This window comes from Lonchura striata, chromosome 27 (assembly GCF_046129695.1).
Source record: "Lonchura striata isolate bLonStr1 chromosome 27, bLonStr1.mat, whole genome shotgun sequence".
Taxonomy (NCBI): Eukaryota; Metazoa; Chordata; class Aves; order Passeriformes; family Estrildidae; genus Lonchura; species Lonchura striata.
Window position 1 is genome coordinate 4,889,692 of NC_134629.1, and position 59,016 is coordinate 4,948,707.

General features: G+C 56.7%; 3 protein-coding genes across 6 annotated transcripts in view; 1 reads left to right on the forward strand and 2 right to left on the reverse strand.

The window, feature by feature from the left end:
* The first annotated feature begins 1,389 nt into the window (after positions 1-1,389).
* On the forward strand, positions 1,390-15,980 carry KRT80 (keratin 80). Its single transcript, XM_077788611.1, has 10 exons — positions 1,390-1,526; positions 1,623-1,791; positions 4,836-5,050; positions 10,269-10,329; positions 11,295-11,390; positions 13,777-13,941; positions 14,317-14,442; positions 15,050-15,270; positions 15,688-15,743; positions 15,817-15,980. The coding sequence occupies exons 1-10, from the start codon at positions 1,390-1,392 to the stop codon at positions 15,978-15,980; spliced, it is 1,410 nt and encodes a 469-aa protein (XP_077644737.1).
* Positions 15,981-35,095: 19,115 nt separating this feature from the next.
* Positions 35,096-40,613, reverse strand: BCDIN3D (BCDIN3 domain containing RNA methyltransferase). 3 transcript variants are annotated; one of them, XR_013341208.1, is made up of 2 exons: positions 38,059-39,115; positions 35,096-35,193 (listed from the first exon to the last, which is right to left on the reverse strand). XR_013341208.1 is itself a non-coding variant. In XM_021543941.2 (2 exons), the coding sequence occupies exons 1-2, from the start codon at positions 40,591-40,593 to the stop codon at positions 38,149-38,151; spliced, it is 780 nt and encodes a 259-aa protein (XP_021399616.2). In that variant the 5' UTR covers positions 40,594-40,613; the 3' UTR covers positions 37,247-38,148. The 3 variants fall into 3 exon arrangements, 1 of the variants encoding a protein (XP_021399616.2); XR_002466660.2 differs by lacking the exon at positions 35,096-35,193 and adding an exon at positions 37,163-37,199; XM_021543941.2 differs by lacking the exon at positions 35,096-35,193 and adding an exon at positions 40,408-40,613 and having other exon boundaries at positions 37,247-38,742.
* Positions 40,614-49,204: 8,591 nt separating this feature from the next.
* Positions 49,205-59,016, reverse strand: part of FAIM2 (Fas apoptotic inhibitory molecule 2) — an 18,643-nt gene continuing 8,831 nt past the window's right edge. For both annotated transcript variants that reach the window (XM_077788613.1, XM_077788612.1), the window contains exons 7-12: positions 58,375-58,414; positions 57,621-57,658; positions 56,492-56,579; positions 55,740-55,835; positions 51,706-51,759; positions 49,205-50,052 (exon numbers count right to left, since the gene is read on the reverse strand). In XM_077788613.1, coding sequence (XP_077644739.1) covers positions 49,903-50,052; positions 51,706-51,759; positions 55,740-55,835; positions 56,492-56,579; positions 57,621-57,658; positions 58,375-58,414 — 466 coding nt within the window. In that variant the 3' untranslated portion in view covers positions 49,205-49,902. The remainder of the gene's footprint in view (positions 50,053-51,705; positions 51,760-55,739; positions 55,836-56,491; positions 56,580-57,620; positions 57,659-58,374; positions 58,415-59,016) is intronic.

The following is a 59,016-nucleotide window of genomic DNA, read 5'->3' on the forward strand; positions in this document are numbered from 1 at the left end:
ATATATTGCAATTCCACCTGAAGGAAAGGTCAAACCCACTGGAACAGGTCCCCTTCCCTGGGAAGGCCTTCCCAAACTACAGCTGCTCCTCAGCAGACATTTCTTGCCAGAGCACAGATCCAACCTCACCTTCCCTCACCTCCCTTGGAAGGGAAACTCAGTGTGGAGCAGAACCAGAGCAGCAAAGCAGCAGCTTTCCCACAAAATGGAAATTGGGATGGCCAGAGAAGACCATCCCCCTTCCCAAGGATGCCACAAAGCAAGGCACAGATGGGAGTTCTTCTTTCCCAAGCTTCGCAGGAGAAACGGAGCCAAAGCAGAAACCACATCCAGGGTGAGTTTGTACCAAACAGGGATTTAAGGGTGGGACACCAGAATTCATTGAATTTCAGAGGGGTTTTGTATCTCCAGCTTTCATAGGGCTTTTGGGGAATGGGAATGGGGCTGTCAAAGATGGACTTGGGCACCTGAGATCCACCTCGGGTGCAAAGGTTTTGAGGGTCTCTGGTGCTGCCAGAGCAGATGAATGAATAACCTCAGCACTCTTGGATCCCACTCCCAGGGGAGTCAAAACCAGGTTTATGCTCCCTAAACCAGATCTATCTTCCCAAAAGTCAGACCCACCATTTCTAAAAACAGATTTATCCTGCCTGAACCCAGACCCATTATCCATAAACTAGACCTAACATTGCTAAAACCAGACCTATCCTCTAAAGCACCCGAGCACCAGACCCATCCATGCTGTGTCCATGTGGTGACACAGTAGGAGCAGCTCCAGCCATACCAAGCTTGGGATGCATTTCCCAACTCCTTCTTTAGTCAATTCAGACTCTTTATGGTTTTAAACCCTCCTGTATTAAAAAAAAAAAAAAAAATTACTGTTCCTTCCTGAAAATTTGGGCTGGAAAGCAGCCAGTGGCTGATGCTGGCTCCGTGTGCCAAGTCCTTGTGCAGAGCTGTGCCTGGAGCAGTCCTTCCCAAGCCTAGCACCTCCAATTCCTTTCCTCACCTTTTAAGGATGAGGGAGGCAGCTGCTGGGGGCCGGAATTACCTGGGAGGGTTTGTTTTTGCTGCAAGAGCCTGAGTCCTCCTCACACAAACAAGCTCCTGAAGAAAGGAGGGAACAGACAGAGGAGGGAATAAGAATTAAAAAAAAAAAAAAAAAAAAGCGCCAACAGGTTGATCTGGATTTCCATCAAGGGTTCCACCCTCCTCCGTTTAATGAACATCGCAGAACAGGTGCTTGGAATTCATTACCAGCCCACAAGCCCAGGAGACGGAATCGCACCGGCCCGGCTGCGCTGCTGCTCCTCTCTCGGAGGCGGCGGAGCCACAAACCTTCACCTTTCTCTCCCGGTACCTCTCCCTCCCCCGGAGCCCAGCCCGGGCATGACCAACCCCAGCTCTGCCTTCTGCAGCGGCTCCCTGTGCTCCGGGGAGGCGTCGGGGAGGATGAGCCGCGGCGGGGCCGCCGGGAGCCCGTGCCCGGAGCGCCGCAGCCCCGACGGCGGGGCCAGCGACGGGCGCGGCTCGGTGGCCAGCGACGGGCACGGCTCGGTGGCCAGCGACGGGCACGGCTCGGTGGCCAGCGACGGGCACGGCTCGGTGGCCAGCGACGGGCACGGCTCCCCGGGCAGCCTGCGCCGCTCGCCCTACTCGCCGTTCGCCGTGCCGGGGCGGCTGCCGCCCGCCGTGCGCCTGGACATCGACACCGAGTTCCAGGCCGTGCGGCAGCAGGAGAAGGAGGACATCAAAGTGCTCAACAACCAGTTCGTGACCCTGATCGAGAAGGTAGGGACAGCACCTGGCTGGGGAGGGGCTCTGGGGAACCGCCGGGTCTGCAGCCACCCCCGGTGAGGCTGGCACAGCCGGCTAATTAGTAGTTAACCCAATTAGTTATTCCCTCTGAGCTCCCTGACTGACGAGGGTTAGGTAGCATCCCTGGGGGAGGCACGGCCAGGGGCTGTGCCTGTCACCTCGGGCAGCTCCCGGGGGACCCCAGAGCAGCCCCGGCAAAGTTCTGGGGGCACCATGGACTGGGGGCACCATGGGCAGGGGGCACCATGGACTGGGGGTCTTGGCTCCCAGAGTGGCCAAACAGCCACGGGCAGTGACGCCATTTTTGGCGGCAGCTCCAATTCTGGCTGCTAAAGAGAGCTGGAAACTCATCCCTGGAAACTCATCCCTGGAAACTCATCCCCACCTCCATCTGGGCAGTGTGGGGGGCCGGGGGACCCCCCAGCCACTGCCTCCAAGCTTCTGAGGAGAGGGGCCAAGAAAGCGTTGCTTTCATCTCTGCGGAGCCGGGAGAAGCAGAAGTTTCTCCAAGGAAAACAACTCCCAGAGCAGGCAGGTTCCTGCAGAGCCCTGCTCCGTAAACAGATGTAATCTCTGGGATTGCTTCATGCAGCTCTCCCTGCCAGCCTCCAGCAGCCCGGGATTGATTCATTTCAACTCTCCAAGGACCAGGATTCACACTGGGAAGGAGAAGGCCGTGGGAACATCTCCAGTGGATCTCTCCAAGGGGAATGGTTGTGACCAGTCACACCTGGCAGCGTCAACAGGGCCCAGACCTGGCTCTCATGGATGGGCACAGCCTCCTCCTGTGAGCCTTTCCAAGATTGTGGCATTGGGAATTTGGACAATACTTGGTGTGGGAAACACCCACATAGCAGCGGCTGGAATTTGGACTGTCTAGGCAGAGAGGTTGGGGTTTTCTGGGCCCTCAGAGCAGGGATGGGAGTAGGGGAAAGGGACAAAACCCCATGTGCCCGAGCCAGGCCTGTTCCCTGACACCGTGGAGGGAAGAATTGAGAGTTCCAGGTTTCCCAGCAACCTCCTGATCCGTGTGGATCCTGGGCCAGGGGTTCAGGGGCACAAACACCCCCTGGCCAACGTCTCTGACTGAAGCTCCTGAGCTCCTTTGAAGGCTTCAAGAGCTGCATCAAGTGGCAACTTCAGGCACCTGCCCCAGGCCCTCATTCCAGAGGGAGGGAATGAGACTTCCTTGTCAAAGAGAACCTGGCTTTATAATCAGGGATTCAGGTGTTCTCAGTCCCCAGCAGGTGATTCCAGGGATAATTGACCACAAAGCTGCAGGAGTTTGGTGCTGGTGGTTTTCCAGCTGTTACAGATCTGCTGGTTTTTATTTTCCAGACAGATATAAAAGAAGACAGGGAAAAGCCAAGCCCTGGAGACCCTTTTTGAAGCCCTGGCATTATCCCAAGCATCCCAGATGGGAGGGTCTGCAAGGACCAAACTTTGGCCACTTGTGTGTTCAGGCATGAAACTCCAGGGAATGAGGCCAAATCTGGGTGATCCCTCTGCAAAGCTCCTGCTGAAAGGCTCTGCAAGGGGGGATTTCCACTGAAGGGGACATCGCAGGAGTCACAGAATCATGGAATGGTTTGGGTCAGGAGGGACCTTTAAGATTATCCAGTTCCAAACAGATGTTGGAAGCCAAGATGGAACCAGCTGAGTCCGTGGATGGTTTGCGAACAGGAATTGAGGGATAAAAGGAGCAGCTGAGGATTAGGAAGGAGGTTAGGAATTAATTAAAGATGGACATGGAACAATAGCCAACACATTCCCTTCTCATCCCAGGAGGGAAGGATGAGGTCTCTAAGAGTGAGACCTGGAACATCCCAACCGGCCCATCCCTTCTGCTGGGAACTCCCAAGCACTGGAATGGTTCTGCTTTGCTTGGCTGCTCTTTCTGTCCCAAAAAGAAGGATTTGGAGAAAGATGGTGCCACATCTGGGTCAGCAGCTGGAATTCTGCCTCTTCTTTGGACGCCAGGCCAAGCCTGGAGGTCTGATGGCTCCTGCCCCCAGTGCTCCGGGCATGGCATCAGCCCTGAGTCATCCCGGAATGCAACACGGGAAACTTGGAGGCAACTCCGGCATCTCCAGCCAAAACGTGACTGGGGTTGCTCCCAGAGGTAGCAATTAGCCAATTAATTGGAGTTGGCCAAGAGCTTTGAAGATGAGAACTGTTAAACTTGGAGTGTTACTGGTGAGATTGGGAATATTGGGAAAGAGGAGCAGGTTCCTCAAAGGCGGGAGATGGAAGGGCAGCGTTGTCCTCTCAGAGCCAGCACGGGGAGCTCACCTGGAGTCTGTAATTACCTGGGATGTTCTCCAGAGCTTTGTCTGAGCTGCTCTGCAATAAACCTGATTCATTCCCTGAACCTCTCCATGCTGTAATTCCTGGCAGCCCAGCAGGTTCCCTCTCTTTGTGCTCTCCGGGGTAGGAAATCTGCCCTTCCCTGACCCTGGACATCCCTGTGTGACCTGGGGTGGATCCGCAGCCTTGGGTTCATCAACACCTGGATCTGGTGATGCTGGAGGTGTTTCCAGTAGTCCATGGGCACACACAAAAGGGACAGAACTGACCATTCCTGTTGTCAGTGACTCCTCTGTCCCAATGTTGCTGTGTTTAGCCCAATGTGAACATGGTTATTTTGATGTCATTGGTTATTTTGATGTCACTATGTTTATTCCAATGTCACTGTGCCTGTTTTGATGTCACCATGTTCTATTGAGGAATTAATTGGTGGGTAATGTATAAAACCCCTAAAAGTCCCCTAGAAGAGGGAGGTGTCCCTGCCTATGCCAGGGGATGGAGCTGGGTGATCTTTAAGGTCCCTTCCAACCCAAACCATTCATGATTCCATAACCCTCCATCCTCAGGCCTAATTTTGAAGGGATTTCTCATTCTTCCTTGGAAATCTGCTGATTCTGGCAGGTCTTCTGAAGGTCTCCAAAATCTCCTGCCCTGCCATGCTTTGATTGTGGCCCTCAGTGTCACTGAGACCTCTGAAACCTCTCCCATAGGTCCAGAGCTTGGAGCAGCAGAACAAGATCCTGACAACCAGGTGGAACTTCCTGAAGGACCAGGAGAATTCCCACTCTGACTCGGACATCAAGGCCATCTATGAGCAGTATGTGAGCAAAATGAACCAGGAGATGAAGGCGCTCAACTACGAGCAGGAAAACCTGGAGTCGGAGCTGACGAAGGTGCTGAGCACCATGGACACCTTCCGGAGCAAGTAGGTGCCCTTGTCCATGTCTATCCATATCCAGGGAGATCCAGCTGGGGCACAGGGAACAGCATGGGATTGATTTAGCTCAGCTAGCCTGAGATGCCCAGGAAAATATTCCTAGTTTGGTGTGCCCAGAAGTATGGAATTTAGGATCACAACATCTTCCTTAATGAGAGGTGAAAGGAAAGCTGGAACAATGCAGTTCCAAGGAGAGCAGGGTCTGAGAGGAGCCTCTGCCAGAGAACAACTCCGGGAATGGCATTGCTGGAGTGACAGCCATGAAAACAGGGAATGCTTATTCTCCACAAAATTAGCACAAGCCGGAACTTTGTCCCCAAAATGATTTCTGGACCAGGCTGCTCAGTACAAAAAACAACGCTCCTGGCTGCATGGGCAAGGCCAGGAGTTTGATTTGATGATCCCTGTGGGTGTCTTCCAGCTCAGGATATTCATCATCACACAATGGGTTAGGAGTGACCTTTAGAATCATCCAGTGCCACCCTTGCCATGGGCAGGAACACCTTCCACTCAAAGCCCTTCCAACCTTGGACACTTCCAGGGATCCAGGGAAATCCATTCCAGGCCCTCCCCACCCTCACAGGGAGGAATTCCTTCGTAAAGAAGGAATATTCTATTCCATGACTGTGGGATCTCTTCCTTTCCCGCTTCACCCAAAGCATTTCTGCCAAACTCTGCTTTGACCAAAAGGTCAAAATTGTGCCCCAAATGGTCCTGACCAAGAACAGGGAGGCAGCCAAAGGTCGGGGGAGGTGCAGCTGCCTCTTATCTCCAGGGAGTTCCTCTTATCTCTGGAGATGTGCAGATAAGGGAGAGCAGCTGGGCCATGCCCGGTCACAGGGGAGCAGACAATGCCTCTCTCATTATGGTGCTCATTTGCATCCCACAGGAGAATCCCAAATGAGCTCCTTTCCCTCCCACTGACACCCAGCACCTTCCTGGAGCTCTGCAGGCTCCCCTGGGGATTTGGGCTGTGCAGAGACTGTCCAACCCAAAATGGTGCCAAGGGACTCGGGAGGAGCAGAAATCCCTGCTGGGATCCAAACCCACTCCTGAGGTGAGGCACAAATCATCCGTGCCCCCTCCAGGGAGTTCTGTCCAAGGATTCTCCAGCTCCTTAAGCCCTGCTCAAGGTGGCTGCAAATTAGGGAAGGGCTGACAGCTCCTTCTAACGGAGACCTAGCAGTGAAATGCCTTAATCAGAAAACAGCAGGTTGGGATCAGGGAATCATTCAGCTTGGAAAAGCCCTTGGAGAGCATCAGATCCATCCATCAACCCCCTACCACTGTGGTCACTGCTGACCCCAAGTCCCCAGGTGCCACATCCACACAGTTTTTGGACACTTCCAGGGGTGGGGAGTCCCTGGGCAGCCTGTGCCAGGGCTGGACAACCGTTTCCATGGAAATTTTTCCAAATATCCGACTTAAACCTCCTCTGATAGAACTTGAGGCTTTTTTTCCCTTGTTCCCTGAGAGTGGATCCTGAATCCCACCTGGCTGTCCCCTCCTGTCGGGAGTTGTGCAGAGCCACAAGGTCCCCCTGAGCCTCCTCTTCTCCAGACTGAGCCCCCCAGGTCCCTCAGGAGTTCTCCAGACCCTCCCCTGGTGCTCCAGCCCTTCCCCAGCTCTATTCCCACCTCTGGACTCGCTCCAGCCCCTCAGGGTCTTGTGAGGAGCCCCAAGCCCAGCATTCCAGGGGCTTCAGCAGTGCCAAGGACAAGGAATGTGAGGAATTTGACAGGAATACGAACCAGGAGTTTGATTCTTCACCTTACACTGAAATCATCTTCCTGGGAGTCCTTCAAATGACACCCAGGTGCCCAAAAGTCCTGAATTCCTCATGGGAGGTGCCTGCCTGCTGTTTATTTGGATAATGCAAAGGTCAGGCCCTGCCATCCCTCTCTGGAGCACCTGGCCTTCCCTGCACTCCCCGAGGAAGCAGAATCCCAGACTGGTTTGGGTGGGAAAGGACCCTGCCACTCTCCCAGGGTGTCCCCAGCCCTTGGACACTTCCAGGGATGGGGCAGCCATGGTCTGTGCTCAGATCTGCACTCGGGAACTGCTGCAGGAATCCCCAGCTCCCGACACTCCGGGGCTTTCCAGCTGATCTCAGGGGTGAAGGTGCTGCCCAATGGTTCTCCCCACTGGATTTCTTGTGACTTTTCCAGTGACTTGGACAATGGGATAGGACACAATTGGGATGCTTTATCCCTCAAAACTGATTCACAGGGAGAGAATTCCCAGGTCCCATCCAGCCCCAGCGCAGCCCAGGGACATTTCTGGGGCAAATCTCTGTACAAACCAGGCAAATCCGGGAGGTTTCTTTTCCCCAGGGAATTCTGGGGGAGGAAAAAGAAGAACCAGTTGGATTTCCCACTGGAGTGGTGCCCTCAGCCAGGCTGTGGCATTCTGGATGGAAGCCCCCATGGGCATGGGAACACCCCAAGTCCTCCAGGATGGGAAGTGTGCCTGGGGGAGTCCTGCCTTCCTCCCGAGTCAGGGGCTGCTTCCCAAACCCACCTGGATGGGACTCAGTGGGACACTGCCCCCTTCTCCTCAAATGATTCTGCCGTGGACCAGCTATTCCAAAGGGAGGGAAGGAGAGGGACAGGCACATGCAGGAGGGAGCTCAGCCTGCCTCAGACCTGGTTCCCAGATGTTGCTCCATGGAAGGAGCCCGGGGCGAGCAGACGCTGTCTAAAGTGTGCTAAGTGCAGGAAGGGCTGGATTGGCCCTCCTGCAGTGCCCCGGGATTATCTCCCGGGAGATAAATGCTGGGATGTGCCTGTGGAATGCTCCAGCTCCAGCCCGGGCTGAGTCACAGTCCTGGGAGCGTGGCAGGAGCGCGTTGGGCCAGCTGGGCCAGCTCTGCCCCGCCGGAGCGGAGCTCTGCCCTGCCAGCGCCCAGGGCGGGGAGACTGGGGGCAGACTGGGATAGACTGGGGGCAGACTGGGACAGACTGGGGACAGACTGGGACAGACTGGGGACAGACTGGGATAGACTGGGGACAGACTGGGGACAGACTGGGATAGACTGGGGACAGACTGGGGCACACTGGGATAGACTGGGGACAGACTGGGATAGACTGGGGACAGACTGGGGACAGACTGGAGACAGGCTGGGGCACACTGGGACACACTGGGACAGTCTGGGGACAGACTGGGACACACTGGGACACACTGGGCCGAGCCGAGTGCGAGGAGGAGGAAGAGGGGCTGCAGACAGGCACTAAGCTTGGTCCCTCCCGTGCAGCAGGGCTGACAGCATTCCAGCTGGGCTGACATTCCAGGTGTGGAGCACAGACCAGACAGGTAAATCCCATCAGCCGCTGCTGCCCGGCCTTGGAAAAGCAGGGAAGGAGAGGGCGAGCTCAGCACTGAGGGGGACTCAGGAGGAACCCCAGGAGTGCCCAAAGCTGTGACTGCCACACACCCCCTGCCCTCATGGTGCCCTCGGGGAGGGAGCTGCAGCTCCAGGGAGCTGCTCTGGATATTTCCAAGTCAGCTCCTGAGCACGGCTTCCCTCATTTCCCAACATCTGCTCCCCTTCACCAGGCACAACTCCCCATTTCCACACTTTGTACACGGCAGGGAAGGCTCCCCAAAACCTTCTGGGCTCCCGAGAACACTGTGACGATGCACTGGACCCCAACAGCAGCACACGGCCACATTCCTGATGTTCCTGTCCTCAGTCTCTGGGAGATCCCATTTCACCTCGTTCCCAAAGGTCTCAGCTTCCCTTAGGTCCCTTTGGTGACGTGTCCAAGCAGCACTGAAGGCCTGAGTTCACAGTCTGGAAATGGGGTCACTTTGGGGCCCCTTCCACCAAGAAAGACCCTGAGGGGCTGGGGAGTGACCAGGGATGGGAATGGAGCTGGAAAAGGGCTGGAGCACCAGGAGAGGGTCTGGAGAACTCCTGAGGGAGCTGGGAAGGGGCTCAGCCTGGAGAAAAGCAGGCTCAGGGGGACCTTGTGGCTCTGCACAACTCCTGACAGGAGGGGACAGCCAGGGGGTGTCGGGCTCTGCTCCAGGGAACAACAGGACAAGGGAAATGAGCTCAAGGTCTGCCAGGGGAGGTTTAGCTGAATATTGGGGAAAATTCCTCACTGGAATTGTGTCCAGGCATTGGCACAGCTGCTCAGGGCAGGGGTGGAGCCACCAAAGCCGTGTGGCTGTGGCACCTGGGGACATGCTCAGGGGTGGCCCTGGCCGTGCTGGGGGAACGGTTGGGCTCGATGCTCTCCAAGGGCTTTTCCAACCTTAATGATTCCCTGATTCTATGGAATGTCATGTGCCCCTTAGGCTAAGAGGAGCCTGAGGTTTCAGGGAAGAGCAGGGGAGCCAGGACCGCCCGGAGAGCTCAGCCTGCTCTGATCCATCACTCCCAACGCTCCCACACGTGTCCAGCTGCTGGGGGCCCTTTCCCATCCCATCGTTCTGCTCTGACCAAGCACTGCCAGGCCCAAAAGGGACCCTGTGGCTTTCCTGGTCAGGTCCCTGGGATTTGGGATCACCACACCCCTGTCCCAGGAGCCAACAAGGGTTGGAGTATTCCCCAATTCCTGCTCATATCCATTTGCCCCTGGACTGAGGCTTTGCTCCCTGGCCCTGTCCTATCCCACCCTGGATTTAAACACCTGCAGGGCTCGTTCTTCACAGGGACACTCAGGACTCCACGCCATTCTGGTTTGGTTTCCTTCCACTCCATGAGCAGTTTTCCATTAATTCCTTTGCCTGTGTGCCTTCACAAATCACCTGGGCTGAGTTATGACACCAGTCCAGAATTCTCAGAATTTCCACAAGGCCGAGTTTTCTCCCTTGGGAAGACTCCAACCCTGGAAGTGAAATTTCGAGGAAACGTGAGCAGAACGGAAAAGGTTTGGGGTGAAATTGAGGAGTTTGGGCAGAGCACGATCCCCACCCCCATCCCCTGTCCCTCTGTGAAGAACCTGAGGCTCCCCAGCCCCCAGATGAAATCCCAATTAAAGCTCCCTTCTCTGCTCTGGCATTCTTCATCCCAAAAGTGCTCCTGGTGTTCCAGGGCAGCTGGAATGTGGCAGCTTCTTCTCACTCCTGCCCATGATGCCTCAAGGAGCGGGGACAAGCAGGAAAAGCAGAAAGTTTGGATATTTTGTGGGTCTCAAGACAACTCTTGAGTGTCCCTGAGTTGCCCTGGGGTTGATCCCATACTTTGGGTGCTCTGCAGGTACGAAGATGAAATTCGCCTCTGCAGCGGGATGGAATTCACCTTCATGGAGCTCAAAAAGGTCAGCAGGAAGGGAAGGGAAGTTTCCCACTGGATGGGCTGGCTAGAGCACAGTCAGGGAAGGGCCTGGAGGTGATCCAGGCTCAGCTGGTTTGGGATAACAAGGTCTCGAGGAGGACAGGGAGGGGATGAGTCCCAGTCCCACAGGAGAGTGAGTCTGGAGTGGCTCCTGAAAATCCCCTGGCAGCACCTGGGGATTGGAGCATCCCCATCCCTGCACCCTGGGAATTCCCTGGCCTAAGAGGTCCAAACCCTTCCCCAGCTGCCTCCTCCTCCCTGTGTTCCCTCCGGATGCCATTAGGGTTGAGAAAGGCTGGAACTGATAAAGGATTTGCTTTGTTCCCTGCGGAGGGGCCACGCCCTGGGCAAACCCCAGCAAAGCTCCCACTCCGGCAGGAGCCAGTGGGAATCAGCTGGAATTGGGATTTTATATCAAAACTCCCAATCTGGGAGTAGGATAAGGGTGTTGGAGAGAGGGAACGTTCCCCACAAGTACCCATCCTGGCTAATTCCATGTTTTCCCTGGCACACTCCCCAGGAAAGGCATTCCTGGACACTTCCATGGATGGCTCCCAAGTTTTTGATGAATGGAGCCTTTTGTGGGGAACAAAAGCTGGGAGGGGATGGCCCAGCCCTGCCTGGCCCAACAGATCCTTCCACCAACAAGTCCCACAAAACAAAGGGAAAAGGTTCTCAAAGGAGCCTCTCCTTTGAGAACCTTTGCTGGAGAGCAGTTCCAAACATCCCTGTTAATAAATCCCAGGATGGATTGGATGAAGCTCATCCCATTCCACCCCTCCATGGGCAGACACCTTCCCTGTCCAGGGTGCTCCAAGCCCTGTCCAACGTGTCCTGGGACACTGCCAGGGATGGAGCCCACAGGGCACTCCCTGGGGATGGGGAGCAGCGGGAATGACTCGCTGTAAATCCAGTTATGGACTGATGGATCCCTTTCCATCCGTGCAGGATCTGGATGTGAGCACCTTGCACCGCACGGAGCTGGAGGTGAAGCTCAAAGGGCTCCAGGAGCTGCTGGAGCTGAAGAAAACCATCTACGAACAGGTGGGAACACAGCTGGAGAGGGCTGGGACGCTGTGGGAAACTCGGCATTTTGGGGACAGATCCTGGATTTCCACCCACGTGGGAGCTTGGCCAGGGTGTCACAGCCATTCCATTGCTCAGGACCTGAGGTGCTGATCCCAAAGGGCAGTTTGGGATGGGGCCAGAACATTCCTTCTGCCCCAGAGCCTCTGTGGGGGCCTGGGGTCCCCCCAGAACAGCTCAGAATTCCAACCTCATCCCAAACTGGCTGGTGGGGCTCAGCTCCTGCCCCCACAGATGGGGTTTGCCCCAGACCTCTGCCCAAGGCAGCCAAGTGTTCCGACTCCAGGAAGAACCCAAAATCCAGGATGCTCTGAAACCCAGTCCAGCCTCCTCCTTCCCCAGGAAAACGAGGGGTCCCCAGTCAGGAATGATTGCAGCCAGGGGGGAAGGGGCTCCAGCAGAACACTGAGTCAGGCCTGGAAAATGTCACCCAGCAGGATCAGCGGTGTGGGAACACTCAGGATTTATCTAAACTCCAGCAATCCAAACAATTACAATGCCTGATGGAGGAATATGAACATTCCATGTGGGAAACTGAGGCACGGAGAGGCTGGAGCTGCCTCCCAGCACAACTGCCCAGGGAGCCTGATCTGTTCTAAAATGAGATTATTCCTCATGCAAGGCAATTTGAGCCCAGTTTTTGTGAAAATCAGGCCCTGCTCCAGGATCTCCACCGGATTTCTCACGGGTTCCACAAAAAGCTGTGGTTTTTAACCCCCAATTAATACAAAAATCTCATCCCCAGCCTCTCCTGTCTCACCTTCTCTGTGGATTTGATGGCATCAGGTACAGACATTTTCCCAGGGGGAGGGAAAACAAGGTAAACTGTGCTTGTTGGGATGGATCGGGAGAAAACAATTTATTAATTCTCATTAATAAAGAACGAGTTCTGGGGTTTCATTCACCAAATGATCTGATGTCTCAAATAAACTCAAATTTTCTCACCTGCTCCAAATTTAACAAAGAAAGGATTAAACAGCGGTGGGATAAAAATCTCTCAATCATCCTGCGTTTTTGGGTCATGTCTGTGTTATCCCTCAGCCACAGAGCCCTTTGTGAGCCCAGCCAGGGAAGGGAATCAAGGAACACAATTCCTGCTCCAAAGAGACCTGACCAGGAACAAAGGAAAGGGAGGAGGAGAAGGAATTCCTGGTGCAGAGCAGGAGCTGCACCTGAGATAAGGGAGCAGCAGCTCTGGAGCAAGCCTGGATCCAAACCTGGATCCAGGGCCCTTGCAGGCTCAGGGAGGGGAATTCTGCAGCTGTGCCTTACCCAGAGCAGATATCCTGCGGTGGTCCCAGGGCTGCTCCTGCCTCCCTCCACACTGACATTCCCAGGACACAGGAGTGGAGCAGCTCTGCCAGCCCTGGGTGTGTCCAGGGAAGCTCCTGGTTCCCCGAGGAGCCCTGAATCAGGCTCTGGTATCACAAAGAGCAGCCCCAGCCTCGCTGGATCCCACAGCAGAGCTTGGAAAGGGCATTTTCCACCCCCCAGGCTGTGGAGTGATCCACGCAGCCTTTGTTTCCCCAAAACTCTCACATTCAGCATGGATACCAATGGATATTGGTCCATGATCATTGGTTCCAGCTCTGCTCCTGGAGAACGACCGACTGGACAAGAGGAAATGCCAGGGAACGTTTATGTTGGATATTAGGGAAAATTCCTTCCTGGAAAGGGTTGTCCAGCCCTGGCATAGCTGCTCAGGGCAGGGATGAAGTCCCCATTCCTGGAAGTGCCCAAGGAATGTGTGGATGTGGCACTTGGGGATACAGTCAGGGGTAGCCTTGGCACTGCTGAGGAACAGCTGGGATCTGGTGATCCTACAGGTCTTTTCCAGCTTGAAGGACCCCAGGATTCTCCCTGCTCCTGGACTAGTCCAAAGGCACTGTTTTATCAGAATTTTACCAGGTTGTATCCAAAGATCTCAAACCCCAACTTAACCTGAGTCTGGATTTTATGGAGCAAATAATACCAGATCCCCAACTCCAGAGAGTGAAAGCTCGGGAATTGTCCCTCTCTCCACGTGGAAGCTGCTCTGCCAAGCACAGCCCACCTGGAGCTCTCTCTGGCTGCTGGGAATCTGGGATACGACCAGATCCTGGGAAGTTCTTCGCTGTGAGGGTGGAGAGGCCCTGGAATAGATTTCCCGGAGCAGCTGTGGCTGCCCCAGCCCTGGCAGTGTCCAAGCCAGGCTGGACAGGGTTGGAGCAGCCTGGGACAGCGGGAGGTGTCCCTGCCCACGGCAGGGGTGGGACAGAATGGGCTTTGAGGCTCCTTCCCTCCCCAGTCATGCCATGAATGTCCAGCTCTGTGCTCTCCTTCCTGCTGTCCCGTGGCTCTGCAGGAACTGGAGGAGCTACTGACGGAAATCAAGGACATTTCCGTGGTGCTGGGAATCGACAGCTGCTCCCGGCCGGACCTGGGCAGGATTGTGGAGGACGTCAGGGCCCAGTATGAGGCTCTGGCCCTGCGGAGCTGGGAAGAGGCCGAGGCCCTCACCCGGAGGAAGGTACAGATCCCTGCTCTGTGCTGGGAGAGGCAGGGAAAGGACAGGAGGGATGGGCCTGGAAACAGCTGGATCAGCAAGGATGGGAGGGATGGGCTGGCCCTGGGAATGGAGGGAGGGACAAGGCACTATCCATGATCAGCTCTGGACAGTAAATCCAGAGTTAGTTACTCCGGGCTTTCCACACTGGAGGAACCCAGGACATCTCCCAGTGGAGATGGAAAATGTCCTTCCAGCTCTCCAAAGAGCAGGAATGTGACTGGTCCCAGGAGCCAGGTAAGCCTGGCACAGCCACAGCCAGAGAGGATGGGAACGAGCCCCAGATCTTTCCCCAGGTAATCCAGGTGATGCCAGGGCACCCCGTCCCTCTCTCCACAGCTCACCGACAGCAGCTCCCAGTCCGGCTCCTTTGGGGGACACCTCCTCGACAGCCGGCGGGAAATCGCGGATCTGAACATCCGCATCCAGAAACTCCGCTCCTGCATCGTGTCCCAGAAGAGCCAGGTGTGTGCAGGGTGGGATAACAGGACAGGTGTGTGCAGGGAGGGATAACAGAACAGGTGTGTGCAGGGTGGGATAACAGGACAGGTATGTGCAGGGAGGGATAACAGAACAGGTGTGTGCAGGGTGGGATAACGGGACAGGTGTGTGCAGGGAGGGATAACGGGACAGGTGTGTGCTGGGTGGGATAACGGGACAGGTGTGTGCAGGGAGGGATAACGGGACAGGTGTGTGCTGGGTGGGATAACAGGGCAGGCGTGTGCTGGGAGGGATATCTGTGCTGGGAGGGATAACGGGACAGGCGTGTGCTGGGTGGGTTAACGGGGCAGGTGTGTGCTGGGAGGGATAACGGGACAGGTGTGTCCTGGGAGGGATAACGGGACAGGTGTGTCCTGGGGTGGGATATCTGTGCTGGGTGGGATAACAGGACAGGTGTGTCCTGGGAGGGATAACGGGACAGGTGTGTGCTGGGGTGGGATATCTGTGCTGGGTGGGATAATGGGAGTGTGTCCTGTGTGGGATAACGGGACAGGTGTGTGCTGGGTGGGATAACAGGACAGATGTGGAATTCCCTCTCCCGAGCCCCCTCAGCTCCTTTTCCACACTTCAGTGCCTGTACCTGGAGGAGCACATCCGCGAGGCTGGCGAGCAGGGGGAGGGGACCCTCAGGGACGCCAAGGCCAAGGTGGCTGGGCTGGAGGAGGCCCTGCAGCGCAGCCGGGAGCACATGGCTCACCTGGTCCGGGAGTACCAGGAGCTCATGAACATCAAACTGGCCCTGGATGTGGAGATCCTCACCTACAGGAAGCTCGTGGAAGGGGAGGAGAACAGGTGAGCCAGGATTCCTCCGCCTCAGGTGGGGAAGAGATGCACCAGCACACCCGGGGGGACAGAATCATGGAATCTTTGGAACCCAGTCCCACCCCCTGCCTTGGGCAAGGACAGCTCCCAAAGCCCAGCCTGCCCAAATCCCAAGTTCTGAGTCTGGTACTGAAGGTTTGGTCAAAGAAGGAGCAAACCCTGGTGATTCCCAGCAGTTCAATCCCATTTCTTGCTCCAAGTCTTCCTCAGACTCCCCAGGCTGAGGTTCCAGACCTTCTCCAGGTGCTTTGCCCAGGGGCTGTTGAAGCCCATCCTGGTCCTACCACTATCCCAACTCCCCCAGGCCAAATTCCAGCCCTTTCCACCCCTCTGGGAGAACTTCAGCCACGTCCTCACCGTCCTCACACTGTGTCCTTCCCTCCCCAGCATGGAGCAGCCCATTCCCACCGTCATCAGCGCTGTCCACTCCCGGCCGAAGCCTCGTAAGTGCTTTGATCCCTCCGATCCAGGAAGTGGGGAAGGACGGAAGGGTTTTAACCTTTCCCCTTCTCCCAGTTTCTGCTAGCACCCTGCGGAACTCACGGCTGTTTGCCCGGGGCTCAGGGCACGCGGAGCCGAGCGGAGGCGGGAGCCCTGGGAGAGCCCAGGACGTGCCGGGGACTGCAGACACCAGGACCCAGCCCAAGTTCAGCTCCAGGGTTCCGGGGGAATGCTCGTAGGAGAATGGGATGAGCACGGACCCAAAGCATCTGGGAAGCTCTTCCTCCTGAACTCCAGCCCACATCCAAGGGATGAAGGATGAGGGTCCTGTCCAGGCTGTCCTTTGTCTTTCCACCATCCCAGTTCACAGCTCCATTCCCAGTTGCAGCAGGAACCACCCCAGGAATTTAGGGACTCTTCCATTCCCTGCACCTTCCTCTCTATGACTCCCTTCCCAGGGGATTTGCAGTCAGCCCTTGGCGTTTTAGCAGCTGCCATCAATCCCTTTACTGGTGTTGCCAAACCCTTTCCCTGCTCTGAGGGTGATTCCTGACAGGGCTTCCACGGAAAGCACCATCCAGGTTTCCACACTGGGGGAGAGGGAGGAAAACCATGCCAGGGATGGATTTGTCACCAGGATTGACAGACCTGGTGACAACCTGGGGGCCCTTGGCCACCTCAGGGCATTTCCCTGCCTTTGAGGGGCCCCTTGTTCCTTCACCAAAGCTAAAATGCCTCAAAACTCTTGATTCCCATAATCCCTCCCTCTCTCCAAGCTCCACACAGCAGTTCCAGTTTCTAAAATCTGGGAATTGGTTCCTATTTAACTGCACTGGGAAGAGCCCAGTTTGGGTTGGGAGGGACCTCAAAGCCCATCCCATTCCCACCCCTGCCATGGGCAGAGACACTTTCCACTGTACCAGCTTGCTCCAAGCTCCATCCAGCCTGGCCTTGGGCACTTCCAGGGATCCAGGAGCAGTCACAGCTGCTCTGGGAAATCCATCCCAGGGCCTCACTACCCTCATAAAGAAGAATTTCCTTCCTAAAATCGAATCCAAATCTTCCCTTTTTCAGCCTAAAGCTGGAAAACTCCCTTGCCTTTGTATTTATTGACCCCAGCTGATCTGGCTGCCCCCATTGGCCAATCCCAATCCCGATGCTCCAGAGCTCCCGGAGCCAGCCCTGGAAGTGCCACATGGCCACAGGTGGGGGATGCTGTGGCCTCTTCCCAACCTCACCCAGAATCCTGCAGTATTTTCCTTCCTGGCTCCAGCCACTGCCACTCAGCCCCCCGAATTCCCAGGTTCTGGGTCCCCATTCCCACATTCCTGTAGGATAGGAAGCTCTGGCTCGCGGGGTTTGGCTGTTACAATAAAGTTCTGTCACTCTGAACCCATCCTGTCCTTGGTTTTCTCTCAGCTTCCCACCACAGGCACCTGGAGCAGCAGCTCCTTCCCAGCAGGACTCACCTGGGCACTCTGGCTGAGTTCTGGCAGCCAGGTGAGGCTGGATTTGCTTCCCAGGGACTGGCCTGGGCACCTTCCCGGGGTGGGATCCAAGGGCTTGGGGACCAGTTTTGGGAATGAAGGGAACACACTCAGCACTGCTCAGCTTCCCCTTCCCAAACTCCTCCTGCCCCTCTCCAAAGAGGAATTCCTGCACACCTGGGCACCCCTTTCCCTGCCCCTCATTCCAGAGGTGTCCTTTTGGTGCTCCTTTATCCCCGCAGGGACTTCCTTGGGAGATCCAAACCACAGCAGGTTCCCTGGGGTGCTGGAGGACCCAAATTTGGGAGCAGCTTTGCTGTTTGCTGTTCACCTGGGAGACACTCTGCCCTTCCAGGGTCAGCTTGCCCTTCCCAAACTCCTCCTGGCCCTCTCCAAAGGGGAACTCTGCACACCTGGGCCAGGTCCATCCTGGGCACCCACATTTTCCTGTGGCCCTTCATTCCAGAGGTGCCCTTTTGGACCACAGATGCTTCCTGTTCCCCTGGGGGACTTCTCTGGGAGATCCAAAGCAGCCCAGGGCCCCCAAGGTGCCAGAGGACCCAAATTTGGGAGCAGCTCTCCAGGTCCTGGGCAGGAGATGGGAGACAGAGGATGGGAAGCACATTCCAGACCAGAGGAAAGAGTTAAATCCAGTTTCCCAGCCTGGCAGGATGGAGAAGGGGCGGCTCTGAGCAGTTTGCAGTTGCTCCCAGTCAGGCAGGTTTAGTGCAGGGCTGCCTCTGGGGCCAGGAACCTGCAGAGCCCTTGGAAAAAGCCCTTCCCAGGCAGAGGAAAAAGCAGGGTTTGTGCTCAGAGCAGCCCCATTCCCGGGGCAGGAGCAGGGCTGGTGGTGTCCAGGATGAGGCCGGAACGGGAGCCTGGGACACCCAGACTGGGGGAGCTGGAGGCTGGGGCTCAGCTGGGACCTTCCCGCTGCTGACACTGGATTTTGGGGATCTTTTTGCTGTTTCTGAGCCTTCACCACGTATGGGACGGGGAGGGATCCCTGAGGCCACAGCAGGGGATTAAAGGGTTGGTTTGAGATCTGGGATTTTGGCTGCATTCCAGGTCCCTGTTCTGGGACAGACCCAACCCAGCATTTCCCTGTCCCACTGCTCCCAGCCTCAGCTCCCGAGGACACCAGGCAATGGCTCCATCCAGCAGAATTCCTGCTCTCCATTAACTGCAGCTGAGCTCTGCCTGGGATGATGCACGGCTCTGGGAGCCCATCCTGCCCCCTCCACCATCCCTCCCTCATTAGGACCCAGCCTCTTCCTCCAGGCAAATTCCCGCTGCTGTTCTCATCCCAGAGTCACAACCAGCCCCAATTCCAGCTGCAAATTCCCCAGGGAATTGCTGCACGTTCCAGGCAGCATCATCAGCTCAGGAGCCCCCAGAAAATCCCCATCCCAGCCCTTCAAAAAAAGGTCCTGGCTGCCCTCCCCGTGTTGTTCAGATCAGCGCTGTCAATCCAGAATAACGTACACTGGATTTTATTAGGGATAGAATGTGAAAAAAGGGGGAAACAGAGAAGGATGCAGTGGTGAAGGGCAGCCCCAGAAAGCGCCAGGATTGTCACATCCCTGGTTTTGCCTCAAAATGTGACAAAATCCCACCTGGCTGCTTCCTAAAAATTCCTAAGTACTGAAAGGATCCTGAATTTGGGTGGGGGGGAGGGGAGGGAGATGGAAAAGCTCAGGTTTCATGGAAAAAGGGATGGTTGTGATGTTTTAGAGGGTGCTTGGGGGGGTGGATGTATTCCTCACCTTCTCTGATCCATGTAAAAAATGGATCAGGGCTTGAGGATCGCTGGGAAAAACAGGGTTAAGGATTGTAATTAACTGTAATTAATTGTAATACATGGGATAATTAACAGCATCCCCCCATTTATGGCCCAATAATGGTGTTTTATGGCCAGTTCCAGTGATCCCCTTCAATCAGTCACCCCTGGCATGCCGGAGCACGTTCCCCACGGGGATTTGGGAGCTACTGAGGAGATCTGTGGGATCAAGGGATATTTATCCCTCTTATCTGCCAGGCCACTCAGGAATCCACGGCACAGCCTCCTCCAGGCAACGCCGTATCAGCTCCAGCCGCTCCCAAGGATGATCCCATCCCTGCCTGGAGCCTCTCCAGGCCTGGACACGTCAGATGTCCTGGAGGTCTTGGACGTGAGACATCCCAGGGGCAACTCCTGGGGTGCTGGAAGCGGGGGCTGCGGGCATTTCGGGAAGAGCAGCGGGAATCGGTCCCGGCTGCAGGGGGGAAGCGGCTCCCGGAGCGCATCCCGGGATCCGCGCACCTGGAGCGGCCAGGAACGAGCTCCGGGCTCCCTCTGCCGGGCAGGTGAGGCCGCTGCAGCGTCCCCGAAATCCCCAACAATTCCCGGCCTGCAGAGGAAGGGGAACGGCTCCCAGGGAGCGAGGCACGGAGGGGAGCCCACGGGGGATCTGCTGCCCCATCCACGTTGGATGGGCTTGGAGCAGCCTGGGATGGTGGCACCTGTCCCTGCCCACTGGATGGGCTTTAAGGTCTCTTCCCACCTGAAGCATTCCATGATTCTGTGATCCAAAAGGGTCTTTCTCATCCACCAAGAGCTCCCATCCAGGTGGGAATGACTCCTGGGATCCAGCCTGGCTGCTCCATTGCTCCCAGACTCACTGCTCCCCTCCTCCGGAGCCCCCACACACCTGGAATCACTCTGGGAAGATGAAACAGCTCCCAAGGTGAGGAACTCATCCCTCTCCATCTGATCCCACCTGGACCAGTGATGGATCTGTCACCTTCCCTCCCTGGGCTCAGGTACCACCAGTCTCTGGCTGACTGTGCTGCAAGTCCCTCTGAAATATCCCCAGATCCTATCTGACTCCACTTTCTTATCCTCTATGGGCCAAATCCTCCAGGAACACACCCCAAACATCTTCACCAGGGGAAAAACCCTTTTCCCATCTGGAATCAGCTCACAGCCCCTCTGCTCCCCAGGAAACAGCTGCAGGTGGGAGCATTCCTGGTTCTTCTTCCACCTCTCCTTCCTTCCCCGCTGGATTTCGGGATGCACCCTCAGTCTGGAAGCAGCCAGGCCTTTTCCCAGCCCTTCCCAGGGCACAGAGCCTGGAGAAATCGGGCACCAGCTGAGTTCCTGCTCAGCACCAGAGGGGAGCCAAAATCCCCCCCACATGTGCCACAGGGTGAAATGTGTGGGAAGGGAGATGGAAATATCCTGGCATGGGGAGCTGATGGCCTGGGGCTCCCTCTCCAGTTCCAAAGCCAGTTTAATCCACCCATCCCAGCTCTCCCACAGCTGCTCCCCCAGTTCCAGCTAACACCTGGAGTGACTCCAGAGGAACAGGAGGATGTAGACGGATGCTCCAGGCCCTCTCCTGACCTGGCACAACTGTTTGCAGGGATGGAAGTGGCTCACGCCAGGAAATCAGCCATTGGGAAAAGGAGCTCCCCCACTTTGGGGAAAATACAGGGTTTCTTTTCCTTTTCCTGCACCATCCTGGCCCAAACTGTGCTTCAGTTTCCTGGCTTTTTTCATCTGCAGCCTCGAGGAGGATGGAATTTGGGGGAGGATAATTTCGTTTTCCTAATGAAATATTCCAGGACAGAGCAGGGAATTCAGCAGGGATTGGTCCCTGTCCCTCTCCCCAGGCTCGAGGGGATCACCAGCCCCACCCTGGGGGGCCCAAACCCCTCCGGGGGTCCCAGATCCCCGGGCTGGCTGCAAACAAATCCCCGCATTGCGCCCAGGGGGGAGGAGGGAGGGAGCGAGCCCGGCCCCATCGGCCCATCCCGGGGAGCGGCCGGCGCCGCTCTGTGCCCGTATAAGGCCAGGTTGGGCTCTCCCGGCCCAATCCGGGCAGGAATTGGGAACACCTGAGCCCGGCCCCGCCCAGCGGAGCCGACCTGCCCAGGTGAGCCGGGCTCGCCCTGCCCGGGGCTGCGGCCGCTGGGAATCCCGCCCTGGGAACAGCGGCCCCAGAGGCCCCAAGGTGGCCACACTGGTCCAGTTTCTTAGCTGGTGGCACCTTGCCCTCCCCATTGCCAGCCACTCTCCCCACGGGAGGGGGAACAGTTCCCCTGTGTCCTGCGGCCATCCCGGTGCTGGGATTCACCCCCCTAAACCTGCCTGGGATTGGGATTCATCCCCTTAAAACCCGCCTGGGATTGGGATTCACCCCCCCTAAACCCCACTGGGATTCGGATTCATCCCCCTAAACCCGCCTGGGATTGGGATTCATCCCCCTAAACCCCACTGGGATTGGGATTCACCCCCCTAAACCCACTTGGGATCAGAATTCATCCCCCTAAACCCACCTGGGATTGGGATTCATCCCCCTAAACCCGCCTGGGATTGGGATTCACCCCCCCTAAACCCACTTGGGATCAGAATTCATCCCCCTAAACCTGCCTGGGATTGGGATTCACCCCCCTAAACCCACCTGGGACTGGGATGCACCCCCTGTGCCCAGCTAGGACCAGGACTGCCCTCCCCGGTGTCCCCAGCCCTGCTCTGTCTGATCTCGGCAGGATCCGGGGGGGCTCTGGAATCCCGGCAGCCCCGGGATGTGCCAGCACCGGCTGCTCCCGGCCCTGGCACCGGGATCTGGTGGCCCTGTCTGGGCAGGGGGATTGGGCTGGGTGATCTCCAGAGGTGCCTGCCAACCCCAGGTGTTCTGGGATCCGGGGACCTCAGCTGGATGCCAGCCCTAAGGCTGCCTCTGGACCAGGGAAAAGGCAGCCCTAAGGTGCCACCAGGCCGGGGGGACACGGGAGGGACCCCGGGGTGCTGGCACAGCAGGGCACCGTCCCTGTCCCTGCCAGCCGGGCACTGTCCCTGTCCCGGTGCCTGTCCCTGTCCCAGTGCCTGTCCCTGTCCCAGTGCCCTGTGCCTGTCCCTGTGCCTGTCCCTGTGCCTGTCCCTGTCCCAGTGCCCTGTGCCTGTCCCTGTGCCTGTCCCTGTGCCCAGTGCCTGTGCCTGTCCCTGTCCCCCTGTCCCTGTCCCCCTGTGCCAGTCCCAGTCCCTGTCCCAGTCCCTGCCAGACGCGGCTCCGCACGGCCCAGCCCGGCCCGGCCAGCCCCGGAATTTGGGAGAAACCAGAATTCCCTTGTTGTGCTGCCAGGGCCGGTCCTGCCCGGAGCGCCGCGGGAGCGGTGCCAGCCCGGCCCCAGGGCTGGGAGTGCCCCGTGTGCCACCTCCGGGACGGGGACTGGCACCGCAGCAGCTGCCCCAGCCCTGCCCCAGCTCCTGCCCCAGCTCCTGCCCCAGCTCCTGCCCCAGCCCTGCCCCAGCTCCTGGCCAGTTCCTGCCCCAGCTCCTGCCCCAGTTCCTGCCGCAGCTCCTGCCCCAGCTCCTGCCCCAGTTCCTGCCCCAGCTCCTGCCCCAGCTCCTGCCCCAGCTCCTGCCCCAGTTCCTGCCCAGCTCCTGCCCCAGTTCCTGCCCCAGCTCCTGCTCAGTTCCTGCCCCAGTTCCTGCCCCAGCTCCTGCCCCAGTTCCTGCCCCAGCTCCTGCCCCAGCTCCTGGCCAGTTCCTGCCCCAGCTCCTGCCCAGCTCCTGCCCCAGCTCCTGCCCCAGCTCCTGCCCCAGCTCCTGCCCCAGTTCCTGCCCCAGTTCCTGCCCCAGCTCCTGCCCCAGTTCCTGCCTCAGTTCCTGCCCCAGCTCCTGCCCCAGCTCCTGCCCCAGTTCCTGCCCCAGTTCCTGCCCCAGCTCCTGCCCCAGTTCCTGCCCCAGTTCCTGCCCCAGCTCCTGCCTCAGTTCCTGCCCCAGCTCCTGGCCAGTTCCTGCCCCAGCTCCTGCCCCAGTTCCTGCCCCAGTTCCTGCCCCAGTTCCTGCCCCAGCTCCTGCCCCAGTTCCTGCCCCAGTTCCTGCCCCAGTTCCTGCCCCAGTTCCTGCCCCAGCTCCTGCCCAGCTCCTGCCCCAGCTTCTGCCCCAGCTCCTGCCCCAGCTCCTGCCTCAGTTCCTGCCCCAGCTCCTGGCCAGTTCCTGCCCCAGTTCCTGCCCCAGCTCCTGCCCCAGCTCCTGCCTCAGTTCCTGCCCCAGCTCCTGCCCCAGCTCCTGCCCCAGTTCCTGCCCCAGTTCCTGCCCCAGCTCCTGCCTCAGTTCCTGCCCCAGCTCCTGGCCAGTTCCTGCCCCAGCTCCTGCCCCAGTTCCTGCCCCAGTTCCTGCCCCAGTTCCTGCCCCAGCTCCTGCCCCAGTTCCTGCCCCAGTTCCTGCCCCAGTTCCTGCCCCAGTTCCTGCCCCAGCTCCTGCCTCAGCTCCTGCCCCAGCTCCTGCCCAGCTCCTGCCCCAGCTCCTGCCCCAGCTCCTGCCCCAATTCCTGCCCCAGTTCCAGCCCCAGTTCCTGAGGGAATTCGGGCTTTGCTGGATTTAATCCTCTGCAGACCCCCGTGCCCAGGGTGGGGCAGCAATGGGGGCAGCCTGGCCTCGGACACCTCCAGGAACCATTTCCAGCTCCCCCTCAGCACTGAGGGATCGGAGGGGCAGCCTTGGCACTGGCTGAGCTGCTGCTCCAGGGCCTTCCCCCTTATCCAAACCTGCTCCCCTGGGGCTCGGCTGGAGAAAATGAGGCTCAGGGGGGACCTTCTCCCTTCACAACTCCCTGGCAGGAGGTTGGGCATCTGCTGCCAGGGAATGAGTGAAAATGGCCTCAAGATGCATCAAGGAAGATTTAAGTTGGATTTAGGAAAAATTCCTCACTGAAAGGGTTGTAAAGCACTGGAAGGCGCTGCCCAGGGCTAGGGCAGAGTCCCCATCCCTGGAAGTGTCCAGAAACGTGTGGCTGTGGCACCTGGGGACATGGTCCGGGGGTGGCCGGGGTGGTGCTGGGTTGATGGTTGGACCTGATACTCTCTGAGGGCTTTTCCAACCTGAGCAATTCCATGGTCTGTGGACAGCAGCGACCAGAGGTGGTTCCTGGGGTTTGGAGCTGGCCTCAGCTCGTCCTCCGCGCTCCCTTCAGGCACTGAACACCATCCCAGAATTTCCTCCTCAGGATCAGCTGGAGACCGTGGGGTTGGAGGAGGTGGAAGGAGCCCTGATCACAGCACAGGTTTCCCTGTGGGACACGGGGATGGCTTGGGCCTGGGCCTGGACATCCTGGAGTCATGGAACGGTCTGAGGGATCTCAAAGCTCATCCCATTCCAAACCCCTGCCACGGGCAGAGACACCTCCCACTGTCCCAGGCTGCTCCAAGCCCTGTCCAGCCTGGCCTTGGCCACTGCCAGGGATGGGGCATCCTCTGGGAAATCCATTCCAGAGCCTCCCCACCCTCACAGGGAAGAATTCCTGCCCAATATTCCATCCATCCCTGCCCTCTGCCAGTGGGAGGCCATTCCCTGTGTCCTGTGCCTCCAGGCCTTGTCCCCAGTCCCTTTCCAGCTCTCCTGGAGCCCCTTTGGGCACTGGAAAAGGTTCCAAAGTGTCTCCAGAGCCTTCCCTTCTCCCAGCCTGCTCCCTCCCAGCCCCACGGATCTCTCTGATGACAAATTCATCAGGAACTCTCCAAACGTCAGGGAGTTGGGATCCACACAGGGAGCTGGGGGAACTGGGACAGTGCCTGTGTCCATGGAGGGTTTGGAGGAGCCACAGGGGTCTGGGGGATCTGGAGCAGTGCCTGTGTCTGTGGAGGGGTTTGGAGGAGCCACAGGGATCTGGAGCAGTGCCTGTGTCTGTGGAGGGGTTTGGAGGAGCCACAGGGGTCTGGGGGATCTGGGGCACTGCCTGTGTCTGTGGAGGGACCCAGCAGGAGCAGAAAAGCCCCAGCTCAGCAGGGAAAGGAGCTCACAGGGGCTGCTCCTGGCACAGCCCCTGGAGCCACGCCAGGAATGCACAATGGGAGGGGAGCTCAGCCACTCCTGCCGGGACCTGCCGTGTTTGTGAGCTCGGGGCACACCCAGAAATTCAGGGCTTCGGAAAAAAAGCCCTCAGCACCTGGGCAGGGGAGCGGGAGGGAGAGGAGGAACCACTTCAGAGCTGAGGAATCCCAGGGTGAGTCAGGCCCTGACGCAGGAAGCAAACAGGGCTGGGGATGGTGGCAAGAGGGCCGGGCAGCCCTGGGGGGGACCCTGGGGCCAGGCAGCCCCTCTGCCCCCGGTGCCCAGGGAGACTTGGACCGTCACAGTTCATGGAATGTCTTCAGCTGCAGCAAAGCTGCTCCAAGCACTCCCCAGCTTCCCAACACCACCTTTATCTGGCTCAGAATCAGCTCCAAGGGTCCCAAAATCTCCTTCACCCCAGTACGCCCAAGCTGGTGAAATCCTAGCGCAGCACCAAGAGCGGCCCCCTGCCCAAAGAGAGGCAATTCAGCCTCGAAAAAAGGGAATATAAAACACCTGGAGCTTCATTTCCAATGCTTCCAGAGCCTCGCCATGGAGCCAAAGGGACCTGTCACTTCCTCTGGGCAGGAGAAGGGAAGTAGGGATGAGGACCCCACGACAAACATAAGACTTGGAGCCTTTGGGGGTTTGGAATTGCAAGGAGAGGAGTAAAACAGCCCCAGTTCAGTGGCTCGGCTGCAGATCCACTCTGGATTTACACCCCTCTGCCCTCCACAATGGGTAATCCAGCATTCCCTCAGCATTCCCTCAGCATTCCCTGGCTAATTCACCAGAATGACAGCTCTGCACCAGTTCATCCCCCAGCATTCCCAGTGGTGACACCAGTTTATTCCCAGTTTCTGAAATGAGGACCTCATGGAATCCCAGCTGCTCTCCTGGTTCAAACCAACAGAAAACCCTCAAAAACTTGGACCCCAAACCCAGACTAAACCAGGGGAAATAAATCCAGATATCTGGATCACAAGACACTCAAAAAATCCCAGAGTTCACCTAGCCTTGGATTTGCCATGGGGAATCTGAAATTCAGGAGCACGAGATGCTTCCCCTCTTCAGAGCCCCCATGGGATCAGCCCTGCCCGAGCTCCCCCAGCCTGCTTTTGGGGAGCACCAGTGGAGCCTCTGGAGGAAGGGCTGGATTCCCTCCATCCCTGCTGCCAGCAGTTCCCGACAGCAGCTCCTGCCATGGCGCACAGCCACGGGACAGGCTGGGACCTGAGCTGGGATTTGGGATGGGCCCACGCCCGGCGCTGGCGCAGCTCTGCACTTACACAACGCAGGGAAAGCTTGGGCAGGACCGTGGGGATCCCACCTGGACCACGGCAGCGGATCCAGGGCTTGGTGGGACTGAATTCCAACACGAACTGCCCGAGCGTCCCCCAGCAGCAGGGGTTCCCACCTTGCTGGAAGCTCCTCAGCCCACCTTGAGTGCAGGAAGGAGCAACTCAGGGCCTTGTATTTGGCTTTATGAAACAGGCCTCGAGTGGCTCCAGCCCCTGCTCTGGGTAAAATCCCAGTCCACAACTGGGAATTGCCTTTGGACTGCTCACCCTGTTCCTCACTTCATCCTGGGAAGGGGCAGCATTCCTCTCTCCTTCCCGAAGAGGCTGAGCTGTTCCAACCAGGAAAGAGCCCCAAAATCTCCACTCAGGCAAAGAACCCCCCCAGCTGCTCCCTGTGCTCGGCCAGCCCGGTGCTGCAGCTGCACATGGAAAAGGCAGGATCAGCACAGACATCCTCATGGTGCTTCAGAGTCCCCCAAAATCCTGCTGCCCATCCCCAGGCCAGGCTGGTCGGGACTTGGAACAGCTGGGCTGTGCAAGGCATCAGGAATGGGATGGGCTTTAAGGTCCCTTCCCACCCAAACCATCCCGGGATTCTGGGACTAATCCAGGTGTACCTGAAGGAGGCATTGACAGAGTTGCCCTTTCCTGCCAGCTTAAACCCAGAATTCCAGCTCCAGCACAAATGGGACGAATCCCTGTGGATTTAGTGGGAACTGAGCCCCTTTAACAGTCCCTTTGTGCCAATTCCTGTGTGTTTTACTCTGAACTGGGAGGTTTTTACCAACCATCCCAATCACGCCAGGAATGGGGTGGGGATGTTTTGACAGGGAGTCCTGGATCACGTCCAGATCCCACCCAGCTCCCTCCTCTCACCTCTCCCTGCTCCCCGACGTGCTCAGTGTCAAGAGACTGGAATTTGAGAGAAAACAGACTCAGAGAGCAAACACTGCCCAGAGCAGGGGGAACCCAGGGATATCAGGCCCAGGATCACACACATGGATCCCTGCGTGTGGCAAGGGAACATCTGGGGCCAAACCTGCATCTGTAAAACACACCTCGGGGAGCACCTCTGAATCCCACCCGTGTGGGAGCATCCCTGAAAATCCAGGTCCACGTCCCTGTTTTCAGCAAGGATCCTCGTTTTTCCTCAGCTGCTGCTGCACCTGGCTGGGAAAGGCGCTGGGGAGCCCCGCCCGGCCCCGGGGCAGCTCCGGGAGCCGCCGTGGGTGCGTCCCTGGACCCTCCCGAGCTGCGATCCCTCTGATCCTCCCGCGTCCCTGCCCTGGGCTGGGAACGCCGCGGCTCCAGCTCCAACCCACTTGCCCTGGGTTTTGCACAGGAGGCAAATCTTGGTGGTGCAAAGCTCCCACATCAGCACATTGGCAGGAGCGGAGCCTTCCCGGCCATCCTGGCCCAGAAATGCCAAGGCCAGGGAAGGGGGGGCTCCTGGAGCCTGCGGAGGTGCCCAGCTCCTGTTCCAGCCTTCCCAAGGTCCCTTTGGTGGGGCTGCTGGGGTTGCACTGAATGGTCCCAAAGGTGTCTTCCAACCTTGGTGATTCTGTGATTCCACGATCTCCCACCCCTCCCCTCTGACCCAGCCACCCCAATCCCCACCGTCCCCCTGCTCTTCCCTCCTGGAACCACTGTGCAGATGCCCAGGGAAGGCATCCTCCTGTCATGGGGAAAGTGGGACCTTTCCCTGTTCTGTCACCAACCAAGCCTGGATTCCTGTGATGGGACATCACAGAGAGGTGCTGGGATGTGCCACTCCAAGGGATCCCTCCAAGGGATCCCATGGCTCCTCTGGGCTTCCCAAAGCCCTGTGCACCCTTGGGATGCTCCTGCCCAAGGTGTTCCCTCAGGGATCAGCGGATTCAGGCCCACCCTGCACCCAAAATCAGAGTCCAAGGGAAGCAAGTTCTGCATCAACCAACTGGGGCCATCCTCGGGGTATTTCCCAGGGAACAGGGGGAGAATCATGGAATCCCAGAAGGAGTTGGATTGGTAGGGACCTGGAAGCTTCCAGGGCTCTCTGGAACCTCCAGGTGCCCTGTCCCATCCTCTCCTCCTGTGTCCACACCCCTCACTGGATTAGAGGCTTTGTGGGCATTTCCACTCTCACTAAAACATTCCTTCACCTTCCAAATCTCTAAATCCTTAAAAACCCTTACAACTCTTCCTTCGGAGCCTGCAGGGGAACCAGCCCAGCTCCACCATGGAGTCCAGCTCCTACAACTCCTTACAAAGCCTTTCCTGGCTGAGCCTGCCCTGTGTGAGTCAGCTCCACACAACGCCCGAGTCAGCACTTCCCACAACCCAGCTGGAGCTGGGCCTGGAAAAACGCAGCCACATCCCGCGGAGGGACCCGCCGGGACCTGCCGGGCACCGGGAATGTGCTGCTGACAGCACCCGGCAGAAACGCGGCGCAGGAGAGAACAGGGAGCAGCTCTGCCTCCCCCCCAGGCACAGGGCCCTGTTTGGGACATGTCGGAGTCTCCTGGGAAACCTGCACCAGCCCAGGCCTGGCCTTCCCCTCTCCCGCAGCCCAGGGAAAGCTCCTTTGTGTGGGAACCCAGAGCTTCCCTCTGGCTGCCCCAGGACCCTGGCAGGGTCAGAACCCCCTGGACAGAGCCCCCAGAGACACTGGCTGTGATGTCTGGCCATGGAAAAGAGTTTTCAATCTTACAGGATTAATTACAAGCTCTCAGTGTGTGATATCAGTAATAATTAAGTGTGGCACGGGTGCAAAAGTAAAATTTTAGGATTCTAGATTAGGGATCCAAAGGGGAAAAGGTGGAGGAAATTGGGTGTGCCTTGTCCTTTTTCTCCTTCTTCATGCCCTCCATGTCTCACTGTGGTGTTGGCATTTTTCTGTTGGTTCAGGCTGGGGACACACTGTCCAACGTAGGTGACAGATATTGGCACGTTCTTGTAAATGCAGCCCAGGGAGTTTCTGGTATTTAATGTTTGTCACATCCCACTGAGGGCAGAGCCCCACACGCTGCCCTGCAGGACAGAGCTGGGCAGGGCAGCAGAACATGTGAGAGATAAACAGAATAAACAACCTGGAAACCAGCACAGACCAATTATGGCTTCTGCTTTGGCAGGGGGGCTTTAAAACAGAGACTTTTACAATCTCAGAATCACCAATACCTCAGATTCCGACACCTTTGGCCACAGGAATGCCCCAAGTGAGATTTGCACTGAGGTTATCCAGACCAGGGGAGATCCCAGCCCCAGCACGACCCTCAGGAGAAGGGAGCTCAGGAAGGCACAGCCAGCAGGAACCCAAGCATTCCTGGTTCCATTCCCAAGCCTCATCCAGGGTTAGCCAAGCTCAGGTGAGATTCCCACGTCCAGCCTCAATCTTCAGGAGAATGGAGCTCATGAACACAAGGCCCAGGAGGTACTGCAGGAATACCTGATTCCCAAACCTCATCCACACCCAAAGCTCAGGAGATACCCCAGGAATGTCTAATTTGATTCCCAATTCTCATCCAGTCACCCTCCTTTCCTCCCTCCCTCCTCTCCCAGGCAGCTCCCAGGCTCACAAATCCCATGGGATCCCTGTTCCCTCTGCCTGAGCCTTCCAGACAGCACATTTTCCACTCAGACCTTCCCTGCACGTTCCTGTGCTCCCCGGGGCAACCCCTCTGCTCTCTCCTGGCTTTTCCATGGAAACCTGGACACCTTTCCCACCTGCCCTGAGCACTGAACAAGCTGTCCTGAAGGAGCCAAACCCCCAGTGGGATGAGGCTGAGTGGAAGTGGGGCCTTCCCAGGTCCCCGTGGTTGCCTTGATCCAAGGACAAGGCTGTCCACAGTTGGAATGCACAATGGGATCGGGGCAAACAAAAGGCAGCTCTCAGGGTTCATCCTGTGGGAATTCTGAGGAAAGGACTGAGCCCCACCTGTGTGGGCAATGGGGCAGGTGCGGAGGTAAAGCCCCACCTGAGGAATGTGCTGCAGGTCCTGCTTCAGGGGCTGGGGGACAGGAAATCCTTTGGGATCTGCCCCAGTTATCCCCCAGGAGCTGGCACTGGTCAGACTGGGAATGTCCAGCCAGACAACGCAGCGGTCACTCCCTCAAACCATTCCCAGGAGATCCACGAGCCCTGGATGGAAGTCACCACACGTTCCAGAGGAGCCTTTGCAACTTCCAAATTCCCTTGTGTCCATGCACTCGCCACCCAACAGAGGATGGTCCTGCCCGAGGGGATGGATCTTCTCCAGATGGACACGGAGCCAGAGCAGCTCACCAGGGCCTTTGGAGGAGATATTCCATATTTGCACGCATTTATTAGATATTTGGGGAAAATCCTTCATGGAAGGGTTGCCCAGCCCTAAAAGGCAGAGTCCCCATCCCAGAAAGTGTCCAAGAAATGTGTGGATGTGGCACGGTCAGGAGTGACCATGCTAGGTTGGACTTGATGATCTCTGAGGGCTTTTCCAACCTGACCAATTCCATGATTCCTGGCTCAGGCTGTGTCAGCTGCTCTGAGGGGACAGCAAGACTGGATTAGAGGAGTTTTTCCCATTAAAACCTTCACCCTCCTGCCTGTTTTCCTCACATAAGGAAGGGGAATTTTGCCCAAAATGCCAGCAAGGATCTCTTCCCTCACAGCAGTCCCTTCACTGAGCTTTTCCCAGCACCATCTCACACAGATCCATGGAATGGTTTGGGTGAGAAGGGACATTAAAGCCTATCAAGTGCCACCCCTGCCATGGGCAGGGACACCTTCCACTATCCCAGGGTGCTCCAAATCCTGTCCAACTTGGCCTTGGGCACTTCCAGGGATCCAGGGGCAGCCACAGCTGCTCTGGGAAATCCATCCCAGAGTCTCACCACCCTCACAGCCAGGAATTCCTCCTTATCCTGGCGCTCCAGGCCATTGTCCTAAGTCCCTCTCCAGTTCTCTTGGAGCCCCTTTAGGCCCTGGGAGGGGCTTCAAGGTCTCCCTGAATCTTCTCCTCTCCAGGTGAACACCCCCAGCTCTCCCAGCCTGGCTCCAGAGGGGCTCCAGCCTTTGGATCCCAGCTGGGAGTGCCTGGAGCAGGGGTGTCCAGCAGGGATGTTCCCGGAGTTAATGGAGATGCAGAGACAGAGCTGAGCCATCGCAGGGCTGGCAGGTTTGGGAGCCTCCCTGTTCCCTCCCTGCTGCCTCCGTTTGATCCGTGGAGGATCCCAGGGAGCTGCTTTGATGTGTCAGCCTGGCAGCAGGGCCTGTTCCAGCACGACTGCTCCCAGATTCCTGCGGGAACAAAGCTGCACCTCAGCAGCTTCCAGAGGCTGGGACTGGCCCTGGGGCAGAGCAGGGACACCAAGTGACACAGAGAGACCCCCTCAGCATCAGCTTCCCTGTCCTTCCCAGGAATTACAGCCCAGCAATCCAGCAGGATGGGTTATTCTGGGATCCTGGTGCATCCCATCCCACAGGGATGCCACCTCGCAGGGCTGGGTCTGATCCCTGACCCACCACATGACGGGGGTTTGATCAGTCATCCACTGTGTGCTCTGCCATGGAAACGTGGATCAGATCCCTCCTGAGCTTCCCTGCTTCACAGCAGGGTCCCCACACCAGTTTAGGCAGCTCTGGCCTCGGAACTTTCGCACTCCAAATAAAACTGGCTCCGTGCTCCGGGGAGGATGAAAGGACAGAGCAGCTTTGTTAAGCATCAGGATGAAATTCCAGGGGGCTGATAAGAAGCATTTTATGATCCTGATTGAACAGGGATTGTCAGGTCTGAAGAGATAAGGTCTGGGAGCATTTTATATTCCCTGCAAGCAGATCCCCCCCCTGCACCACAAATCCTGCCCCTTCAATGGGTCCAGCTCCACAGGAACAAGGATGCTCCAAATTAACTCGTTCCAAAGAACTTGAGCCTGAGCTAAGAAATTGTGGCAAAGATTATGGATGATCCATAATGATCCAAGGGACTTCTGTGCCAAGGGGGAAAACAAACCTGCCTCGGTTTGTTCCATAAGTGAATAAAATGGGAAACCTGAGGTGTTGAAACGAAATCTCAGAGAGGGATGAAGGAGCTCAATGAGAAGCATCCACAATGGGCCAGCTTCTCCAGCAGGACCAGCGAGGATAAAGCCTTGGGGACTCCAAGGAACCCTTCCCACCTGGAATTTAAACCTGAGGGTTCGTGGCCATGGCACTTCCATTTCCAGCACTGACAGCCCGAGGAAGGGAACAGCCAAACTCTCCCTGTTTGTAACCCAAGGGAGCAGGACCTGCCCGCAGCACGTCAGGGGATTCTCCAGTGGTTTGGGTGGGAAGGGACCTTTAAATCCATCCCATCCCACCCCCTGCCATGGCAGGGACACCTCCCAGTGTCCCAGGCTGCCTCCAGCCCCATCCAACCTGGCCCTGGACACTCCCAGGGATCCAGGGGCAGCCCCAGCTGCTCTGGGCAAACGTCCCAGCCTCACTCTTGGATTTGTGGTTGGTTTTCCCACCAGGGCTCTGTTTCCCCCCACTTCACCTCTCCAGTCCAACCTTTGCCTCAGAACTGGTGACACTGGGAGGGAAAAGCCAAACTCCCCAAGCGTGTTTGGGCTGGGACTGCTCTTTTCCCAGCTCTCCAGAATCAGATTCCCAGATGTCCACAGATTGCCACCTCTCCCTTTTCTCCTGTAATTCCAAAGTGACAGGAGGAGCAAGAAGGAACCTGCCCTGAGCTGAGCCAAGGAAGTCCAAACCTGTGCCCTGGGACCTGCAGGGACAAGTTCCCGGGCCCAGGAAGCTGCTGCCAACTCCCAGCTCCTGAAGTGGCTTCCTCCACTCCTGGGCTGCTTGAATTAAACAGGAAGTTGAATTAATCCATTTTTTGCCATGTCCCCAGTCAGAAATCATGGGATGGCCTGGGTAGGAAGGGACATTGAAGCCCACCCAGTGCCAGGTGGGCTTTAATATCCCCAGGGACACCTTCCACTATCCCAAAGTGCCCCAAGCCCTGTCCAGCTTGGCCTTGAACACCTGGGATGGAGCAGCCATGGTTTAACACTGACAGAATTATCCTCCATTTTCCCAGCCAGGAATTCCCAGAGCTGTCCACCCCTCAGCATCAAAGCCAAACCCAGCTGAACAAACTCTGAGAAAGCCTTTTATGGATAGGATCCAGCTCTGATTTGGAGAGTCCCTTTGAGGAAATGCAATTCCATTTGCTAAGTCCAACCCAATTCAAGGAAGGGGGAACTCTGAGAAACTTCTAAAGGTGGTAAATTCTGGAACTATAGAATGAAAACCTGGATGAGCTCTGGGAAAGGTGGTGCTGGGGAGACTCATCCCTTCCAGGGCCAGGGGTGGGGAATGGGAAGGAATCAGAGCTAAGCTGAAGAGTCTGAAGAATTCCTTCTGCTCCAAGGGCTCAGGAAAAGCAGCAATGGAAATGGCACAACGACCACAGAATCATGGAATGGCTTGGGCTGGAAAAGCCCTCTGAGATCATGGAGTCCAACCATTCCCAAGTGCGGCCAAGGCCACCCCTGACCATGTCCCCAAGTGCCACACCCACACAGCTGTGAAATCCCCCTGGGGTGGGGACTCCCTCTCAGCTGTGTGGGAGGTTCTGGACATGGAAGGGAGCAGCTCCAGGAGATTTGGTGCTCTCAGGCTGTTTCATCTGGCCACTCTCAGTTCCTACCTGGACCCTGGAGTTCCACACTCCATTTTCCCCTGGGAATGTGTCCTTTGTGCTCACTCAGCACAGGACTCTGGGAGACAGCAAAGTGTCCCCTAGAGGAAGTGACATTGTCACAGGAGTGACAGAGAAATCCAAAATAAAAATAAGAAAGAATCTCATCGACTCCAACCCAATTAGGCTTTCTCCAAGCTGGAAGCACCTGCAGAACCACCTGGAAAGTGGAAGCTCCAACACCTGAATTTTGATGCTTCAGCTCCCCTGCCTTGATTCTTCCATGCAAGGAAGGGGAGAGTAATCTCCTCATAGCAGGGGGGGGCCTTAATGAGTCCCAGCACTTGGCAGGGGACTAATTAATCCCTGCAGGAATTACTGGGAACAGGGCACAGATCTGAGCCCAGGCTCCAGCTCAGTTCCTCAGGTTCTCTATCCCAAAAGCGCTGTGCAGTCACACAGCCAAGATTCCCCATTCTGGGGATGGAAAAACAGAGGCAAACTGGGCTGGAGGCTGGGAACAATCCCAAAGCTCGGAGCTCAGGAGCTTCCCGAGGCACAGCCAGATGCTCCAGGGGAGCTCTGCACTCCCAGGGAAGCTCCTGCTCCCTCAGCAGCAGCAACCACCACTGGCAGGCCTGTCCTGGGATCAGGGACATCCCTCTCCTGCCCTACTCCAGCCACCCTGAATCCTACCAGGGTGACCAAAGCCAGGGGTCCCTCAAGGAAAACGAGTCAGGCTGTCCAGAGCAGCTGGGGCTGCCCCATCCCTGGAAGTGTCCAGGGCCAGCCTGGATGGGGCTTGGAGCAGCCTGGGACAGCGGGAGGTGTCCCTGCCCATGGCAGGGGTGGATGGGAATATATTTGTGGTCTCTTCCCACCCAAACTCTTCCCTGAGTCCAGAACCCCCATTTCCCCAGGACCATCCCTTCTCCACAAGGAACCATCACAGAGCTTTGCTGCTGTCCAAGAGGCAGGCATGGGTTTAACCCCCAGCTGGAATTTCCCTCTGTCCCACCCTCAGGAATGCTGGGAACACACTTTAGCGATATGGGAAATGCAGAGTGTAAAAAATAGACAGAATTCTCCAGATTCTTACTGCAGCTGGGATCCGTGGGATCTCCTCCAGGCTCTCCCATCTCTGTATCCCAGAGCTGTTCCCATCTCTCCAGTCCCAACACCTTCCTGGACAGCAGGAGCTGAAAGGAAAATGAAAGTGATCTTTCCTCCTCTTTGCTGAAGGACTGACTCCATGCTGAGCTCTGCAGTATGCCGGGGTCATGGAACCATGGAATTGTTCAGGTTGGAAAAGCCCTCAGAGATGACTGAGTCCAACCATCAACACAGCACCACCTTGGTCATCCCTGACCATGTCCCCAAGCGGCACATCCACACTTTTCTTGGACATTCCCAGGGATGGGGACTCCCCCGCTGTCCTGGGCAGCCCCTTCCAGTGCTTTACAGCCCTTTCCATGAAGGAATTTTCTCAATATCCAGCACAAACTTCCCCCGGTGCAACTTGAGGCTGTTTTGCTCTGGTAGCAGATCCCAAATCCCCCCGGGCTCCACTGTGCTCTGTCAGGGAACTGGGGAGAGGGAGAGGGTGCCCCCCAGCCTCCTTTTCTCCAGGCTGAGCACAGGGACTGGTTTTGACCATTCTGAGCTGTATTTGTGGCAAAACCCAAAGGATTTGGCTGTGCCAAAGCCAAGCAGAGGAATTCTGGAGCTAGGCCACTCCCAAGCCCTGGGACAGAGCCATATCAGCAGTTCCAAAGTCCAGGAATGAGAGATAAGGAGCCATTGCAGTTACAGACACACCAGGAATGGACAGCATGGAAAGGCTGGAAAAATAGGAACTATCAACTCCATAAAAATAAAATAGGAACTATTTATATCACACTATCCCCTGAAACAGCAGCGCAGGAGGATTCCCCAGGCACATCCTGGGGGGATTCCCAGTAAACAAGGAGCATGAACCAGGGTCTCTGGGAAGGAAATAACCCTTCCAGCCAGGTACAGGGACAACAATTTGGGATGCACCCACCAAGCAACTCTTCCTAGAATTCCTCACAGGGAAGCATGAAAATCCCCAAAGGAAAAAAGAAAGGCATAAATTATTTCCCCCTTTAAGTGGGAGCAGAGATGGGGCTGGGCTTAGTTCAGAAACTTCTCAAAGGTGAAAGGAAACAGCACCAAATATTGACACAAGGGAAGGGAAACATTCCAGGGGGGAAGGGTGTGGGATGCATGATCCTCCAGTGCCCCCAGCAGCACGGCTGGGAAAGAGCAGCTGAGCAGGAGCAGAGGGAGGAAAACACGGTATGAGTGACACCCCTGGAGTCAGCAGAGCTTCCCCAGAGCTCCTGGAACGTCAGGGATTTCCCAAAGGGATTCACCTGCTGGAAGAGCTGCAGGATCCCTGTGGAAGTTCGATTTATGGGAAGGGCCTCGAAGTTTTCCTACAACCCTGCTCAGCATCCTGAAACACCTGGGATCATGGAATGGTTTGGGTGGGAAGGGACCTTAAAATCCATCCCATCCCACTCCACCCCACCCCATCCCATGGGCAGGGACACCTCTGCCGAGTCAGGGACAAACCATTTTTGAACATGCATGGAGTGGAACCTAAAAACACAACTCCACACACCTCCCACTGGCCCAGGTTCCTCCAAGCCCTGTCCAACCTGGCCTTGGGCACTGCCAGGGATCCAGGGGCAGCCCCAGCTGCTCTGGGAAATCCATCCCAGCCCCTCCCCACCCTCACAGCCAGGAATTCCTGCCCAATATCCCATCCATCCCTGTCCTCTGGCAGTGGGAATCCATCCCCTGTGTCCTGTCCCTCCAGGCCCTTGTCCCAAGCCCCTCTCCAGCTCTCCCTTTAGGCACCAGAAGGGGCTCCAAGGTTTCCCTTCCCTTCCCTCCCTTGACAGATCCACACATTTGCTTTTCCCCCTGCAGGAGGAAACAATGAATTCTCAGTAGGGACAAGGACAAATCCATGCAGGTTTCCCCATGTCCCTGCTCACCTGGGCAGGAGCAGCGACACAGGAGCACCTCCTGGAGGTGACACCTTTTCTCCCTCTGGAACAGAGCTCACCTGCAACAAGGCTCGGCACACCCCTGGGCTTCCCTCGCTCTCACTGGAGCAAGGAAAAGTGGAAGTACAACAGAATTAGCAGCTCAATTCCCTGGCACTCCTCAGGTGCTGAAAGGGATGGGAATAAAAACAGGATTACAAACCCCAACACGGAATTTAGGATAAAATCCAGTGATTTTTATTCCAAGAATAACATTCCCCAAAGCACTCACCATTAGGGATGGACCCCTGTCCCGGGAGAGCTGAGCCAGGGGCACTGGGTCAGGGAGGGGATTGTCCTCACCCCAGTCTTGGGGGAGTTTTGGGTGCATTTTGGGAGAAGGTTCCTCATCCAGAGGGTGTTGGGCACTGGATCAACTCCCCAGGGAATGGTGACAGCCCCGAGAAGCCAGAGCTCAGGGTGCTGGGATTTTGGGATCAGTGGGATTTTTGGGTTGTCCTGGGCCAGGAGTTGGAGTTGGTCCCTTCCAACTCAGGGTACTCCATGACTCTGTGGTCCTTTGTGGGTCCCTTTCAACTCCGATTATTCCATCATTCCGGAGGTCGGGGAGTGCTTGGACAACACTCTCAGGCACTGGGTGGGATTTTGGGATGTCCTGTGTGGGGCCAGGAGTTGGAGTCGATGATCCAGGTGGGTCCCTTCCAACTCCAATGTCCCAGGACTCTGATTCTCACAGGTCCCTTTCAGCTCTGGATATTCCATGGTTCTGGAGGTCTGGCAATGTCTGGACAACTTGGGCATCAGGATTTTGGAATTAATGGGATTTTTTTGGAATGTCCTGTGCAGGGCCAGGAGCTGGACTTGAGGATCCTTGCGAGGCCATTCCAATCAGGACATTCTACATTCCCTGGTATTCCAGAAATATTCTTGATACACGTGGAAAGCACGCATAGAACTTGGCCTGCAGGAGCGCTTCCTTGGAACAACCTCCCACCCCACAAAATCGGTTAAAAAAAAATCACTCACAGACATTCCTTGGCCTGGATTCCCACGGGAAGTCAAGGCCTGGTCCTACCAGGGATTTCGGGACTCCCAGATCCGCTCCTTGCCGGTGAATCAGCCGGAGCCCTGGGGACGGGCCGTGGACCTGAAGAGCAGCAGGCTCCTGTCCCAGGCGGTGCTCCCGAAGGAGCAGACGAGCTCCATGGCGCACTGCTGCGTCAGGATGCGCGTGACGCTCGCGGCCATGTCCCCGCAGATCCGCAGCGCGCGGAAGTGCTCGAAGTCGGCGCGGCCCAGGCGGCGCAGCCGGCGCGCGGCCGCCCGGTAGCACCTCCAGGGCTGGGGCTCCACCAGCAGGAAGGTGCACAGCGAGGCCAGCAGCGCCAGGAACTCCAGCAGGCCCCCGTCGCCGTGGTTCAGGTGGATCCACATGGTCACCGACATGCAGAAGCCGATGTCGAAGGAGGAGCGGCCGAAGCGCTCCAGGTAGGAGCTCAGGAAGGGCTCCCTGGCCCCGGGGTCCATGAAGTCCAGGCTGGCAAAGGAGATGGATGCAGGGAAGGGGCTGCTCTGCTGGGCCCTCCGGATCAGCTCGGGGTCGATGTCGCAGCACAGCAGCTGCAGCTCCCTCGCGGCGCCCGGCGGCTCCGGGCCAGAACGGCTGTCCTGGAGCCCCAGGAGGTGCTGGTACAGAGCCACGCTGAGCTCCTGCGGGAGGAAAACAGGGATCCTGGGAGAGCTCCCAGAGCCTCCTCTCCGTGGCTGTCCAGAGCAAAATCTGACCAAGATCAGCAGAAGATCTGTCCCAGGGGCCCTGAGCACCTGGAATGGATCCCCGGTGTGGCGGCAGCTCTGGCCACAGAGAGCAGCACACAACTTTCCCAGGCATGGTTCAGGAAAAGTCTCTGAGAACATCAGAGAAAAGAATGAGAAACTGTTCTTATCTTCACTGGCTGCACCTGCTGTTGTGAACATGTGTAATGATTTATTTACCAAACGGTGGTTTCTTAATTAGCCAGTGGTGATGGTATTTTAATTAGAGGACCAATTAGGTCTAGCTGTAGTGAACTAGGGTATAAAAGAGCAATGGGTTTCTCAATAAAGAAATTGCTCAATGATCTGTAAATGCCTGGAGTCTGTGTAACTTATCACCCCACCAGGGACCCCCCTGCGCTGACACCCCCACAGCGAGGGCCTGCTCCAAAAACCAGGGAATCATGGAATGCTCTGGGCTGCAGGAACCCAGCTCATCCCCCTCCACCTCTGCCACGGGACACCTTCCACAAGAGCAGCTGGCTCCTGGAATGTCCAGGTGCCCGCCCTGGAATCTCTTTCCACAGTGCACACTGATGGAAAGTGAATGAATCCTTAATTCCAGGAGATCCCACGGAACTCCTGGAGCTGCAGGACAGGCTGGGAATGTCCTCTGGGGGTGACAGGTGCCTCTCACTGACCTGCTCCACCGGCTCACCAGCAATGGGATCTGGAATTGCCCCCTGGGTACTGCCTCAGGGGGAATTGCAAGCCCCAGGAGCAGCAGCACTGTCCCAGCCAGGCTGGGTTTCAGGTGGGATCACCAGTTCAGCTTTGCTGGGCCAGGAGAGGCCACACCTGGATCCAGGGCAGGCCTCTGAGGGACTGGAATGTGTCTGGAGCTGGGAAAGGGCTGGAGCTCCAGTCAGAGCTGGAAATCCCTGAGGGAGCTGGGGGCTCATGTGGGACCTCCTCACTCTCCAGGCTGGACAGGAGGTGGAGCAGGAGGGGTGGGGATCTGCTCCCAGGAGCGGAATGAGAGGAAGCAGATCCCAGGGGAGGTTTAGGTTCGATTTCAGGGAAAATTCCTCATGGAAAGGGCTGTCCAGGGCAGGGGGGGGAGTCCTTTTTCCCAGGGGGAATTAACAGACCCAGGGCAATGTTTCTTCCCAGTCTGCCCCAGTCCTCCCAGCATCCCATGGAAGTCACTGTCCCACTGCTCCCAGTCCTTCCTCCACATGCTCAGCACTGCCTGCCCCATCCTCCCCATCTCTCCCAGCGCTCCCAGCACTCCTCACCAGTCCCATTGCCCTCCTCCCTCGTTCCCCACCAGTGTTCCCAGTCTGCACCATGCCACACCAGTGCCTCATCCCGAGCCTTTCTCATGGGCTGGATTGTCCCCCAGTGTCCCCAGTGCCTCCCCAGTGAGTCCCAGTGCCCCCAGTCCCAGGGGACTGCCAGTGTCCCCAGTGTCCCCAGTGCCCCCTAGCATTCCCCAGTGCCCCACAGTCTGTACCAGTCTCGCCCAGGAGCCCATACCAGGACTGCCCAGTCTGCCCCAGTGTCCCCAGCACCCCAAACTGGTGCCGCCCCAGCCGCCCCCTCCCGTCCCCCCCTCACCCCGGAGTTGCAGCCCACATCGAGCCCGAGGAGCGGGCGGGTGGCCGCGGGGAAGAGGCTGTGCAGGAGCCCCTGGGGCAGGAGGCTGACGCGGCCCTCGGGCGGGTGGAACCGGGAGTAATTGGGGAAGTTCCCGTAGGGAGCCGCGCCGGGCTCGGCGCCGCCGCGGCCGATGGGCGCCGCCATCTTCGCACCGCGCCGCGCGCCGGGCGGGAACCGCGGCCGAACAGAAACGGTCCGGGGCAGGAACAGTCCGGGGCAGGAACGGTCCGGGGCAAAAACGGTCCGGGGCAGGAACGGTCCGGGGCAGGAACGGTCCGGGGCAGGAACGGTCCGGGGCAGAAACGGTCCGGGGCAGAAACGGTCCGGGGCAGGAACGGTCCGGGGCAGGAACGGTCCGGGCGGCGGCGGCGGCGGCAGAGACAGAGACACGGGACAGAGACAGAGTGACAGTGACAATGACAGTGACAGTGACAGAGAGAGTGACAGTGACAGAGAGAGTGACAGAGAGATTGACAGTGACAGAGACAGAGAGAGTGACAGAGACAGAGTGACAGAGAGAGTGACAGTGACAGTGACAGTGACAGTGACAGTGACAGTGTGACAGTGACAGAGACAGTGACAGAGTGACAGTGACAGAGAGAGTGATAGAGTGACAGTGACAGAGAGAGTGACAGTGACAATGACAGTGACAGTGACAGTGACAGAGACAGTGACAGTGACAGTGACAGAGAGAGTGACAGAGAGATTGACAGTGACAGAGACAGAGAGAGTGACAGAGACAGAGAGAGTGACAGAGAGAGTGACAGTGACAGTGACAGTGACAGTGACAGTGTGACAGTGACAGAGACAGTGACAGAGTGACAGTGACAGAGACAGTGACAGTGACAGTGACAGAGAGAGTGACAGTGACTGTGACAGTGACAGTGACAGTGACAGAGTGACAGAGAGAGTGACAGTGACAGAGTGACAGAGTGACAGTGACAGAGTGACAGAGAGAATGACAGAGTGACAGTGACAGTGACAGTGACAGAGACAGAGACAGTGACAGTGACAGAGAGAGTGACAGGAGAGTGACAGTGATAGTGACAGTGACAGCGACAGAGACAGAGACAGAGACAGAGTGACAATGACAGTGACAGTGACAGAGACAGAGAGAGTGACAGAGAGAGTGACAGTGACAGTGACAGTGACAGAGACAGAGACAGAGACAGAGAGAGTGACAGAGTGACAGTGACAGAGTGACAGAGTGACAGAGACAGAGACAGTGACACGGGACATGGGACACGGGACACAGACATGGGACAGCAATATGAGACACGGGACACGGGACACAGCACACGGACAGGGAACACGGGACACAGGACACAGGCACGAGACACGGGACACAGACACGGGACACGGTCACGGGACACGGACATGGGACACGGGAGAGTAACAGCGACACGAGACATGGGACACGGGACACGGACACAGGACATGGGACACAGGACACGGCCACGGGACACGGGACACGGGACACAGGACACAGACATGAGACACGGGACACAGACACGGGACACAAGAGAGCAACAGTGACACGAGACATGGGACACAGGACACGGACACAGGACATGGGACACAGGACACGGCCACGGGACACGGGACACAGGACACAGACACGAGACATGGGACACAGACACGGGACACAAGAGAGCAACAGTGACACGAGACATGGGACACAGGACACGGACACAGGACATGGGACACGGGACATGGGACATGGCCACGTGACACGGGACACAAACACGGGACATGGGACACGGGACATGGGACATGGCCACGGGACACAGACACAGGACACAGGACATGGGACACAGGACACGGGACACGGGACACAGGACACGGACACGGGACATGGGACAGGGGACACAGGACATGGCCACGGGACATGGGACACGGGACATGGACAAGGGACACGGGACATGGCCACAGGACACAGGCACGGGACATGGCCATGGGACACGGGACACGGGACATGGCCACAGGACATGTACATGGGACACGGACACGGGACACAGGACATGTCCACGGGACATGGACACGGGACATGGGATATGGACACAAGACATGGGACACGGACACAGGACATGGGACACGGACATGGGACACGGGACACCAGACATGGGACATGGGACACGGCCATGGGACATGGCCACGCGACATGGACACGGGACACAGATACAGGACATGGGACACGGGACACGGCCACGGGACATGGCCACGGGACATGGGACACGGGACACGGGACACGGGACATGGGACACGGACACGGGACATGAGACACAGACACAGGACACGGACACAGGACACAGACACGGGACATGGGACACGGGACATGGCCACGGGACATGGCCACGCGACACGGACATGGGACACAGACACAGGACACGGGACACGGCCACAGGACACAGGACACGGTACACGGGACACGGGACACAGACACGGGACATGGGACACGGGACACGGGACACAGGACACGGTACACGGGACACGGGGCACGGACACGGGACACAGGACACGGACATGGGACACAGGACACGGGACACAGGACACGGACACGGGACACAGGACACGGACATGGGACACAGGACACAGACACGGGACATGGGACACGGCCACAGGACACAGGACACGGTACACGGGACACAGGACACGGGACACAGACACGGGACATGGGACACGGCCACAGGACACAGGACACGGTACACGGGACAGCGCCGCCCCGGCAGCCGCAGCCCCTCGGGGCGAAGAGAAGAGATTTTGTCCAAAGATCCCCGTGAGAGTGACCCGATAAAAGTGGCTCTCGCACTTCCCTCTGAGCCTGTGCATGCTGTACGGGACTTTAACTGTGCAGAAATAGTTGTATCAGTAGTGTGAAAAATGCAGGCTTTATGGCTGGCTTTTAGCAAGTGTTACCATGAATGTTCTATGTGTAATGTTAGAAAGTTCTGCTGTATTAATTCTCTTAAGTAGGGTGTTAAATGTAGATTTAGGTTACAACATAATGTTAAAATAGAAAGTCTGTGATATAGGATTTGTTACAAGCTCAAGCAAGAGATGAGATAATCAAGAAACTTCACCCAGAGATGTCAGTGAAAAGGGCCCATGAAGAGTCACAGCCTCCTTATCAGAACAGACAAACATTCTTCCACCTTCTCTCCGTCTTTTCAGAACCACCAAGATTAAGAAGTTGACAAAAAGCAGAAAAGTTCTTAATTTCCAAAGAATTTATGCATCATGTATGAGATACATGAATATGCAGCAGGCTGTTGCTTTTAAGGTTATTCCTTCGTTCACAAAGTGTGCTTTTTGTGACTTAGTGTCCAAAGCATCTGGAATTCTTTGCTTTTTATTGTCTTGTAATTGTCCTAACTCTAAATTTTATTACTCTAATTGTATTACTATTTTTATAACCATTTTATTATTATTAAACTTTTAAAATTTTTAGAAACCAAGTGATTGGCGTTTTTCACAAATAGTTATATCTATTGTAACTCCTTTTAGCTGCATGTTAGTATAATATAATTTATCCGTTTGAGTGTGCACTGTGTTGCTCATGGAAATAGTAGTGTAATGAATATAATAGCTATGTATGACCTGTGGAAATAACAGTGTGATGAATGTTCTGTGTTACAGACCTCAGCAAAACTTCAGACGTGAAAAAGGCTTTTGTGGAACTAAAATCGGTGTAAGGCCATCCACCGACCCACCTGTCCAAGTGATAAGGTAACCGTGACACAAACCAGAGCACCAGAGCACAGTTAGAGAATTCCATGGTAAAATTAAGGAGACAATTAGAGAATACCATGGTAAAATTAAGGAGACAATTAGAGAATACCATGTTAAAATTAAGGAGGACAATTAGAGACGCCCATGTTAAATTTAAGCAGGACAATTAGAGAATACCATATTAAATTTAAGGAGGATATTTAGAGAATACCATGTTAAATTTAAGGAGGATATTTAGATAATTCCATGTTAGATTTAAGTAGGACATACGAAAATCTTACCAGAGGATGTGAAGCAGCCAGATGGAGACAGAAGAAGAAATAAAATATATTGACCTGACACCCAGGATGTGGCCGGAGTGTGCAGAAGTCAAACAAAGGAGTCCCCAAAACATCAGAAAGTTGGAAAGAATGTTTGAATAATGCATGAATTGCATGAATATGCATGCATCCTAGCAATGTAACCCTACAAAGTTAACACTGTCTGTATACCCCAGTGTCCTTTGGCTGTTGGCCAGGAGCACCCCAGCGCTGGAAATATTGTCCTTTTTTATCCTGTTACTATTATCATCATTATTATTAAACTTTTAAAAACTCTGAGCAGTGAGCTCTGTTTTCCCCAGGTCTGTGTGGCCCTGACAGGACGCAGAGGGACAGTGACAACCACCCCCTCCCCCCGCAGGTCTCAGGCCTTGGAGGGGTTTGGGGGTTTAAATGGCACGTACACATTAATCCATTAATATAAAATTCATATTTTATCCTATAAAAGAGATGAATGTTGTTCAAATAAATAAGAGTATAAACACGACTTATATCAGTGTTGTTGAAAGCATTTTTGAATAATATAAACTGATGTGATCAAATAAATAAATAAATAAATATACATTCATATAAATGCATAAATGTTGTACACATCAATAACGAATAAAAGTTATTTAAATCCCAATCAAACGCGTGGTTGTTCTGGCGGTGCCCAGGACCCCAGGCTGCAGCTGAGAGAGGTTTTGGAGCAGAAGAGGATGGAAGCTCTCTGTTAAGGTTTTTGGGAGGAGGGCGAGGCCCAGGCTGAGGGTCCCGGCGCAGCTTTAGGCTCGGCTGGCGCAGCGATCCGGGCTCACTGTGACGAGCAGAGGGCGCCTGGAGCTCACGAATGCAGCTGAAAGGCTCCGGCTGCCTGGATGGCCCTTCCGTGTTTTCATGGGATCGCAGAACGGCGTGGGTGGGAAGGGACCTTAAAATCCACCCCATCCATCCCCCTAAATCCCATTGATCCCATCCCATCCATCCCCCTAAATCCCATCCCATCCCATCCATCCCCCTAAATCCCATCCCATCCCACTGAATCCCATCCCACTGAATCCCATCCCATTGATCCTCTCCCATAAATCCCATCCCATCCTATCCATCCCATAAATTCCATCCCATCCATCCAATTGAGCCCATCCCATCCCACTGATCCCATTGATCCCATTGATCCCACTGATCCCATCCCATCCCATCCCATCCCATCCCATCCCATCCCATCCCATCCCATCCCATCCCATCCCATCCCATCCCATCCCATCCCATCCCTCCCATGCCAGGGGCACCTCCCAGTCCCAGGCTGCTCCAGCCCCGTCCAGCCTGGCCCTGGGCACTGCAGGGACCCAGGGGCCGCCCCAGCTGCCCTGGGAAATCCATCCCAGCCCCTGCCCACCCTGACGGGAGGAATTCCTGCCCCGTCTCCCATCCATCCCTGCCCCTGGCACCAGCAATCCATTCCCTGGCTCCCGTCCCTCCATCCTTGTCCCCGCTCCCTCCCCAGCTCTCCTGGAGCCCCTTCAGGCCCTGGCGGGGCTCTGAGCTCTCCCTGCAGTGAGGTGAGCCCCCCCAGCTCTCCCAGCCCGGCTCCAGAGGGGCTCCAGCCCTGCAGCAGCTCCGAGGCTCCTCGGGGCTCTCTCCAGCAGCTCCTCGTGTCCCTGTGCTGGGAACCCGTGGCCACAGAAGAAAGGCAGAAAAAAGTGCAAAAATAGGTACGATGTTCCCCCTTCTCCAGGCAGTGGAACTCAGGGGTTTGAAGTCTCCTCTGACTCTCTCTGGCTGGATTTAGGACCCCCAAATTCCTGTTTTCAACAGGAAGGCAGCTCCACCCCTTCCTCCTTCAGCATCCCTCACACCCTGACAAATTTTCCCCCTTATTCTACACCACTCCATCCTTTCTTTGATGGTCCCAGTCTGATTAATCCCCAGTTTTGCCTGAGCATCCAAAGGCCAAGTGCTGAAATTTGATGGAATCATCATCTTTTGTCATGTCTGTGGTAATTTCAGGGAATCTTCGTCCAACTGCTCTTGGACACCTCATTATTTTTGTGGGAATGTTCAGCTTCAGCCTTTTTTCTACAGAAAATGCAGGGAAATCCCTCCTGGCTGTTCAGCATCACTTCCCAGGAACCAAATTTCCCACATTTTGGGTTTGACTCCTTGCCAAAAGCACAGACCTGCTGCCTTGGGATTTCTGTCCTGGACAATCATCCCTTCAGAGCTGAGAGAGTGAGACGGGAGTTTACCTCTCCCAGTGCAGGTTCTCATTTTGGGTGGTGAATTGTCTCTGGAGGAATTTTTTTCTTCCATTTACTCTTGGGAAAGCTCCAGCTGCTCTCCAGCACTGCAGAAAATTCCCTTGGAGCTGGAGCCCTCCCACAGCTTATCCCCAGTCACTGATTTTTGAATCCTCTGGTCACGTAAACCGAGAGGGAAGGGAGCAAACCCCTCATTCCAGGAGCCCTCAGTTCTCAGATATTCCTCATCCAGGACGCCTGTTCCAGATCCATGTGCTTTTTGTTGCTCTGTGTGGGATGTTCTCCTCACTCAGAACCGGGGAAGATGCGACTCGGGCTCCGTTAAACCTTTGGGCCATGCCAGGACCTTGTTTGCATTTTAAGGGATGAAGCAGCACCTGCACAAACAGAGCAAGAGCAGGCACAGGAGCAGTTTTGCAACCATTTATTAGCAATAGTCAGAGAAGATACAAAATTCTATTTACAGTGAACTCATAGGAACAGCCACTCCAAAGGATTGGGATATGGAGCTGGATGGGGATTTTGGGTGGAGGACACAGGAGGAGGGGGAGCAGCCCTCCACATCCCACCCCAAATCCTACATTCCTCAGCCTCCTGAGCAGGACAGTGCTCAGCATCCTTCAGGGCTGGCTGGGGTGGGATCCGTGTGGAAAAGGGACCAGGACATGGGCAAGGGACACAGGAGGGTAGAAGTCCCCCCCGGCCCGGTGCCTGGAGCAGGGTCATGCCAGGTGTTCCCAATTGGAGCAGAAAAGCCAGGCTGCAGGGGCAGAAAAGCCAGGATCTATCAGCAGCAAGCCAGGATGCAGCAGCAGCAAAGCCAGGATGAAGCAGCAGCAGCAGCAAAGTTACTCCACGCCAGAAGGAAAAGGAACAATTCCAGAAGGGGCTGCAGGTCCGTGTGTTCCTCCCCAGCTCCCAGCAGGGCGTTTTGGAGGAGTTCTGGGACTATTTCAGAGCCAGAGCTCATCATGGAGCTCCACACTCCTCCCTCCAAGCCTGGAAAGCACAAATCCCTGCAGGAAATAACCGTGAGCAAAGAAAGGCTGCCCAGCCAGTCTGCTGAGGGCCGGGAAGTTCCCTCTTGAAACTCTTATTCCATCTACTTTTAGGGTGCCTCCCATGCAATTCCCAGTCCTGCCTGCTCAGCAATCCAAGGATTTGGCTCTCCTCAGCAGGAACCTGCTGGCATCACCTTGTCGTGTCCTTCATCCCTACAAAGAATTTGGCTTTGGTTGGGGATCTTGGGATTTTGGTTTTGTTTTGGTTTGGTTTGGTTTGGTTTTTTTTTTTTTTTGTTGTTGTTGGTTGTTTTTTTTGGGTTTTTTTTTGTTTGTTTGTTTTGTTTTGTTTTGTTTTGGGTTTTTTTGGGTTTGGATTTTGTTGGATTTTTTTTTTTTTTCTTTTTGTCTGGTTGGGAGATTTTTGATCTGGATGAGATATTTTTGTTCTGGTTAGGGCATTTTTATTTTTTGTCCGGTCAGCAGAGATTTTTTTGGTCTGGTTGTGGGGCTTCTGTCTGGTTGGGGTTTTTTGTATCTGACTGGGAGTTTTTTGTCTGGTTGGGAATTTTTTGACCTGGATAAGATTTTTTTTTGTCTGGTTGGTGTTCTTTTGACCTGGATGAGATTTTTTTGTCTGGTTGGGTTTTTCTGGGGGGTGTTTTAGGGGAAGGCATCACTCCCGCTCATCGCTGCAGCCGCGGAGGGGCCGGAGCATTTCCATTCCCTGCACAGTAACTTTCCCTGGACACGTGAGGCAGGGGGACAGGACATGTGCGGGGTAAAAGCCAGGGCAGAAGGAGCAGGAACGTTCCAGCGTTCTGGCAGAGCCTCTGCAGCAGGAATTGCTGGAGGCAGCTCCCTGACGCACTGGCCGGCATTCCCAGCGAGATGGGAGATACCAGCTCCTATCTGCAGGAAGGATCACTCTTGGAATGAGAGCAAAAGGCCCCTTATCTCCCCGGGGAGCTTTACAGCCCACGATCAGCCAGCTGAGCCCCAAAGAGGGAATGTGAGCATGGCCACGGTGGAAAGTTACCTGAGCACATCCAGAGCCCGCGCTGACATTCCAGTTTGGGAGAGGAGAAAGGGAAAACAGCCAGGGAGAGGGAACATTGCTGTTCCAGTGGCCTCCGTCCCTGGAATAATCCCTTAGCAATGCTAATTTGGAGCAAGCAAGACAGTTCTGTGAGGGTGTCAGAGCCTCGGGGTGGGTCACAGCATCCCAGCCCATTTCCCACATGGAATGGCATTTCCCAGCACGGAAACTCAGCCTCCTCCATCTCTTCTCTGCCATTTCCTGGCAAAATTCCTTCCCTGGGATCCCAATCCCTCACTGAGGAGCCACACTCCAAGGAGAACCAGCACACTCCCCTGGGTGGGACCCGGGAAGGGAAGGGAAGGGAAGGGAAGGGAAGGGAAGGGAAGGGAAGGGAAGGGAAGGGAAGGGAAGGGAAGGGAAGGGAAGGGAAGGGAAGGGAAGGGAAGGGAAGGGAAGGGAAGGGAAGGGAAGGGAAGGGCACTCAGCCACATGCAAGGGATCCAGGGGAATTTTCCCTGCAGTGGCACCAGGGATGACCTCAGAGAGCTGCACGTCCTGAACAAACAGGTTCTCTGTGCCTGGAGCACTGAAATCCAGCTACGTGATCCCACACTCCACGTTTCCAACAGCAGGAGCCACCAGGAATAGCGCAGAGGCCACCAAGATCCAATGGGTTGTGGGAAACAGGGCAATGCAAGGATTCCCTAAGGCTTTTCCCTTGGCTCAGCTGCTTTTCCTGCCAGGATCTAAGCAAATTCCCTGCTCTGCTGCCCTGTTTTGTCACAGCACTTTCACCCTGTGATGGGCAGGACTCAGAGAGCTCCAGCAGCCCCTGGGGCCAGGAAGGTCCCGGTCTCCTGCCCCAGCCTCGGGACTGGTTTGGGCTGGGCGGGAGAGGGGGAGCAGAAGGGACACGACACCGAAGCCCTGCTTTGTTCTCTGGGTCACAGAGGCCTGGCAGCAAATGCACAAAGCTGCGGGAGGGGCCTGGGGCTCCTCAGGGCGTTGGATGGACCAGAAAGGGAGGGACTGGGTCAGGCTGGCCGTTTTGAACCCTTTCACCTCTGCTTCTCAATTTAACCCCTCACATTTGCCGGCACAGGGAGCATCCTGCCCCGCTGCCCTCACTCCTGGCTGGAGCCAAAGAACTGCAGGAAGAAGGAGAAGATGTAGATGATGTCCAGGTAGATATTGAGGGCTCCAAAGATGTATTCCTCGGGGCTCAGTGAGTACCGGCGGTTCCCCATCAGCATCTGCGTGTCCAGGGCCAGGAACTGGAAGGGAAAGGAGGAAACCCCGGGACAGTGACAGGGAGGTTTGGCCCAGGGAGGCAAGAAGGGCTCTAGTGACAGGAGAAGTCCCCGCTGCCTCCCTGAACCCGGGATGAAAGTGCAGCCCCTTTTTATGTGCTGCAGCCAAAATTTAAGAGCTCAGAACAAGCTGCAACCTTCCCCTTCCCTCATTTCCTTCCTGACAATCAAACCCCGAGTATAACTCCCACTCCAGACCCTCTTCCCTCAGGCTTCCTCCATCCCAGGGCCAGCTCTGGGGCCACCCTCCCTCCTCATCCTCTCCCAGAGCCCATAACTTGTTATTCCCAGATTCCCTCAGGTGGGAAACACCTGCCAGGGAGTGAGGTGGTCACAGGGTGGCCTGGCCCCAGCAGGACACGGAGCAGCACTGCCCGAAATCCCAGGCATGACTGCAATCCACCATTTCCCCCCCTCCCTTTCCTCCTCCTGCCATCCTGCTGTCCCCCATGGGTCCAGAGCTCTCCAGGGCTGCACCATCCTCCCGGAGATGCTCTTTTATCCCCCCAGAACAAATCCCAGCCGAGCTGCCCCGGCAGGGCCAGGCCGAGGCTCTGACTGATGTTTATGGGATAATTATCAGATGTTGAAGCCTCCTCGTATTTTACAGAGGGATCTTGAGCCATGAATCAGCGCCGAGCTCCCCGCGCTCCCTTGCAGTGACTTTTACGGGTGATAAAGGCAATTGCTCAACTGCTCCCATTCCCAACATGCCCAATGGGCACCGCCTCAAGCCCAGGGCAGCCCCGGGCTGAGCCCGGCCCCGGGAGCACCGGGCACCTCCCCGGCCCGACCCCGGCCCGACCCCGGCCCGGCACCGCCGACACTCTTCGGGAAGAGGCTCGGGGGACGGACCACCGGGAACAAGCCAAGCCTTTCCTTGGAGGAGCTGCCCAGCTCCGGGGCTTTTCCCACCTGTGTAAACCCTCCTAAAGCCTCTTAATCCCCAGTCTCAGCCTTCCCTGTTCTTCTGCACCTCTGTGAGCCAAACTCATCCCAAACCTTGGCTCGCTCTCACCCAACCAGCCCCGACTCGACCGTGCAGCCTCATCCCTGGATCCCCTCGCTGCCGGAGCTCTGCCGAGCTCAGCTCTGCCTGCTCCACTCCAGAGGCACCTTTGGCCTGTCCCCACCATCCCTGCAGAGCAACCCAGCCAGGACTGCTCATCCCGCACAGCCGGGCGCTCACACCGTGCCCGGCACGTCTGCGGCACGTCCCTCCGGGATCGCTGCTCTGGGGCCACCCCGAGCGCTGCAAACCCTGCCCGGCTCTGCCCAGCTCCCTGCCCGCTCCCTGCCATCCCTGCCCGGCTCTGCCCAGCTCCCTGCCCGCTCCCTGCCTGATCTCTGCCATCCCTGCCCGGCTCTGCCCGGCTCCCTGCCCGCTCCCTGCCTGATCTCTGCCATCCCTGCCCGGCTCTGCCCAGCTCCCTGTCCAGCTCCCTGCCCAGCTCCCTGCCCGCTCCCTGCCCGCTCCCTGCCATCCCTGCCCGGCTCTGCCCGGCTCCCTGCCCAGCTCCCTGCCTGATCTCTGCCATCCCTGCCCGCTCCCTGCCCGCTCCAAGCTCCTTCCCTGCTCCCTGTTTTCCCTGCCGGATCCCAGGAGCAGCCACTCACCATGGTGAAGATCCCAGCCCCGAGCAGAGCGTAGATCGCGTGGAGCCACGGGACCTGAAGGACAGGGACACAGGGACAGGGATGGGGACACAGGGACGGGGACACAGGGACAGGGATGGGGACACAGGGATGGGGACACAGGGGCACGGACACAAGGACAGGGACAGGGACAGGGACAGGGATGCAGGGACAGGGATGGGGACACAGGGACAGGGACACAGGGACAGGGACACAGGGACAGGGATGGAGACACAGGGACAGGGACACAGGGACAGGGATGGGGACACAGGGATGGGGACACAGGGGCACGGACACAAGGACAGGGACAGGGACAGGGACAGGGATGCAGGGACAGGGATGGGGACACAGGGACAGGGACACAGGGACAGGGACACAGGGACAGGGATGGAGACACAGGGACAGGGACGCAGGGACAGGGATGGGGACACAGGGACAGGGACACAGGGACAGGGACACAGGGACAGGGATGGGGACACAGGGACACAGGGACAGGGACACAGGGACAGGGATGGGGACACAGGGACACAGGGACAGGGACAGGGACACAGGGACAGGGATGGGGACACAGGGACACAGGGACAGAGACACAGGGATGGGGACATTGACACAGACACAGATGTGAATACATGTACAGGGACAGGGACACATGGATACAGACACACGGACATGGACAGGGACACACAGACACAGGGACACACAGACATGGACATGGACACATGGATATGGACACACGGACATGGACAGGGACACATGGACATGGACAGAGACACAGACACATGGACATGGACACACGGACATGGAAAGGGACACATGGACAGGGACAAAGGGACACATGGACACATGGACACACGGACATGGACAGGGACACAGACACATGGACAGGGACACACGGACACACAGACACAGACACATGGACAGGGACAGACAGATAAAGACACATGCACAGGGACACAGGGACACAGACACATGGACAGGGACACACGGACACATGGACACAGACACACAGACAGGGACACACAGACACAGCCGTCAGAACTGCACAGAATGGGCTATGCAGGACTTCACTCCCAAGGGACTTGGCTCCCAGGTGGAGGGGGAAAGTTGGGAAATGCCCTAAAAGCCCAGGCTGGATTTGCACCACTTCCAACTTCTACAGTTCCTTGGGAACGTTTCTGTGGCACGGAACAGGACACGGGGCCTCAGCTCCTCTCCTCCCTTTGTATCCATTTAAATTCTCCATCAGGTGCTCCTTACTGCAAGCAACACTTGGCCCCAGTAATGTCCTGTGGAAATCCTGGAATGGTTTGGGTGGAAAGGGACCTTAAAGCCCATCCAATCCCACCCTTGCCATGAGCAGGGACACCTCCCACTGTCCCAGGCTGCTCCAAGCCCTGTCCAACCTGGCCTTGGGCACTGCCAGGGCTGGGGAAGCCACATGTCCCAGTCTCAGCACTCTCGTGCTTTGGAGCACCCCCAGAATGGATTTATTTACCCAAACACAGCTGATCCCACTGGAAGAAACACCAAATATTCCAAGAGCCAGACACAGGTTTAATTTGACTGAGGGAACAGCTGGGGGATCTGTGTTAGAGGAGGTTTGGGTTGGATATTGGGAAAAGGTTCTTCCTCCACTGGAACAGCTCCCCAGGGCTGCCGGAGCTCCAGGAGCACTGGGACAATGCCCAGGCACAAGGGATTGTTGGGATGTCCTGGGCAGGACCAGGAGATGGGCTGGATGACCCTGGTGTACCCCTTCCTCCTTAGGATACTCCATGATTCTAATTAACAAGCACAATTTAAATATGTTAATCCGTGGGAGTCACAGGGGGAATTTCACCAGAACTGGGAGCAAAGCTGAGCCCCTGCTGTGGCCCAGAGGAAGCAGGAGAAGGTTCTGGCTCAGCCCGAGATGGGTTCAGTGGAGCCAGGGCTGTCCCGGCCCCCAGCTCATTCCGTGCCAGGTGAGGAGGAGTTGTCTGTCCAGCTCCATGGCTTTGCTTTGGCACTGGGAGCTGCTCCAGCCTCACATTCCCTCTGGGAAGAGGAGAAGCTCAAGCCCAGACAGCCAAAATCCAACCCTTTGGAATGCTCAGGCTGGGCTTGTCCAGCACCAGCTCCAGGGCTGGGATCAGTGGGAACCTCCTGGAGGTCTCCCTTGGGGAATGACTCGGGGCAGAGGAGCTGCCTGGGATGGGAAGGGATTTGGGCTCCCAGGAGCCTCTCAGGTGATTTATGGCACGTGCCTGGCCCACCCCGCTTCCCTCATCCATCTCATCCATGCCCATGTCCCAGGGGCTGCCAGACCCTCTGGCAGTGACACCTCCAGGATGAGACACCCTGGAATGCTGCCCAGCCCTGCTCCAGGGCGGATGGGAGCTGCTCCAAGATTTCCCCTGGGCACAGCTGGGGCCCGGAGAGGCTGCAGAGGCCAAAGGAAGTGGCTGGAGCTGTGGGAGGGGTTGGCAGGCCTTGGGGACACACAGGGGTCACTGTCCCTTATGGACACACAGGGGTCACTGTTCCTTATGGACACACAGGGGTCACTGTCCCCTTATGGACACACAGGGGTCACTGTCCCTTATGGACACACAGGGGTCACTGTACCTGGGGACACACAGGGGTCACTGTCCCCTCAGGGACACTCAGGGGTCACTGTCCTTTGGGGACACACAGGGGTCACTGTCCCTTATGGACACACAGGGGTCACTGTCCCCTTGGGGACACACAGGGGTCACTGTCCCCTTATGGACACACAGGGGTCACTGTCCCTTATGGACACACAGGGGTCACTGTCCTCTTGGGGACATACAGGGGTCACTGTCCCTTATGGACACACAGGGGTCACTGTCCCCAGAGGTCACTGTCCCCTTGGGGACACACAGGGGTCACTGTTCCTTATGGACACACAGGGGTCACTGTCCCCTTATGGACACACAGGGGTCACTGTTCCTTATGGACACACAGGGGTCACTGTCCCCTTGGGGTCACACAGGGGTCACTGTCCCTTATGGACACACAGGGGTCACTGTCCCCTTGAGGACACACAGGGGTCACTGTCCCCTTGGGGACACACAGGGGTCACTGTCCCTGGGGACACACAGGGGTCACTGTCCCTTATGGACACACAGGGGTCACTGTCCCGTTGGGGACACACAGGGGTCACTGTTCCTTATGGACACACAGGGGTCACTGTCCCTTGAACCTGGCTCCTGAGGGTCACTCAGACCTCACGGTCACTGAGAAATGGAGGCCCCAAGATCTGAACTCTGCAGGTGCCGGGTGTTAATCCTGACCAAGTTGTGCCCTTTCCTTGGGATAGATTTTAATGTGCCTGGTTTTACTGAGGGGAAACTGAGGCCTGAGCAGAGGCACCTGTGCTCAGGTGAGACCCCATCTGCACCCAGGGGGATCCCAGCGCAGGAAGAGCATGGATGTGTTGGAATGAGCCCAAAGGGGGCCACGGAGCTGCTCCGAGGGCTGGAGCCAGGCTGGGAGAGCTGGGGGTGCTCACCTGGAGAGGAGAAGGCTCCAGGGAGAGCTCAGAGCCCTTCCAGGGTCTAAAGGGGCTCCAGAAGAGCTGAAGAGGGTCTGGAGACAAGGACATGGAGGCACGGGACACAGGGAATGGATGGGATATTGGGAATTGTGAATTGTTCCCTGTGTGGTTGGGAAGGCTCTGGAATGGATTTCCCAAAGCAGCTGTAGCTGCCCCTGGGTCCCTGGAAGTGCCCAAGGTCAGGCTGGAGCAGCCTGGAACACTGGGAGGTGTCCGTGTCGATGGCAGAGGTGGAATTTTATGGGCTTCGACCAAAATCATTCCGTGATTCCATCACCAGGAGCAGCAGGACACGCCCTCAGCCCTGGGCAGTTCCATCCCTGAGCCATACCATGGTCCATCCCGGGAATGACCCTGCTCCTCCATCCCTCCACGGGGTTCCTGCCCACTTCCAGGGAGCTGGGGCCCCCTCCCAGCATGCCCAGCTTGGCCCAGTTTGGCCCAGTTGGCGACTCACGTATTGGTAGGGCAGGATGACAGCCAGGACCAGCCCGCCCAGGAACAGCACCATGAGCAGCACGAAGAGAACGCCCTGGTACGAGGTGAAGTCGAACTGCGGCGGGAGGGAGGAATTCCCGTTCCAGGGCTGCCGAGGGCTCCCGAGTCCCTCTGGAACCCACCCGCAGCTGGTTCTGCCTCTCCATCCCCGCAGCCACCCCCGGCGCTGAGCCAGCGCTTCCCAAATCCCCGTCAGTGCCACCGGGAAGGGCTCGGGCCCCGCCACGCACCAGGAATCCCAAATCCATCACACACGTGTGTCCTCCTGCATCCCACAGCCCAACCCGCCGAAATTCCCCTTTTACCACCATGCAGCCTCTTCCAGCCCCACTGACATCCCTGACACATCCCAATCCTCAAAAAATCCCGGACTATTCCCACACGTCAGCAACTTCCAGTCCCATTCATACTTATGGCATGCCCCAATCCACAAAAAAATCTCTTTTTATTCCCATATATATCAGCATCTTCTAGCTCCCACCCCAAGCCACAAAAATCTCATTTTATTCCCAGTTATCAGCATCTTCTAGCCCCCCTTACATCCCAGCCACATCCCACCCCAGCACGTGTCCTGCTCCACTCCGACCTCCTCGTGACACCCCCACGTCCCTCGGGCTGGTCCTGTGTCCAGAGCCCCCCAGACCCTCCCAGACCCCCGGCTCCTGTCCTGCCCCAGATGTCCCTTCCCCAGGGAGGTCCCCGCAGCCCCACCTTGCTCTGGAAGCTGAAGATGGTGACAGACAGACAGACCAGGGCCGTGATCCCCAGGCACAGCAGCACCGACTTGGTGTTGTAGTAACTGCAAAATGACCAGGAAAACCACGTTTGGATCATTCCCACAGGGATGGGAAAGGGGGTCAGACAGGCGGGAGCTGGGCAAGGAAATCATAAATCCTACGGGCACAAACAGCACTGGAATTATCAATATTCCACACTAATGTTAAAAAAGGAGAGAAAAACGGCAGGATGGGTTTTCCTGCTGTTTTGAAGGATGGAGGGAAGGCAGGAGGGTCCATCTGGGCCTCCCAGAGCTTCGGAGCAGCTCCAAGTCCATCAATCCCACTGTCCACAGACAGGGAATGGGGAGGATCCTGACGAGGAGGTAACAAAACCAGGATGACAAAAGTCACCTCAGTGTGAGGGGAAACCAGAGGAGCAGCCCCTGGGCTCCTGCCGAGTCCAGGTTTTGGAAAAGCGCAGGAAGGAGGGACTGGAGCAGGACGGGCTGCAGACTCAGGCTGGAATGGTTTCCAGGCTGGATCAGAGTTTTGGCTGCAGTGCCAGGCTCAGCCCTTGGAAAAGCCAGTGCTGCTCTCCCTGGGGGGATTTGTGTGGAGTCACTGGAGTTTTCCCCCTGGAGCTGCTGAGGCTGCGGATTTCTTTGTCCCAACACATCCCTCACCCACCCTGGATCGTGTCCCTCTCTCCAACTCCCACGTGAGCCAGGAGCAGATTTCCCGGTGCAAATGAGCGGAAGGGAACGGGCTGTGGGACACAAATTCCTGAAACTGCTGGAAAGAATTCCTGGCTCAGTGCAGCCCCACCTGCCTGGGACCTGCCCAGTGAGAAGTGTGGGATCACTGGCTGGTCGCCTCCAGCCCATCCAGTGCTGCCCTGTCCCGGCCCTCCATGGCTCTCCTGCAGGATTTGGGATGCGGGAATCCCCCAGTGCTGCCTCCCTTGGGACAGGGACAGGCCTTGGAAACCTTCCTTGGAAAGTGTTTTCACAGGGAAGCTGCAGCTTTGTGTGACAGCTCAGGTGGCCCAGGAATAAGGTGGTGCCTCAGGAATAAGGAATGTTTTCGGGGAGAGACAGGACACAGGACAGTGCCCAACCCACCTGGAGAGCATTGCAGTGAGATAGGCCATGGACAGGGTCTGGGGGAAAGCACAGCCTGGTTAGTGCCCTCATGTCCCGGAGAGACACCACAGGAAATCCCTCAATCCCAGAGGAAAGGGCAGGGGAGCCCCTCAGACTCCCAGGAGAAGGAATTTGGGCAGCATTGGGAACCCTCCAGTGATTGATTGGCACAGGAGAGGGCAGAGAGAGAGCAAACAGCACGGGAGCAACCCCTGCTCCTGCATCCCTCCTGCAGCTGCCATCCCTGCTCCCATCCCAGCTCCCATCCCAGCTCCCATCCCATCTCCCATCCCACATCCCAGCTCCCATCCCACATCCCTGCTCCTATCCCAGCTCCCATCTCCCATCCCAGCTCCCATCCCACATCCCATCTCCCATCCCATCTCCCAGCTCCCATCTCCCATCCCTGCTCCCATCCCAGCACATCTCAGCTCCTATCTCTGTTCCCACTCCAGTTCCCATCCCAGTTTCCATCTGGTTCCCATTCCAGTTCTCACCCCAGCTCCAATCCCAGTTCCCACCAGACTCCAAGATTATTTTTTGCATTTTTTTAACAAACAGAGGCTCTCTTTTTTCCCAGCTTCTCCCATCCAAGTGCAACCACAGCTCCTCAGCCCAAGCACAGGACAAGAAGGGGATGGAATTCCCACTTTTCCCCAGGAACGGCAGCCTTGTGCCTGTCCTTGGAGCCACTCTGAGCCCAGGGCAGATGTTGGCCAGATGTGCTACTCACAAAGATGCTGAGCAGGATCAGATTCCATGGGAAGTATCTCCTGGAAATGAAACAGGGGCCAGTCAGCAGGGGCTGTGCCAGGGAATCCCTGACGCTGAGGGTAATTAGTGACTGTGAGGGTAATTAATGGCCGTTAATGACCCTGCTGGGTAGTTCATGTCCATGCAAGTGACCCTGCGGGCAGCCACAGGGTGTTTGGGGTCCTCCGGGGCCAGCAGGACAAAGGTCCCAGGATATTCCTGCTGCACTGGGAGCTGACAAGAGCATCCTCTGAAAAGTTTAATTCCCACAATCCAGAGCTGCAAACGAGGGAATGTTTCTGCCAGGAGTCACAGCTGCAACTGGACTCCTGAGCTGCAGCAACCCAAGGCCTGGAACAGCTGTTTCCAGCATCTGGAACGGGTTCCCCAGAGCAGCTGGGGCTGCCCCTGGACCCCTGGAAGTGTCCAAGGCCAGGCTGGATGGGACTTGGAGCACCGTGGGACAGTGGGAAGTGTCCCTACCCATGGCAGGGTGGCACTGGGTGGGCTTTGAGATCCCCCCAACCCAACCCAAACCGTTCCATGATCCCATGGAAACACAGCAGCTTCATCCCCGCCCCGTTACAGGGCTGGAAAGCTCAGGAAAACATTCCTGCTGCGT

What these genes read in the sequence shown, in the direction of transcription:
- BCDIN3D (XM_021543941.2), bottom strand. Translation starts at nt 40,593, where the DNA reads ATGGCGGCGCCCATCGGCCGCGGCGGCGCCGAGCCCGGCGCGGCTCCC. An exon ending in ATGTGGGCTGCAACTCCGGG is followed by an intron (nt 38,743 to 40,407) that starts GTGAGGGGGGGA and finishes TTCCTCCCGCAG; the next exon opens with GAGCTCAGCGTGGCTCTGTA.
- KRT80 (XM_077788611.1), top strand. Translation starts at nt 1,390, where the DNA reads ATGACCAACCCCAGCTCTGCCTTCTGCAGCGGCTCCCTGTGCTCCGGG. An exon ending in CCTTCATGGAGCTCAAAAAG is followed by an intron (nt 10,330 to 11,294) that starts GTCAGCAGGAAG and finishes CCATCCGTGCAG; the next exon opens with GATCTGGATGTGAGCACCTT. An exon ending in TCGTGTCCCAGAAGAGCCAG is followed by an intron (nt 14,443 to 15,049) that starts GTGTGTGCAGGG and finishes TCCACACTTCAG; the next exon opens with TGCCTGTACCTGGAGGAGCA.